This window comes from Melospiza melodia, chromosome 3 (genome assembly GCF_035770615.1).
Source record: "Melospiza melodia melodia isolate bMelMel2 chromosome 3, bMelMel2.pri, whole genome shotgun sequence".
NCBI classification, from domain to species: Eukaryota; Metazoa; Chordata; class Aves; order Passeriformes; family Passerellidae; genus Melospiza; species Melospiza melodia.
Window position 1 is genome coordinate 41,495,206 of NC_086196.1, and position 71,569 is coordinate 41,566,774.

The following is a 71,569-nucleotide window of genomic DNA, read 5'->3' on the forward strand; positions in this document are numbered from 1 at the left end:
CATCACAACAAAAAGGTTGATAAAGAATATACTTGATATCAAACAGAGCTTCCTGCTGTCTCTAGTTACCTGGGAGTTTGGAGCCTGCAGTTTGAATAATGTTTCCTCCATAATAGGGTTGACAGCAGAAGTGTGGAGAGACTGATGGGCCTTCATGCAGGCTCAGCTTTTGTAGTTCAGGCTCATTCTTTATTCTCAGAGTGGAGCAGATAATAAATGTGTAAATAAATAGTTACCAATCTTCTGGCACGGTAAAATAACTAGTTGCTTTCTTGTGCTGCAAAAGAATTCAATCATGCTGATAGTAAAACCACATCGCTCGCAATGTTTGGTGCACTTTGCAAATAGCTGGGGAAAGTCTCTTGCATCATTTGAGCTGGAGTGTGCGTAATGCTAAATGTGTCTGCCAATGGAACTGAAAGAAAACAGCTACCTCTGTAATGCAGGAGAGCTAAGGGCTTACAAAAAAATAAAAATTTGGGACTTTTTTCTCCCTTTTGTTTATAAAAACAAGTTCATGCTAAATTCTGACTCAGTCTAATGTTGTTGTCATTTTTTCTTGACTTAGTGTAAGCCCTGAGAAAATGATAACAGAGATTAATTTATATGAAACCGCATGGCCATAAGAATACATAGGAAAAAATACTGGGATTTCTATTTGTCTGCAACGACTGTTGAGCTCTTGGGCTGTTCAGCCCAGGTTCATGCAACTTGGATGGAATTTTGTCCCTTAGTTCCACAGAAAAGCAGAGTCACAGTGACATATTTTAAATGTTTCTAGCTGGGAATTTTTTTGTGGGTTTTAAAAAGATTTTTTAAGGCTTTTTACAACACTTAAACTGATTATTTTAATGGCAGATCTAAGCTAAAACAATGCAAAAATGCTTTGGATATGTGCAGGCAAATAAAGTTTTTCCACAATTATTTTCTGTTAAATGTGAGCAGAATGTGTACAGTTCATCATTTTTAAACTCCTTGCTACAGCCCAGCCCTATCTTTAAACAGGCTGCCATGCACTTCTCTGTGCATCGGGGCAGGTCAGGGCTGTACTGATGAAAAGATGCCATCAGTGAGGATATTACGATTTTCAGAGTGCAGTTAGATGAGATAAACTGGGTAGTTTTAAGGAGAGGCCTTAGAGATGAGAGTGAGTACACCCTGTGAAATTCTGCTAAATTAAAGCGTAATCTCTGGGGAAGACCTTTAGAGATGACTGGAAGTGCCATTATTCCCCTCAGCTTGGTGCTTCAAAGGCACTTTTTTTCTTCTTTTCCCTTCTGTGAGCAACTTGTTCTCAGGCAGCTTGAAATGAAAGCTGGCTGAATTTTTCCTTTTTCAAAGAGTAATTCAAATGAGGACTGATTCTTAGTCATAAAGTTACTGCACAAAAATTTTTTTTCCACTTTGTTTTTAATGGAAGAAAATGCAAACTTAAATAATGTCTGTAAGATTTTCCTTTTTTGGTCAACTTATTTGTTTTTTTATCTAGAGTAAAAATGTTTATCTGAAGCTGCTTTTTTGAAAAATTAGTCATTTACTGTTTTAGTTTTAGTTCTATAATGACAACAGAAGCCTAAAACACTGTAAATTTTGCCAGAAATGAGAAAAGGGGGAAAAAAACCACAAAGAAAAATAGCTGGCATATTCCTCTCAGCTCTGCTGAAAAATATCTATCTTAACTCATTTGTGAAACACAGCCAAAGATATTTTTGGTCAAAATTTGAACAAATTTTTTGAAAATGCTTCTTTGTGTTCAAAGGGCAGTAGCCTGTGCAGAGTAGCCTAAAAACCCAATGCAGAGCTGCTTACTCCAGTTTTAGGTGGCAGCTCGGCATTAGCAGCATCCTTGACATCAAATGGCTGAAGCACAAGCGCAAAGCTAAATAAAGCCTAAATGTAATGCTAAATAGCTGCATTGACACTTCATTAATTACTAAATTAATGCCTTTAGCAAATAGCCTGTCTGCACACTCAGGGTCTGTTTCCTTCACAGATCTCTCCAGGCAATATTAACAGCTAGAGGAGTAAATACAATTACAAAGGGTGCAGATTTGACTGCCCGTGGCAGTACTGATTGAGGTGATGAGGTAAAAACCTTTAAAGGTGTCGATGAGGGCAGCATTAAGCTCCCCTTCTGTGCGGTAGTGCTATAAGCTGTCATTACATCGGGCTTATGCAGGAGTGAAAAGCTTGTGTTTGAGGTGCTGTTTTATTTAAATACACGTCTCTCTGACACAGCAGCCACCAAATCCCTGGCTTCCAAAGTGGAGGCTGACATTAGGTCTTTGTCTCAGCAAGTGCATTCAAGTGCAGCAGCCACTGCGTGGGGAGCCCTGTGCCTGGACAGGAACAGCTGCAGCACAGGACTGCCATAGGATCACTTGTTTTTGCAAATGAGAATTTCACTGAGAGGTTCATAATGTCCATGCTAAAAAGAAAGTTTTAAAACAGAGATGTGAAAGTGGACCAAACAAATCTGTTTTACCCTGGTGAAGAAATTTTTGCATTCTTTGGAGCAGAGAAGAGGGAAGAACCTCCCAGGCTATCATAAAAAAAAGTATCTTGCAGATCCAAAGCTTTGAAACCTGGTAGGAGCTGGAGAGAGAAAATGGGATTTACTGGAATATCTGCTAATAAGCAAACAGTGCCATGATTATTATAAGAGAAGATCACAGCCTGTTTGCAGAGAGACTCCCTGTCTCAGATAATACATGACTACATACCCAGTCTGCTCCCTTTATCTTCAAACACTGTCCAAACCCAGAGCTGGGACACTTTGGTTGCAGCTTTAGAATTCTTCCCATCAGTTTACTACATGTTCACATCCACAGAGCCTGAGGGATGCAGCCAAATCCTGGACCATTTTAAGTCTGCGTCTCAGATCCAGGACTCCTCTCCATTGTCGTGGGAGGTCATTTTACCCACATCAAGATTCCTTCAAGCCAACTTTATTCCAGATTTCAGCTGGTTTTAAGAATAATTCTGTGTCCATAAAGAACAGAAGTTTCACCTCAAAAAGATCATCACTGTTATGGTCCCTCCAGCTTAGCAGCTGTGAACCCAAAAGGCATGCAGGCACAGCATCCCTACAGAAGAGAAGTGCCATTTTAGGCACTTGTTCCAATTTCCACTTAATATAGATGTGCTGGCACAATCTTGTGCTGACAGGTGAATACTGGTGGAAAAGCTTGCAATTAGAGCAGCAAAGTTCTGCTTCCCCTGGGAGGGCTGCAGGTGCCTCTGTGACTCCAGCAGAGATCTGGGTAGGATCCAGCAGACTTTTTTTTTGGTTGGATATCTAGCACAAAATCCAAGCACAAGCCACTCTCTTAGCATTTGCTTCTTTAATCTGCATAATGGGTCACTAAATCTTTGATTCCCAAGGAAACCAGACAATCCTTCATGGAGGTGACCATTTGGTTGGACAGACTCAGTTTGAGATCTAGTGATGAGATGTACTAGACTGGATTTTATTTTTTTTCTGGTCATCCCACGATTGTAACGAGGCAGCTTCCCCTTCAGCAGGCTGCTGCCAGGTTGCAGTCTGAAAACACCCCTGTGGAAAGGGGGAGCATTTTGGTGTCCAGCCTTGCTCACCTCTCACTGGCATCATACAAAGCCAGGGCACTGCTGGTCTCTCCTGGGGCTGTGGGTGTGCTCACACAGGGGCTATCCTGTTCTGGGAGGTGTGTGAGTGCATAGCAGTTCAGGTGCTGTCCCAGGAGCCAGGGTTTGGGTGTCTGGCTCCCGAGGGCAAGTAGCTCAGCCCAGCTGCGCTGCCAGGGCTTGGCTGCTGCCGGCAGGGCCGGGTGCAATGGGCACTTGCCACCATTCTGGGCTGCCAGCTGAATTCCGTGCCATGCTGTGGAGCCTGCCTGCCTGCCAGCTTGTCTCAAAGCAAGAGCAGTATAATTAAACACGAGATTTAGGGCCTTGCTGGACTGGGGCCTCAGTTATTACAAAGTCCCATATTTCTTGGTTATTGACAATGGCGGAAGGATATTTGTACCATCACTGATTATTCAGCAAGGAACAAATGCATTAAAGACACAACAAAGATAGCAAATGGTTTCTAAGCCTTTGCTAATACTTTATGTGGAAGTAACAGGATAAAAATTATTATTTAACAACCCTAACTCCATCACATATCCTAAAACATATGCTTTACACGTACTTTTTAACATATTATTGTCATGATCAGTGCAGCATGAATAGTCTGTAAAAATCATATTTTTAAAATTAGATGATACCATGATTGCTCCAGAGATGTGGAAGATGAGCTGCCTAATATAGCTTATGAAAGATATTTTTCTGCATACTGCTTTAGAGGAACTAAGCAGTTAAAACGTGAGCTGCTGTCTGCTGTTCCAAAAGTGCACAAAATCAGTTTATTGTCAACACATGTCAATATATTTACTTGCACTGAGGAAATGGCTTCTGTTGATTGTTTTCAACCAGGCTGATGCCTGTATGCCAGATTTGCAAATCACATGCCACTGCTACTCTATTTCTGGCAGAAGAAAGCGGAGCTGTAACTGCAGTACTGGAAAACGTCTGTCTTTCACAGCCACCTGACAGTATTTGCAGACAGGGATGTGAGACTGCAGCGTTGCTTCCAGGGATGCAATGAAGAAATTCAGGCTGGTCTTTCAGATGAATGAATCTTTCAGTTATAAATTGTTTGGGATGCTTTTATGTTTAGCTTTTATCAATAAGGAAACAAGCAGCAAGAAAGCATCAAACTCAGCAGGACTTCCAAGCTATTTACAAGTAGTAGCTGGTTTAAGGGAATTGCATGGTATTGCAAATGTAGGCACCTCACATGTGGAGTGGAGGAAAGCTGGCTGCAAGGGATGCCTGGAGGTCATGTTGTCCAGTCCCATGCTCAAAGCAGGACCATCACTGGCCCTGCATCAGGTCAGCCATGGCCATTGTGCCAGTCTTCGGGAGATTAAATGTAAGTCTACATACAGCTCATCCATTAGGTACACAGCCTGCCTGTGTCTTTATGGATGTTTCCATTTCCCTTACTTTCTTGCCACGAAATCCACCAGCCCGTGCTTTGCCCATTAGCAAATCCCAAAAGAATTAGCCTTCCAGGAAAACAAAATTTCTTACCTTAAGCTGGAACATCAATGGAAGCTCCAAGGGATTTTTCCCTACAGCCACCTGATTCAGATTTTCCCAGGAATGAAAAGGAAGAGTGTATTTCCTCCATTATCACTCCCATCTCAAACACTCTCTGACTTGTAATTACTTTATCTTAAGGAAGGGTCCAGGACAGCACAATTTAATTGCACACACATTCATGCAAATGACATATAAGAATCAGGAGCAAAGTGTGCAAAGCAGAGTCAAGCAAACACAAATTATTTTGTGAACATTATGTGAGACTCTCTACAAATACTTCACTTGTTTACATCTACAGCATTATACACCATGTTCAGAGACATTCAACTTTTTATTATCCCAAACAGATCCTACTATTTCAGATTTAATGGGACTTTTCACAGGGAGGATGGTCCATATTCAGGACTGGAGCTTGTTACTGCAACAGAGTCTGGAAAACAGCATGTGGAATCAGTCAGTACCAATGTCTAGAAGAAGAATAGGCTCAGCCTTGAATGTTCATGTTGGATATTGTCTGAAAAGTTGCCCGTCATGTTACTGCTTGGAGGCTCTGGCAGTCAGGGATGACACGCTCCGGCTTCCCTATTAGCCCCCCTGTGCCGCCGGGACAAAGGGAACGGCAGGCTCCCAGCCAAGCACATACATTTGCAAACTGCCGCCAGTCAGTTCCCAAGGCCAGGGGCTGGATGCCATTGACAAAGAGATGTGAACCACAGGCATAGCCTGCTCCGCTCTCCCTGCCGAGCGAGCGGCGCTTCTCATGGAGATCTATAGGGCCTGCTCTCTCCCCCTCAGTGCCCACAAAGGGCTGCCCAGGACCTGCTTCTGATTTTTTTAGGTTTTAAACCTGTCCCTTCCACCCAGCAGAGGAGCCACCAGAGCATCATACACTCCTTGCCAGGACTCCCTTCAGCCACAGATCAGTGTAGGTACATTTATCTGCCAATGCCCAGAGCACTGCATTCTTTAATCCACAGCGTGGGAGATCAGACCTTGATAGCCCACACTGGAATCTCAGTCTGATCTTGTGGGTAGATGGGAAGAGCAGCAGCACAGCAATGGAGGAGCTCAGGAAAAATCAAAAAGCCATGCAAAAGACAGACACCTGAGTAAAAGCCTGGCTCACTTTTTCTTGACTTGCATTTTGCTGATTTCCTTCAGCAAAAGCCTGTAGGGCTGAAGGGAAATGAAGGGGAAATCCTCTGTGAACTGCAGCATCCAGCTAGAGGTGCCCAGTGTCCAGGCCCACGCTCCTGTCATGCTGCTATCCCAAACTATCACAAAACCAAAGTGAGATTTTTTTTTTTTTTTTGCCAGTGTTACTAGCCATGAAACTGCCCTGAGCTGATCCAGACCAAATTTCAGCTCTCAATGAGCCAGCTGGGCCTCAGCATAGCCTGTGTGTTAAGGAAAGCCCTGCCTTTGTCAGGGTGAGGGCCAAGCCAGCCAATACCTCCTTCTCTGGAGAGAAGCTGATGGGTGTCCAGCACACAGCACCAGCCCTGTGAAAGGCAGCCATGATCCCACCATGCCTCCTGCTCCAATTGTCCAATACAAATCTGGAAAGTGACCTGAAAAAGGTTGCTGCTGGGACCCATGAGAGCAAGAGCCAGAGAAAAAAACACCACTCCAAGCAGCCTGTGTGATGACATTTGCAGTTCCTGCTCATCCATAGAGGGGACCAGGGCACAGGGAAGAGTGATGCCCTGCCTTTAGAGTGACCAAGTACAAAGAAAACCTTTTTTTCCAGCACCTTCCTGACAGCACATGCTTTCCCTGCCTTCTTCACCCTTTGTCCCCACCTCATTTTTTCCCATCTCTGTGCCTGGGCTCAACTTCTCTCTGCAGTGCTCCAGAGGCATGGTGAGGACACTCATTCTCAGCCAGTCCCTCATCAGCACTAACTAATGGCTTTTCAATAGCAATTGGGACACACATACTTGGTCTTCTCATGCAGGACACGCCACTGAAACAGAGGAGCTGTGACACTGGACCTAACACTGGCTGGATCCAGAAAGCATCTTATTTAGAGATTGAAAATACTAGCCCAGCTTGGAAATTGTGCTACTCATATCAGAATTTCATCCTTGCCCTGTGACCTCATCCTGACGGGGTTTTATATGTGGTTCTACAGATAGTTTTAGCCACACTCATCTGAAACCACATGAAAATCTTTCTTAGACCACAGCTTTTTCTGAGCCAAGAACTCTAGACTGTGGTTCTAGCTATGAATGCCTCCACTGCACTACAGCACTCTTGCCTTTCCCCACCTGGTTATGAAATGGTGGGCTGCAACATTCCTTCTTCCCTAATCACCAGTCAGGCCACTTCAGCCAAAGCAGCCCCATCTTGATGTACACAGATGACATTCAGTCCATTGCAGCAGCATTGGAATTATCTCTTCTTTTTTGCTGTTTTTTTGCTTCCTTCATGCAGAAACAGATGGTGACAATCAAAACCTTCATACCTCCCAAGCACAAAGACTGAGGACCGTGCTGGCTTGAGGACAGCATTACAAGTACAAGTTGTAGCAATGCTAGGAATTAAATCCCATAAGGGAAAAATCTGGCAGTTTACTTTTGTACATTTACCTAAGAGAATGTTTCTATGAAACGCACTGATTTTTTTTCCAGCAGAGTTTCATTCTTTCCACTATGCATCTAACTGAGAATGCTTTGAAAAGTGTACTTGGATGCCAGGAATGCACCGGGCTGAAGGATCACTGCATTGCTGTGACACCTGACAGATTTTGCAGAGCAGAGACACAGACCTCACATCATCACCACTCTCAGTTTACTCTCACATTCACATCTTTAGGCTGGGGTCATCTTTAGTAACAGAAATAGAGTAGATTTCCCCTCATTTGCAAACCCCATTCCCAAGCACTGAGTAGTCAGATTGTGGACACATAGCAAATGCTGACTTTGCCCTTCTCCTCCTTTTTCTCCCTAAGACTCTTCCTCTTCAGCAGCAATTTGAAGTCTTACTGCAGCCTTCTGGTTACAGTAAAAATCACAGGAATGAAAGCATTCTGGACATTTGTCTAGGTTTAACCCAGGTCTTCACAACCTTTTCTCCCTGTTTAAAGCTGAAACTTAAGGCGGTGATAAATACCATACTTTTCAGCCAGACCCACATCAAATGATAGAAAGAAGCAAAAATCTTCATTCCATCGTGCACTGCATTCAGAAAAATAAATACTAGGGGAGAAATCCCACAAGGCTGAATATGCACACACACATGCGAATGCAACAAATACGCAAACCCAGATTTTTATGGGCTGTGCTGTCAGCAGGGAGATTGTTTATAGTTGTCAGTAATTTATTGCTTTTAAATGCAATGTTGGAATGCAAATAACTTTCCCCATGCCCTTCTCTCAGTTATCTGCTCATGAATAGGGCTGAAAGGAACCCAAATCAGAGACACCACTAGGGAGGGTAAGGAGACAGGGATTGACTCAGCCTGCCCTCACTTTCTCCCAGCCCCTGGAGATGTCATCCCCTCACCATGGGATCTGCTCCCAGCTCAGTGTGAAGACTTGCTGCATAACTGTGTGGGTCATGATACTTAAAAACTCGTATCCCAGGCAATGAAATGGGAAGAGTGCTCAACCTACCCTGTAGCAAAAATATTTGAAATGGCATTAAGCAGAAAAAGCCCAAGCTTATGGAATTTTGATGGAAAGTAAAGGTTTTTCCTTTTCCTGCAGGATAATCATCCATCCTGGTGCTCCTCTCTTCTCTTTCTGCTACCTTTTCAGATCACTAGGATGGAGGAGGTATTGAAAAATGCCTTTCCATGCCTTTGGTGCCATTCAACATCAGAGCTGCCGACATCAATTCTATCACTGTTTAGTGGTGGCACTACAGTTTGTTATCACGATCAGAACTGTGCTTTCTCTTTATGCAGTTACAGACTGATTAAAAACCTTCCCAAGGGTGCTTTCCCAGGCAGATGCCTTTGCCCAGCCTGCCCAAAAGACCAGATTGAAACCAACTGCTTTGCCAGCAGGTGTCTGCCAGGTTTGAATGCAAGGACTTACAGGAAGATATATAAAATAAGGAGGTCAGTGAGTTACTGTAGTACTGCACTCATGTAGTACTGTAGTCATGCTCACAGTGCTAACAAAAAAAGTTGTCTGCAGAGCTTTTAATCTCCATTCTCTGGTGATTTCACTGTTGGGTTTTTTCCTCCTCCCTCCTCCCACAACATCAGACATTTCTATTAATTTATATCTATGACAAGTTAGAGTTTAGATTTCGTAAAACATTTTTGAGACTTACAGGTAAAAAGGCAGGAGCTAGCCCATCAGATACTTATGAATAAACATAGAACTAAAAAGATCTGCCTCATCTCTTAAACTGGTGAAAAGCACTGAAAGCAATGAAAGAGTTAATGGGATCAGGCAGATGTCAGACTGATCTCAAGCAAAAATAGCAATAGCTCATTAGCAAACATTTGAGTTGTCAGTTTCTTAGAGAAATAATGAAGAAGAACCCTGGACCACTAACTGTTCAAAAACAAAACCCCAGACCACAAAATAAACCAAAACAAATCATAATGAGTGTTTTTAAATGCCTAAAAAATGAACAAAATTTTGAGCTTAACTTAACACCTATGAAAAATCTGAAAGTTCTTTTGGTGGGCAGAGCTTTGGACCCAACTTTTCCACCTTCTCTGCACCACTTTGTGGATAAGAAAATCACGTCTTGTTTTGAAGCTGAGGCTTTTCCGTGCTCACATGGTGGCAGAGTGAGGGATGGGAAGGGAGGCAGTGACATCCCAGGGGCTGGGAAGGAGGGCTGTGGGACAAGGGAGTGGCAGCTGGCTGGGGAAGGCCAAGGGGAAAGGCTGCTGGAGACCAAAGAGGGACACAGATTTCATGGTCACCACGTCAGTTTGTGACTCTGTATGGCAGCCTGGTGTCTGCAATGCAGGTCAATATGCACATGGATAAGGTCGGAGCAACACTCTCATGCTAGAGCTAGCATGAGTGGGCCTTGGGCTGAGGAGTTTTGGTTTTGTCACATGGCAAAAGAAATGACACTATCAACCCCTTAATTATTTTTATGTAAAGATAACAAGTCCAGAGTTTTAAGCACTTTAAAACAACTTGAGCTACCACAAGTAAGCTATCTATATTGTTGCTTCAATTGCTTCAGATAGATGAGTAGAACATTCATTTTGCTGGTTTTGTTTAAGTGAAAATCGCTGCAGGAGTCATCTTTTCACGTAAGACTATCAAGATCATTATTATAATTTAAGAAAACCTGAAAAGCAAATAAAGAAGATGCTAACAACTCCAACATCCAGCAAGTTAGTTTTCATCAGGAAATTGTAAATACTTTCCTACCACTTAAAAATTTCAATTTGTCTGTTATAAGTAATTTTAAATTTTTTTTTTTTTCATTTTTCTTATTTTCCTTTTTTTTTTTTTTTCCACAAGGGCCTCCAATCTATGAGGAAACATTTTTTAAAGTTAAGAACTTGAAAGCTAAATATATGCCTTTTGGGAGAAAGTGCAGCATCAGGGAGATGGTGGGAAGTATGACTGTTTTCACCACTTGCAGGTTATGGTGGTGACTTAGTCCCTGGGATATCAGCCTCCAAGTCTTCACTTGGTAAGCTCAGTCCAGTCTTACTGAGTTGAGTGGGATTTTTGTCCCTGGGTCCATTTAATGTAAGATCATACCCTTAAATTGAACCCTTACCTTACAGTAGTCTTGGGAAGATGTAGCTGTCTTTTTGACAGACAACCTGCTTTCTGAAGGGCTTTTGGCATAGTGCAAAACCGGACTCTTGGTCCAAAGCAAGTGATATAACATTGATGTTGAAAGCCTAAGGCACAAGGGCACATTCTCTAGCAAAATGGGGGATGCCCTGCACCTCAGTGGGCTCAGGTGGCTTTCATTCCATCATCCTAAAGCCTGTTCTTTCTGAGCGGTTCAACACTGAGAAGCACCATGAGATTTCACATATAAATGAGTTTTATCCACAACATTTTACAAACTGGGTTTGAGGGCAGCCATGTGTTGTACCATGCCATATCTCCAGGAGCATCCCAGACCTGCCCTTTCCTAGGGATCCCTGAGCTGCATTTCAATCTCCTTCATTATCATATGACCACGAGAAGCTAAAAACAGGGTCCTCAACGTTTGGGGACACTTCCTAATTCTTAATTAACTAATCCTCCTGCTGCTTCCAGGAAGGATTCACCTGAGGTAGTTTTCCCCTTGCAGAGAGGAGGGAGCAGCCCATTACTACAGAGCAGCTCAGGGATCACCCCAGAGGTGCCCCAGGGCAGTGTCCTAGGCAGGAGTTGCATATTTAGCTTTAAAAGCTCCAGAAAGTTTCTGGTCCAGACTTAAGACTGCAAATGGAAATTGGTTTCCCTTTATAAAGATTATTAACATCTCAAATGTCCCCTAAAATCCTATGCATTTTGCAGGTCAAATTAATGTCAGCAGTTCAGAAAGTATCACAGAAGCATGAGTTAAACATATTTACCTGGAATTTGAAGCAATTTCTCTGCCCATTACTAAACTCCAGGCTGTGCACTGAAAAATCCTTCATGGCTCAATAGGTATCAGCAGCATACAGTAAAATGCACCTGCCCTCCCCCTTCACCTTCCATGTCAGAAAGAATATACTATTTAATTAAGTTAAAGGGAAGTTTTTATGTACTTAATGTACCCAACAATTCATTAAGTTGTGTTTTATTGAACACTGAGTACTTTCTATCTAGCAAATAAAAAATTAGTGCAACAATTACCTTGAAAAATGCTGTGGGTGCAGTTCATTTGTAAAATTTTAAGCTGTCACCACTTACTAAAAAGAGCCAAATGACAACGTTTATAGTATATACAATCCTACATTGCAGCTAATACAGTTTCTGAAACAGCACTTCTTAGAAAAGAGACTACACAATTATGGAAGTTTATTGAAGAGTTTATCTTCATTTTGAAAATGCTCACACTGAAAATACCTGCATTTGCTTGGACTTGTATTTCTTGGGAATATTTCAGATTTGTCAATTCCTCTGCTTCCAGACTCTTTATGGAAGTCTAAGTCACAGGTACTGTATAACCCCTACATATATGTAATATATAGAAAGAGGGTTTGCTGTAGAAATGGATTGCATGCAAACTGGAGCTGGATTGAGCATACAGAATGAAGATAAAGAAACCAAATTAAATATGTCATTTGCCACACTGGAAAATCTATAGTATGCATTTGTTCATTTTTAATTATACCAATAGTGGAAATTATGCCATTCAGCAGAGACAAATTAGGCTTCGGATGGAAAGCAAAATTCAGGTCAAGCACATAGTTGAAGGAAAAAAAATTATATAATTATATATTGCCATTTGCATCCTTAAGACTCAGATCTACTAGTTATATGGAAAACGAATTCAGATTCCTCCAGATACTGTGGAAGTCTCCATTTTGATGTCCTCCTGCACAACACTGCAGGCTGTTCTGTCCTTGGAACACTGCTGTTCTATTCTGTGGTAAGTAAGCAAATTTATAGAAGTATTCATGATGGAATCCTCTGGTTTCTTTGAGCATATTCTGCTGACAAGATCAATGTTATAACAATCATTTAAACTTTAGTCTTGAAAACAACTTCAAATAAATGAATTATTCCTAAACATTGTAATGTTCATCAAAATGAAGTAAATATATGTGAGGATATAATTATGTGATTATTATTGTTAAACAGCTTTTTGGTTTTTGGTGAGTGAAATGAATTTTTAACTATTATTATTTCATCACTCAGGCAGAAATAGAATATATTCTTTATTCAGAATAACAAGGGTTGATGTGTATTTTTTAAGTTAGATTCAAAATATGTCTTGTTTTTAATAGGCTAAAGGCAGTAGCTTCCTTCCTATTCAGCATTTTACACCACATTTACCCTTCTGAGGAATGCTGTTAAATACCAGTTGCCACAGCCTCTCTGGGACTGCCCAGAGAATTGCAGCCTGTGCCCACAGCCTGCTCAGCATCAGTTCAGTATTCTGGTAGATCCTTTGCTAAACTAACTCAATATGTATTTGTCTGGTGGCTTGGGATATTTTTCAGAAGATACCTTTGAAATTATGAGGCACGAGACAAAAACACACATAGCAACTATGGCAGCAGAGCTACTGTAAATGTCTCATTCGATACTTTGGCATGGTCTAAATATCTGGATTGCAAATGGTCATGTGGAGAAGGGACAGAGGATAGCAGAGTATTTCATGAAAAACATGACTATGCTGCTCCTGCCCAGGGAAAATCATCCCATCTCTGAAATACACCTAGATTTCTTTATAAAACTGAAATGGATTCCTGTCCGTTCAAGTAATTTTTAGTCACTGAAACAGTAATGTAATAATTTAATAGACTTTTAATACTGTTCCTTACAGCTATTATGCTTTCTTACCTCTCTGCCAACTAAACTATTGAAGATCATTTATTTTAATGTTCATTTGTTATATAGCATGTTTTCTTGTTAAAGGGAATGCTAAAAATGCAATGTATCAATTTAGAGTGTTGTGCAGTGTTTTAACCTTTTCCGCATTTGTGAGATTTACTGTATAACAGTAGCAGAAAAAATGAAGGAAGCTTTAAATTAAAATTCTTAGGTAAAATACACTGCTCACTGTGTACAGCTCACAATCCGAAGACAATGCTCTTCTCAGTAGTTGGGCTCTGTCAATCTCTGTCCATTTTTGCAATCCTCATTTGAGAAGAGAGCTGGGTTCTTCCCCAGTCACGTCTCCTTCTCTCCCAAAGCTTCCAGCTCCGCAGAAGCACGTGTCTGCAGAAACAGGATGGTATGATCAACCCCATCCCCTCCACGGGACTGTGCGCCTCATATGAGCACATTCCTCAGTGCACAAGCAGTAATGAAATAACTGCTTTTTCTAACAAATTAATGCTTTTCTTTCACACTTCTTTGCAAAGCATAAAGATATCGCTCAATCATGCAGGAAAAGGCACTCGGCCAGTATCTGCTTTCATAACCGTGAACTCAAGCACATCCCGTAAGGCTGTCTGTGTATGTGGCGGGGTGCGATGTTCGTGGGCAGCTCGGACCCGGGCGGTCAGCGCCGCTGCTCGGGGGGATGCAGGGATGGAGCCCGGCCGCTGTGTTACAGTGACTCCAAGCGGATTCGGGGAGATACTGCCGTGCCCGAGACAGGAAAGGATACGTGGGGCAGTTTGAGTCGAGCCAAACTTCACTTTGGTGCCTCCTTAAGCTCCTGCACGGCTTTATCCAGCACCGGCGTGTTTGGCCCCACTGATCTGAAGTTTATGTTTACGTGCAGGCCTGCCTCTGAGTCCTTACATTCAGGTTATATGTAGTCAGAGATACAGACACAAAGAGGTTCTGAACTCTAATTTTGTATACTCTTAAGCACATTTTTGTCTGTTGAGATTGTGCACCAGGACTGGCTGTGGGGGGTGGCAGGCGCAGGTATGCCCAGCTGTGGGCCGCCTGATACCCCCTAAATACTCCATGGCCTCTACAGCAACCCACTTGTCATGAATTTGCCCCTGTAACCTTCATTCATTACTTCTTGAAATTTTCTGAAAGGAATGGCCCACTCACCATCCTCTTAGATGCCAAGATGCTGTCCAGGCCATTTTTTCTTTCATATTTTTCACTCCAAGATCTTACAGGAATGATATCTTTATAGAAAATGCCCACATTTTAGAGCAGAAAGGAATACCTTTCACAGCCACCTCTGGAGGTAAACTCAGGCACTTTTCCATATAATTTATTAATAAGTCTGCTATGATAAACAAGCAGTGAGAAAACTACAGAACTTCACAAGATTCACTGTGCTTTAAAAGGCTTCTTTGGGCACTGCCAACCAAGTAGAGAGAATGAATTTTTGGAAGCATTCATTAGTGTCCAGGTAGCGTGCTGGGATTTGCGTGTCCTCCTAGCCCCAGGTGAAAGGTAATACTCACCTAGCAAGCACTGCCTCTGTCAACATTTGTAATTGAAGCTGCAGGTGTTTGTGCTAGGCAGCTGTCTGCTACCCTACCCCAATCCAGATCTGCAGACCAGAGTCTTCCAAGGGGAACATACATCTGGTAGCAGGACATCACAGCCAGCTGTGAGCTACCCCTGCCCAGCTGGGAAACCTCTGGAGGCAGAGGCAATATGCCCCTGGGGGTCCTTACCCATCCACCACTGCCATCAGGATGGCAGTGCTGGCCACCAAAAGTCTCTCTGAGGGGTGCTCAGGTCATGGATTACAAAAAACCACAAAAAAGTGGTGCATCTGTATTCTGTCTTTTACCCTTGTGTGAAATAGGTATGAATAATTTCAAAGGCCTGGAAAAATCTGATTTGGGAGAGCTTTAAGTGCCCTCTGCTCAGGTCTAAAATACACTCCATACAACTGCTCTGTCAGCTGCGCTATGCAGTCCAAGTTTCTTCAGGTTTTTCTTATAAACAAGTTTCATGAAGAATTTTAGGAACAGTCAATATCCACCTCCCGATCTTCAAAGGTAAGAGCAAGAGTGTGCCTCCAGTAAATTGCTGGCACCTAATGAAAAGGCTCAATCATTCCATGGAGCCCAGCTTGGCTCATTTAAAACAGAAAACAACTCACAGAGCTGCTACTGCTCCATAGTGAGCAGTCATTATTAAATGAATTCTCAGGGGCAAACTTGGTTGCGGTTGGTCAGTCATTTAAATATTCCTGTTCGGCTGCCTTCATGCTGTCCAGGACATGAAGCAAATGAAGCCTGGCTGTTACCCAGATGATCCACGATGTTGTGACCAGATGGAACTTCACTTACAACATGTGTAGGTGCCTGCTGGACAATAAACAGGCTTTCGCTGTCTTTTGCTCTGATGAACTCAAGGGGGTTACTGGCAGGTTGAAACAATCACAGCCCCCAAAAGATTTATTACTATTTTTCAAATTTATGCCAGATAAGCAGAACAGCAACAACAAAAACAAAAGGTTAAATGGATGTTTATTTTTTGTATTAGTGCTGATTTCTAGTTTTCCCACTTAACCTGGAATCAGCAAAAAAAACAAACTGGTGTATCTCTGCCCATATGTTTGTGTTTGGTTGGTTGTTGGTTTTTTTAGTCTTAAAAATATTGCAATAGCTGCAAACACAGTTTACAGATAAAGCAAAAAATGTTTATAGCCTCATTTCCATGAGGAGGAGTGCTTGTGTATGTGCACACAGGAGGGACAGTCCCCCCACCCCTGCCATGTGTACTTCTGCACAAGTGGTCATCCTCTCTTCCAAAAGCTTGCAAGTTAACTGGACAACTTTCATTAAATACCATGTGAATTCTTATAAATATAATGAAATTTAAAAAAAAACCAAAACAACCCAGAGATAGAAGGAAGAAAGAGATTCTAGCTTGCACTGGAAGGAAAGAAGCAATGCAAGCTCTCCCCTTGCTATGCAGCAGGAATTTGATAAAAGGGAGAGATGTGCACATACACACATATACACATTGGGACTCTTCCAGTTGCAGGAAAGACTTTATTAGACACCAGAGGAGATGCAGATCCATGGCTAAACAATGGCCCTATTGTGCTGTTCCTCAGACCATGGGCACATCAGAGAATCACAGCACCATTTATGTTGGAAAAGACCTCTAAGATTAAGTCTAACCTTTAACAGATCACCACCTTGTCAACCAGATCATGACATCCAGCAATTTCTTGAACATTGACTCTACCACTTTCCTGGGAAGTGTGTTCCAATGTTTAACAACCCTTTCCAGAGTTGTTCCATCACAAATTCTCCCTGATGTCTAACCTAAACCTCCTCTGGTGCAACTTGAGGCTGTGTTCTCTTGTCCTGTTGCTGGTTGCTTGGGAGAAGAGGTCAAACCCCACTTGGCTACAGCCTCCTTTGCAGGACTTGAAGATAATGATCAGGTCTCCCTCAGCCTCCTTTTCTCCAGGTTATACACCTCCAACTCCCTCAGGTGCTCCTCATATCACTTGTACTCCAGACCCTTCACCGGCTCTGGACTTGCTCCAGGACCTCAATGTCTTTTATGACAGTGAGGGGCACAAGAGTGGACACGGGATCCAAGGTGGGGCCTCACCAGTGGCCAGAACAGGGGGACAATCACTGCCCTGATCTTGGTGACCACAATATTCCTGCTACAAGCCAGGATGCCATTGGCCTTCTTGGCCACGTGGGCACACTCTGGCTCATGTTCAGACACTTTCAATCAGCATCCCCAGGTCCTTTTCTGCTGGGCAGCTGCTCTGCCCCCAGCCTGTAGCACTGCAAGGGTTTGTTGTGACCCAAGGGCAGGGCCTTGTTGAATCTCACATGGTTGGCTTTGGCCCATTGATCCAGCCTCTCCAGATCCCTCTGCAGAACCTTCCTGCCCTCCAGCAGATCAACACTCCTACAGAACTTAGTGTCATCTGTGAACTTACTGGGAGTACACTTGATCCCCTCACCCAGATCATCAACAAAGACATTAAAAACAGGACTGGGTGTAGAACAGAAGGACTGGGAAGAGATCAAAGCTTATGCATAAACACCAGTTGTTCTCTGCATCCTCAGGGGTTTTTTTTGTTGGTTAATGAAGTCTCTAGCTGTTCTCAGCCACAGAAGGGCCAGAACCAAACAGCTTTTAAATTTAATTCCCCCACTCATGACAAAGGATGCAAAAGCTACAATCCCAACACCCACACTTTAAATGAACTTTAAAGGTCAGTTGCTTTGTTGCCCCCCGCTCAGCTGTAACACCCAGTTCTAGAAGCTGAGCACTGATGGTACGAGCATCCCCAGTCTGCTCCTGGAAAAATTAGTCTTACTTAGCCAAAACCACTGTTGAAACTTGCACTAATATGTCCAGTTTTTAATGTAGAGAACACCCTTCAGATCTGTTCCAGCAGCTCAGCTGTGTGCGGAGCAATATTCAGATGAAAAGTTGTAATGAACAGCTGGCAATTTTTCCAAATGCTTCTGCTGGCTCTCAAACAATTATGTAACAATGTCTCTGCAAGAACAGAAATATCTGCTTCTTTCAAGAAAGAAGGTGTAAAACAGGCACAACAGTGCCTGTTCAATATAAATCATGTTATTATCCTGTAGGTCTTCACAAAGGATATGTTGATGTCTGGAAATGCCTCATTTGTACTGCAATGATTAAAAACAAATCACAGTTGCCAGAGCAGATGAACTTGGCAGTCTATGCCTTTTAGTGATGCCATTCTGATGCTAAATGTTTTGGGAACCTGTATCAATTTAATTTCCATATTTTCCTACTGTTGAATTTTATTCTGCTAATATTAACTCTGCTGTTCTTCCTCAAAAAAAAAAATTCTAAAGGCCTATCACATGTTTGTGAGGTTGAGAATTTTCAAAGGTGACTGGGGCATTTGTATTTTCATTTCCTTAAGCCAGAAGGAGAAGCTCAAGATGATGGGAAAAGTTTAAGCAATAGCTGTATCTAAAACACCAAGGCCTATACAGGCAGACTAAGTTTCTTGTTGCCATGGATAGCTGGCACCAGAATGGAAATCATGCCATAGAAAACAAGGTGTGCTGTTGTCAGGGGCTGTGCCAGGGTTTCCTAAGGAAGGCATCTGTGATGGATGCCTGATCAGTGAGAAGGGGGAAAAGATTTGTCTTTTATACTAGTAAATGCAAACACTTTTAATAAGAAATTAAGGCATAGAAACTAGTTTCTAAAACCAGATAAATCTTGACTTAGAAGTGTTTCCACATGGAATGTTTAATTCAGAAGGATAAACTACTTCAAACAAGTGGATATCCTGGAATAATGCTCATTTGAAATGCTCTTGCCACTTGGAAGTAGAGAAGATCTTCAAGACAGCATGATCAGCCTTGGAGAGAAAAGAAGACAGAGGTTAAATATACATGGGAAAGAGGTATGCAGAGATGAAATTACCTGTCTCGTGTGTGTGAGATGCTTCTCCCTCTCTGTTGGACAGAGCACTGCAGCACCAGACCCTAGAGTCCATTAGAGATGTGCAGGCAGGGCAGTGAGCAGTGAAACCCTTGTGCAAGGCTGTGGTGAGCACATTATACACAACCTGTTCCTGCCAAACCTGCTTTCTGAAGCCACTTCTGACCAGACTCCAGCGCCAGCTCATGTCTGCCTAATCCTGAGTGAGCAAAACCCCCTTTCAGTTCTGTGGGATAGAAGCCAGTGGTAAGGAAAGTGATGGAAGAGGTCAGTCAGGCTTTGAGAAGCTGAGGGCCAACACAAGATATAGAGATTTTAGTGATGTGTGGTTAAAGATATCTCCCCTGTTTCTGCAAAGCTAGCGTGAGGACTAGGTGTCCCAAGCTGCATTGCCACAGTCTTGCCAATGAGGCACAGCTCCCAGCAGAAAAAAGTACAAAAGCTATATTTACACTGCATGAAAGTAAGTTGCATTAGAGCAGTAACTGAAACCCTTTGGTACTGTATAAATACCATCATCAAGCATTTTGCCATCACCATAGCACCCCTCTTGTCTCAAGAGACAACTGCAATGGTTTTAAGAATTCAGAAAAATTGTCACAAGCACACACAAGACCCCAAGAACAAACAGGAAGATTTTCTCCAGCCCTTTATTTATATACAAGTCTAGGAGGACTCTTTGGCCTGGAATGTGGTCAGGGACAATTCCCTGTTTGCAAGGATTGAGAGGGGGAATCGTGTGCTGCTTTTGGTGTTGGATTATGCTAAAACCAGTCTGGGTCTCCGACCCCAAATCAACATACTGATAATGAGGCAACTGGAGACCTGCGACTGGAAGTCAATCACTTTATACTATGGAAGTCCAGTCTACTCGCATATGACTCAGTTCTAGTTCTAAATATTCCTCCTTGGAATGGGTGGGGATTCCTCCCTTGGGTGGGGGACATCCCCCAAGGAGACCCCTCAAGGCTGACTGAAAGAGATTAAGCCCTTGGTTGTTGGTATGGGTGAGTTACATCAGCCTCTCCACAAATATTGTTTCTTTTTGCTAGCTTTAATAGAACTGCTTTGATATAGTGCACTATCCTATCCACTATGAGTAACTTTAACTTTTACTAGCAAATAATTCTGACTAAGATCTTTTTGCCTAATCATTTATTATAAGAAATAATTCATTTTCATAGAAATATATCCGATTTGCCATCATTAAGACGGTGGCACAAAGCTGTACAAAGATCGCACCTCTCTAATTCCTTAAACCATTGACAAAGTCTAAGGCTAAGATTGGATGTAGCTGCACCTAGACTTTTCTCTGAGAAGGCATTTGGAAAGCAAAGGAATTTCTGCACCTCATGACTCAACCAGAGGGCTTCTCTAATAACTTTATCTGAGGACTACCAATCTCCCCACACCAGCAAGTGAAAATCAAACCAAACCAAACCAAAATAAAGAAGTTATGAGACATTATTGCAAATAAACATGTTTTTGTCAGAAAAATAACATGCTCTGTCATCAGTTCTCCTTCCTATAAGAAGCCTGGAAATCTCTAAGGGTTCTCGTGTTTTCTGCATGCCTTGTGGTATGTAATCTCAGTTTATTTAGGAACTGAGGCTCTCTTCTAATTTTTTTTACAGTTCTGCAGACAACACAGAAAAAGGATTTCAAAACTTCTTAAGGGAAGTGGTAGTTGAAATGTTCCTTATCATGTAACATTCTTGCACAACTCTTTACTAACCACAGATGGTAATTTTTGCAGATTCTCATGTACCTTGTATAATTGAATTGAAGAGACAATAAGGATCACCTAGTCCACCTTTGTACAGTGTGACCTCTTCTTAATTCCTGCATTACACTTCTTAGTTTCTGGACTAATCCTAGAACTTCTGTTAGGCTATGGCATATTTTCTATTAAGAAAGATCCTTGATCTTGATTTATTATTAAGTGCATAAGATCCTGTCTGTTTTCTGCATAATTTGTTCTGACAGGATGTTCTGTTAATAAATACATAAATACCTTTTATGAATTGCACCTGTTTACAACATTTTCCCTTGACTGAAGATCTATCTTCTATCAGAAAACTTTTCATGTCTAGGGAGACCACAATTTGCCCTCGGTCAGATAAACTGTACTAACCAACTTGTTTACTTTCTTTTCACAAGGAGCAATTTCCAGATCTCAAATTACTTTTTCCTGGATGCACTTAAATTTTTAAGCCATCCAGGCAGTATAAATAGTCACGACAGTGAAGCATGAAACTGCACAAAGGCCTCATGGTCCCTCCTCAGAACTCTGGGGCATGCAGTGCATTGCTAATATACCAAGGTTCAGATTGCAGCACAAGATGTGGTGAAATATCTCAGACGTGGTCGGCTGGCATGGGAAAAAAAAAAATCAAAAATGACAGAAGCACTTTTGGCTTCCACCCAGAAACCAAAAAAGTTAATCGAAAGCACAGGGACTGTTCTGCAGCCCAAAATTGCTGGCAAACTTCAGACTTAGCCCAACATCACTGACACCGACAATCCTGTGAAAAGCAGTACTTTCATATCATGGCTTAACAGCTGAGTAGAGTTTCATTGCATATCTTAACATTTATTAAATTTTGTTCAAAATGCATAGCATTAGGAGAAAAAGGATGAAAATTTTTTAAAAACTCATTTTTTTCCTTCATAGCATATTATTGCTATTTTGAGACTAATATGAAAATGAAGATTTTATCCTCAATCTGTAAAGTGAAAGTAAAGTTCATATTTACTTTATATTAACAAGATTCACAGTGTATGAAATGCTGTCTTGGATCTTCATTGTTTGTCTCGTATCTGCTATTATTTGGTGAACACACTGTTACTTCTTTTGAGTCTAACCTACAGAAACTTTCAGGGATTTTGGTTTCCTTTATAAGCAAAAAGTTAAGATTGGGCATCATTTCTTTTCCATCAGAACCTGAAAATGGTAAGAAGCAAACAACAAGAAGAAATGTGTTTTCTAATACAGTCAAGCTCCCTCTGAAGCACTGCTCTTCCTAAAATGTTCCTGTTCTTTGTTTAATTCCCTATTAATTATTTCCTCTGTACATAGCTTTGGGGAGTTTTCTACTTTTCCTTCCTGTTCTTCACACCCTTCTGAGTATTGTTTTCTGCCACATGTCCCTTACCACTGTGTTCACAAAGTACATCTGATTTGCACAGAGGCCTCTGTTGGAGCAGCAGCTCTGGCTGTTTCCACCCCAAAAGGTGTGTGTGCCCTTGGTGCACAACTGCAGTTGTGTCTGCCAGCTGCAGGGAAGCTTTGCAGCCTCAGCAATTCAAATCCCCTCTCCCTCAGTTCTGCCCATCTTCCCAGTGAAGTTCAGAGGCATGACATTCTGTATGGACCAAAGAAAGTGAAGGAAAAAGAGATAACCACAGATTGCAAGTAGCAAAGATATAACTATCATCGAGAAGCCAAAACTCTGAAGAGCATTCATGTACAAACACCCAGCCACACATAGCCTTCATTACACATTTTTGCTGAGCAAAACCTTTGCTGTTGCCCCAGGGGCTCCAATGAAGGCATCTATGCAGGATTCCAGAGGGTGGCACTCCCCACTGCCTATTCCCCAAGCTGGAGATGCACCTGGCCAGGGAGAGAGGAAGCCTGGCTGTGAAGGCCAGTGATCAGAGGCCTTCAGTAGAAGGGGAGTTCTGGACTATGGTCCTTACTGGTAGCAATATTACACTTTTTATGTACTTGTTAGCATACCAGGTGACAGTGTGGCAGCAACCCAGCTGGCCACCCCTTTTGGCCAGCAAGCATCAATGCTGTGCCTTTTGTCCTTGAAAATATCTGGAAACAGCATCTTCCCATGGACACTCTTCAAATTTTCTTGATGTTCACTCTTTCCTACACAATCCTGAGCCTGTGCATACATTGTCAGCCTCCTTCAACAGACCAAAATGCACCTGACCAAAGGTAGCTGCATGCCCACATACTTTCATTTCTTCCCCATCCAATCTCAATGTCTTTGTTTTTATCTGATATCTCAGGAAAGCAAAATTCTCTACAGATCAATCAGACTTCAATATATGCCTCTAATTTTTCTCTATCAGAATAATTTCTGGTTCCTATTAAAGTCTTATCCACAACTGAAGCATAGTAAGGATAGATAGAGGGATATCCCAGCTGAAGGAATTAGTAAGATACTTTCCTGCATTTAGATTCTCCTGCATCTCTCCAGCTAAGAGCTTGAAATTTTCTATTCATTTTCACTGATGTTTATTTGCACCATGAAGTCTAGTTGAGCTGAACAAACCTCACAGAGAAATCAAATTAATTCTACCTGTGCTAAAATTTTTTTTATTATGTAAGTGTTGGAAAATTGGCTCACCTTTGTTTTGTTTGGGTTGGAAGGGATCTGTAGGAATCTATAAAAATCAGAAAGTTTTAAGAAGGTAGTAAAAAACACAGGCTTCAGACAGCAGATTTGTGAATAGTGTTAAGGCAGCAGAAAAGTTTTCTAAGCTGTAGTGAAGACATCAGAAATAGAACAATAAGAGCTATGTAGATGAGCTTTCTAAGTTGCAACAAGTTTATTTAGTGTATATTTTAGAAAGTTAATTATGAATGGAGCTCTGTGCTTGGTCTTTTATAAACTAACCATTGTATGAGAAAATAAACTGCTATTGTTTTAACCACAGCTACATGTGCTTCATACAGTTAGACAAAACTACTATCAACATACTTTTGCCCTATGTGATTGGCTGAAACTTAAACTGAGACTGTCTTATAGAATGTTGTGACATTAAGTTTCCTTAGCATGCTGTGTAAGCCAGCGAGCTAATCACATCTTCTGTCTCCATTGTCATAACAATGTAATGAGACTGATGTTGAAATAAACTGCTCTCGACGCTGATTCCAGTTGTCCGTCCTGTTCGTGTCTGTATATAAGCTGCCAACAAACAGGATCTACTTCCAAGACCCTGGGTTTTGCAACAGCTGGGACTGTAGGCCAGGGGAGACCTGGACAAGGATAGCTATAGGAATGGGATAAGGTGTGCAAATCCCTGTGGAAACACAGGCAAACGGGTGCATGGAGGAACAAAGAGGGCAGTAAGCAGAAAAGGCTATGAAGAGTCCTGTTAAATGTAAACAGGTCCAATGAGTGTGTTTGTCTGTCTGAGCCCTGTGCATGAGCAGTCTGTCCCTCCCAGGGTGAGTGAGCTGAGTGAGGGGCTCTGCACCAGGGGCTGCAGCAGGGCCGTGGGTCACAGCCTGTGACAGCTGCTGGGGGCGAGTGTCTGTATCTTCCCCAAAGAGTCAGGGGAGGGTGTGTGTGTGCTTGCCAGCAAACTTCAAGCTGGACCAGCCAGTGAGTAAGGGGGCCTCAGGCTGGGGCATCACGCTGTCAGGGAGTCAGTGCTGCCATGCCTGAATGCCTTGTGAACAAGGGGTGGCTGTGGAATGAGATGTGAGCGCATGGGTGTTTGCAGTGAGCCTCCATCCGAACCAACCAGCAACTGGGACACCTGTGGGGGAGGCAAGGGGGGGTAGGTGACCATCAGAGGGGTCATGCTGGTGCCTAGGGGATCCCTGAATGCATGTGTGCTTATGCATTGGGGAGTGTGATGTGTATGCCTGCACCAGTGACTTTCTGCCTCTGCCAGTCCAAGCAGAGGGGACTCAACTGTCTCTGTTCCACATCAGCTGTTGAAGGCAGTACCTTACCTGGAGGAGGTGGCCACTCAACATCACTTGACACCTTGCTTCTGTTCTAGACAGCTGAAGGAATTAGTGATTTGTGCATCTGACTTGTGTTTTTTTCCATGCTCCTCTTACCTTTTTACTCTGCAGATGATTATAAGAGACAGTAGATTACTCCAATTAGGATCATCAGGCCAAGAATAATTGCTTTTCTACAACCTATTCTGTATGCTTGTGAACCTTCACGTGTGTCTGCAAAAGCATGCACCTGCATACTGAACATTTCTACTGGAACAAGAAGTTCAAAGGCGCATTTCTTATCAAAGACACCAGAAAAGTATTTTTTTTCCTGGTTGACTTCCACAAAAAAATGCCTTTGATGAGAACAAAGACCTGTGTATGATTTTCTGATGTGATTGTGGATAGTTTTTTCTTACTCATTCACTGTGTAGGTTCAAATTTGCCAAAATGTCAGTGTCCAGTTTTCCTTCGGGAAGAGGATGGTCAGGGAACCGAATTGTGAAACGGTCCATGTTTCTGAACACACTGCTGCGGTCAGCAGCTCTCCAACATGGTTCAAGGCTGTTGATCGATTTATAGAAAGCTTTTTCTCCCAAATAAAACACATTGGAATGCAAAAGTTGCAGTTTAACCTAACACACCCTTGTGGTATTATAGCTACAGTATGCACACACCCCTCTGTGGTGTCTGGTTCCTATTCTCTCTGCTGTAAAACTGATTATTAACTCTGTGACTGAACATCAATAGTTTAGAGAAAAATCAATAAAAAAACTGTACCTGTGTAGTCTGTACAAAACATACGTGCATGGCCCTGCCAGCTTTACACATTTTAGAGGAGAGATTTTATCTTTGCACATCATTTCAGAGATGCTCTTGTTGTTTCAAAATGGGTTCTTTCACCTGGTGTGCAAGAGGCTGATCCCCACACAGGCTGAGGTGTTTGATGTATTTACAGCTCTGCACAGAGAGCGGTGCTGGGTGGCAAATCCACAAAATCAGCACACTGACTTTCAAAAATTTTCACTATTTATTGCATTTTAGCAAACAAAGGCATTAATGTTCATTGGCTGCAAGTTACCTAGTTCTCTTATTAATTAATATTCTATCTTAATTGGTTGAATGATTTCTTTGCTTCTTATGCTAATTAGTGGGTATAGTCAGTCCTTCTCTTCTCTTGAGTTGGTGGGTTTCTTTGGTCAGCGGTTCATGAGTTGGTGGTCATGATCTCTCCCTGCCAGAACTGCTTTTTACCCAGCTGGAGAGGATTCAGCACAGTTGCCAAGTTGGCTCTGTTAGTTTATTCCTTGTTTTGTGAGATTGTAACGACCCACCCTTAGGAGTTCTGCCAAATGTCCCTGTGGCCTGTAAATCTGTATTCCTTGTGTCCAGTATCAGTTGTATATCCTTCTTCCCAAGCTTTGTTACTCTCTGCCGAGGACTGAGATCACTGAAGCATGTCAAGCCCTAAACTTTAATGAAACAATTCTACCAACAAGCAATTTATCTTTCAAAAACCTGGACACCACTCCATTTCCGGACACGTGCGTGATGTTTAACTCCTCTTTATATGGCTCTCCTCCCAATAACAGAAAACCACCACAAATTTTGTGCTGTGCTTCAGCAAAGCCAAAAACAACTGTAGAAAAGTTTAGGAAAGTCTTTTTCTCAGGAAAAATCAGAAAAACAAAATCACAAATACTACTAACTGCTTGGTTAGCTGCCTGTTTGTTGAGTAGCAATTATGTTTTACTTATGTTCTACAGTGCCCTGTGTAAGTTTGTTACAGATCAGTCTCAGGCACAATTCCACAATCCAAACCATTCTTGACAATTTTCCTTTTAACAAGTGACTTCTTATTTGATGTAATGAGACATGCCATCCCTTTATTGATCTTACTATGTCAGAATTGTGCCAGTCTGTGTGCAGCTCTGCAGGGCATTTTGTTTCAGTATGCTTACACATGTCCAGTAGCAATCAGAAAGATTTCTCATTAAATCAAGTACTCTTTTTTTTTTTTCTTTTACCAGGTTTTATTTCTCTTTTGGCATTATTTCAAAGTATAGTGAGAAGAACGTTTTTCTTTTATGGCGATGTAGTTTGCTTTTTGTCTACAACTTTAAAAATGAAAGGCTTGGAGGCTGTCAATAATACACTTTACAAGAAAAACAAGCTCTAAAATACAATACTCTTAGCAGCTAATATTTATACACATTCTTCAGTTCACTAGTAATCTACAGAGATTACCAGAACCCTTTTCTGGCAAAATAGTCTTTAATAACTATTCTTTAATAATTATTTATAATATAAACAAACTTTATTACACCTAACTAGATTTTTATTCCCATTAATTTTAGTCTGAAGCTGTTCCAAGGTTTAATCTCATGAAAATCAGAAACTTTCTTGTAATTTTTAGCCTTAATTCAGTCAGGAACATTCTGTATTTCATGATTATGTTTAAACTTTACTTTTTAGTTTAAAAACTATGAACATATTTGCAGAGAGGAGATGTTTCTGTTTTAGCTCTTTCTTTTACCAGACTAGACAAGATAAGCACTTTTAGCCTCTCCTCAGAATACCCATTTTCAACTGTTGATCAGAATAGCTCCTTTCAGTCCCTTTTCCTGACTGCAACATCCTTTTGGCACAGACATGGACAGTCCTGTGCACTGCTGCAGAAAATATCTACTTCCTCAAGTTGCTGTTTCCCTCTCTACCGGATTCAACACATTTATAATTTATTAGCCTGCTGCTAATAAATAAACAGTATCTGATAACATTTTTCATAGTCTATTAATTATCTCACAGTTCAACTGCAGCAAGTCTCCCAACACAATAAATCATTGGATAGAATAAAGACCAGGTGTCTGTTCTGGCTTCAGCTGAAGTGACAGTTTGCTGACCCACCACTAATTTATCAAATATCCTTTTGTTATTTTTAAACAACAGAAGCATAAGCCAAACAAATTATATCTAATAAATGGCCAAGGTAACAAAAAAAAAAAGGTTGATAAATTTGGAAAGGTAGGCGTCTTTGTAAGTCTCTGCCATCTGAGTTTTCTCCAAGACGATCTCTTATGTTCCTGGAAAAGCCCAACCATGCCCTGATTAGGAATAATGCCTTTCCCTGTGGGATCCTGAACTGATCCCTACTCCATCTCAACTTCACCCAAGGGTAACAGCTTAACGTTGTGCTCAAATGAGTAACTGAAGATCCTTATTTTCCTGTTCCTATTCAACTGCAGGACACCTATTGCAATGGTTGCCTAATTCTCTTTGGGTGCTTGTGGAAAAGAATGAAAGCTTGGCTGGTATCAGTACACACAATGGCACTTTAATATATTGCTTCATCTATTTGACTTCACCTCCTACCTCTGTGACTCATTCCAGTTACTGTTTATTTGGCCTCCTCCCTTTCCAGATCACAGAGCTTGCTTCAACAAACACCTATTCACATAACAAAACTTTCCATGAACAGCAGAATGAATGAAGCCTTGCTTTCCTAGGGATTGATGTTGCTGATTCCCAAGCTCCATGCTCACACTGTGTGCTCCACGATACCTTCACTATGCAAAACCAGCACTTTAAGTGGCCAGTGTGAGTCAGATACCTCCTGTTTGGCTCAGCACTCTACAGCCGTTGCACAGTTAGTCAGATATCAAGATCTTATGGTTGTTGCCAAGGAGAATGTATTGCATTCCTTTGTCTAACTGGAAAATCTTTTTAAAAATACTTTAAAATTAAAATAAAGGGAGCTCCAATGGAGCTCTCTGTTTCCTGGAACTGTGAATTTAGAAAGAATGGATAGCCAAGGAAAATAAAACTGGGCATGCATTTGAAATGACTGCTGAAGAGTTAGGGACAATGCTCCTGGAAGATCAAATGTGTATTTTTACTGTATTGTAAAAATACACATGTACACATGTACACAGTATTTTTACTGTAAGCATACATGAGAAGATTACTAAACTTCCCAACAGATTAATGGGATGATTAGAAGGGAAATGATCACAGATGAGCACTTTTAAATTTTATTTCTTTTGGGGCTGTGTATGTGTTTAATTGCTTTTACCTTTGGAGGGCGAGCACAGCTAGTGCTTTTAATTACTACGGGAAGTTCTCTGTGTCTGTGATTTCTCTTTATGATAGCATTTAAAGAAAATGCAGTGCTATGACTTTGATATTGAATAAAAGCAGCAGGCATTTCAGTCTAAGTGAGGCGAAAATCCTGTACCTACTTCTTCAAGGACGGCAAAACTTCATGGAGGGCTACTACTGCACGTGCAAGTGAAGGCACAGTAACCCTGTGACACAACTAAGGGATAGCTAAGAAAACAAATAAGCAAACAAACAAGCATGCAAAAAGGCTGTGAAAATCTGTCCCACGATGTGTGAACTTGTTTATCTTGTCAGGACCTTTACTGGCAGAGAGGCACATGACAAACACTTGGGCTGAGAGTGTGAAGAGCAAAGGAGGAAGTTACAAGATAGTTTACATATTAGCCAATTTTCTTTTTTCCCCAGTGTGTAACAGTTCAAGACGAGGATAAATTTGAGCAAGTTGGCAATGTTTTGGTGGTGATAGACTACATTGACTGCACAGTTAAGAACACCCACTGCCAGGAGCTGTGTACATGGTTCTGGGGGCACAGGCAGTGGGTACACCAGGAACAGCCCTCATAAATGGAATCATATTTACTTTCTCCATACACAGCTGGCTTAATTTTTACTCATTGATTTCCCTTTTCATGTTTTATCCAGTCTCTGAAGTATTTTCATACAACACCCACAACCTTATCAAGCTCTGTTTATGTGACAGCCGCCTTAGGTACACTGTCAGCCTTTGATACAAGTGTCAGAACACCTGAACTCTATCCAGGGCTGGTGATGCCTTGTTCTTACTTAGTTTTGTGTAAAATATAATTTCAATCACAAAATCATGTAGATTGGAAAAAACTGTTACCATCACCAAATCCAGCTGTTATTGAAACATTGCTAAGTCCATCACTAAACCCCGTCTCTAAATGTGACATATGCGCTTCTTTTATCCAGGGATAGTGACTCAACCACTTCCCTGGGAAGCCGTGTTCTAATGTTTGGCAACTGCAATGATGTAGAATTCTTTCCTAATATCTAATCCAAACTTCCTGTGCCACAATGTGAGGCCGTTTTCTTCTCATCCTGTCATTTTGTGCCAGAAAATACCATGCAAGCATGACCTAATTCAGGCAGTTGAAATCCATGTGCCAGTGAGTGCTCAGTACTTCAGTAAAGGCAGTTCAGTGCTTGCTGGTTGTAAAAAGCTTGCTGTTGCATTAAGCACAAAGGTCAGTCAATGAGAATTGTTTGCTACACAGTCAGTGTAGTTTCACAATCCATTTTCTTTAACCTTAGCACAGCTGGGAGGAGACGTGAGCTCTGTACCCCACACTGATCCTACACTCCACAGCACCACTTCATCATCTCTGGGAACACCTGATTTCTGAGGCTGTAACAGTGAGGCGCGTTCCTCAGCCTCCATTGCTAGCTTGTGACCTCCTCTCTCCTTGCTACTCATTCCCTCCCACAAAGCAAATTGTGCTGTCTTCTGAGTTTTTCCAGTGTGGATATTACATGGCAAGAAAATCAATTTCTCCACACCTTTCCCTAGGGAGTGAACTAATGCTTGGGACAGGAAATAAAGATGAGAGAGCAGCTGAACTGTTTCAAAGAGAGGTACAGGAAAGGGGAAGCATAATGACTCTGACAAGTAGCACTGTTTCCTTCTTAGTGTCTCCTTGAAAGCCTGAGAAAACGTGTGGATGCCAAGGATCCACCAAGGTGCCTCCATTTAAGGTCTGAAAAAAGCACAATTTGCAAAATCACTGACAAGAGCTTATATAGCTGCTACATCCTCATGACAGCTGCAGAGGCATGTAGCAAAGGAGGGTTCTTCTGTGTCCTCCTACTCATCTGGCCCAGGGTGGCCTTGACTTTGAAAGGTTAAGGCACACAATCACCTGGCATTGGGACACTGGATGGGATACACAGGAACACCAAGATGGCAAAAACTGCAGTCTCCATCTCACTCAGCAAACTTCAATTTTTTGCACATACATTTAGGTTATTTCCAAGAAAGAATAAAGCCTGCCAGTGTAAGTTAGGATTCCTCTACGTGTATGAGCTCAGTGTGCTTTTTCTGGAACACTGCAGAGTGAACACCTCGTGTTTTTTAAGAAACGGGGAGCGAGCACAAGTCGCAACATATCGAGCTGCACGGTGCTTTCCAGGCGGCTGGGGCTGGCAGGTATGGCCCAGCAGCAGCACTTTAAACAGAGCACTGACAAACCCAGCAAAGGCATATCGGAGCACAACACCTTCCTCACTGCCGGGCCCGGGGCCGCCGCAGCCGCCAACGCACGCTTCCGCGGCTCCCCCGGGTCGCCTCCTCCCCTTCCCCCGGCGCCCCCCGGGCGCTGCCCGGCTGTGACCTCCAGGCCGCCGCCCGCCCCCGCACTATCACTGCCGGGCATCCCGCCCCTTCCTGCCCGCGCAGGCGCCGCAGCGGAGCGGGGCGGGAGCAGGCGTGGGAGCGCCGCGGGGCTCTGTGTGCGGGGCGGCGGCCTCCGCTCGGTCCCCGCCGGGCGCCATGCGGGTGCCGCTGTCCCTCCTGGCTGTGGCGGCGCTGCTGGCGCCCCGCCGGAGCGCGGCTTCCCAAGGGGAGCAGCCGCCCGCAGGTAACGGGCGGGACGGGACGGGACGGGGGGATGGGGCGGCCCGGGCAGGCCGACCGGCTGATGGGCAGCACGTGTCACCTGCGGGGCGGCGGCACCGGCCCCGGCCGTGCCCCGGCACCCGCCGTGACCGAGTGCCGCCGGTGGAGCCGCGGGCCCCGCGGCGCTGCCCCGGCCGCTGCGGGCGCAGGGAGCCGTCGGGGCGGTGCGGGCGGGCGGGCGGCGGCGGGAGGAGGCCCCGCTGCCCGGGGCTGTGCCGTGCTCCCGCCGAGGGGCCCGGCCGAGCTCGGTGGGTGCCCGGCTCAGGCTGGCCCCGGAGGCCGTCCGGCGGCGCGCTGGCGACATCAGCCTTGTCTCGGCTGTTGGCGCATTTTGGCTCGCACAGCTGGAGCGGCGTGTGCGTCGGACCGGCCTGCTCCGCTGTACTTTATGGCTTCACGTGTACAAAAGAGTAGAGAAACTGGGAAATTCGGGTCGGAAATGGGGAGCACAGGGCTGGGGAGTGTAAAGAAGGTATCGGGGTCGCGGCCTGGGACACGCACATTTTGGCTAAGCACTCCTGGGGAGGGATGGCTTGCCAGAGGAGAGCAGCGTGCTCTCTGTTTGCCCGGCAAGTAAATTACGAAAAAAATAGGCTTACTAGTTTCATTTTAAACGGTAAAAGTTCATTAAAAACAGAGATTGCTGTAATAGTCAAAAGGGAACATGCATTTAGTTTTTATTGAGACTGCTGAAATCTGGCTGTGTGCACAGGCTCCTTGGATTCTGCAAATGGAGATTTCTTGGAGTTCAGATCCATGCCCAGGTGAAGTGACTGAACGTGGTTGCCCCTGAGCATGTGCCACACCATGTCTGATATGGACTGGTGGTGCTAAAAATAATAATCTGCCTTCATTATTGTCCCTTAATAGTTTGCATTTTGAATATCCAGTTCATTTGACTTGGTGTCTGATTATGACTGGTGAACTTTGCAGGTATACTATCATTTTCCCCCATTGGATCAGTAAGATAGCTCGTTATGTTAGATACTGTCTTGTTTGCTCTGACTTAGTCTCTTTTTAAGGGCATGCTTTAATTGCTAATAAAATATGCCACTTCTACATTGTATTAAGAATTTTTAGGGTAAAAAGCAGTAAATCACTTGTCGAACAAACCTGCAATAATCCAGCCTAGTCCAGCACAACAGTTATCTCTGTAAACACACAGAGTAGTGCTATGATGTAGCATGGTTTTATTAGTAATGACTAATAACTTTGTTATAATATTGATGCAAGCAGATGTGCTGAACTACAGGGGAAGAACTAAGGTGGAAAGGGAAGTCTGAACCATGTTTATGATGCTGTCACATATAGGATGGCAGAATGGGTCAGGTTGGAAGTGAGCACAGTGGGTCATGTGGTCCAGCCTTTTCCTGCTCCATTATGGTCATCCTAGGGCACATGGCATAGGATAGCATCCAGGATAGCATCTCCCTCTTGAGTATTTCCAGTGAGGGAGACTCCACAGCCTTTCTGAGCAATCTATTCCAATGCTTGGTCACTCACATAGTAAGGAAGTTCTTCTTCATATTCAGGTGGAGCTTTCTGTGCATTAGTTTCTGCCCGTTGCCTCTTGTTCTGTTGCTTGGCACCAGTGAGACAACACTCTCTCCTTTCACTCCTGCTTCAGATACTTGTGGATATTGATGAAGTCCCCTCTTGTTCATCTCTTAATGAAACAGGCCCAGCTCCCTCAGCCTTTCCTCATAATGGAGGTGCCCCAATTCCTTGATCAGTTTTGTAGCTCTCTGCTGGACCTGCTCCACGAGCTCCGCGTCTCTTGTACTGAGGAGCCCAGAATTTCCATGGCAACAGTTGTATGATTATTATTTCCCCTTAAATCTTACGGGGCTTTCAAAGTGCCAGTAGTGTAATACATATATTAAGGCTGAGTGTGTAATGAGGAAATGTTCAGTCATCTTCACCTTCCGTGGTAGGACACTGCTTTCCTCAGAAAAGGAACAAAGCCAGCTAACCCAGCAGCAGTTGGAACACCTGCATTTCCTGCAGCTGGGTGCCCAGTGTGCCTGCATTGATAGGCCTCTGACTCCACGCTGGAGCTGGGCACTTGTTGATGGGAACTCTCAGTCTGCATTTTAGTATCCTGGAAGACAAGGTCCGTGGTCAAGATGAAGAAGATGTAGAGGCTATGGCAGCAGTTCAAGTGCTTCCTGCACATTGTAAGCCACATTTCCAAGAATGTGTGTAGTTCATTCAGGCAGCTGACTTCCTGTTGTGTGTGATAATCATGGTGGCCTTGTTGTTTTTTATGATTCAGATTACTGACATTCATAGCAATTTACTGTCAAGCTGTAAACAAAAGCAAATTAGATGGTAGAAAGTGCTGTATTTAGATATTATCTATTATAACACTTTACAGCTATAGCAAAAGGGATAGACACTCATAAAATAGATAAAACAATATTTAGCTTGTATTATTACATCTGGTTTTTTAAGTGTCCATCTAGTGCAACTTGCTGTGGTTTTTCTCAAAATGATTATCTCAGTCTGCCTCTCCTCTTAGTACAGTTTACAACCTTGTGGAGATTTTTATCATAAACAATTATTTTAAAAACTCCATAGAACAGTGTCAAACCTCTGAGCCCTTAGAAAATAAAATTCTGTTGTAAATAGAAGCTGTCAAAATGCTCTGTCTACTATGTATAATGTTTATCCCCGATACTTAAGTTCATTCTAGTAAATATTTAAAAAATCATTAGCTTCAAATTTTACGCATCATGGTACTCATTTAATTTGTAAACAAATTCCTTTGTGGCTTTGAGGTCTTTTGAGAACTTCTGGTAGAACCTTCTGCATAAATTGTTTTACAAACATTAATTTAAGCTTGTTTTCAGTAAATTTTTTAAGGAAGTACCTTCCAGTGTCATTACAATGCATGTCCTGGGTTTCTTTTGGAGGAATAAAGGAAAGTTGGCCAAGGCAAGCACATGCAAGCATTTTCACATATACCTCGTGGCTGCTGCCTCTTAAAAGAAAGCCAGAGTCAGCTAGCAGGTACAAAATTTCTTCATTACCTTGCTCCTGGGTGCTTGCCAGTCTGCCAGGCTCCCAACCAAGCACAGCCAACAGGCAGGTTCCCTCCAGCAGTCTGACAGGAGCAGGACCTGTTCAGGGCCTGGCCTGGCAGAGGGCACAGAGAGGGGCCGTGCTAACCCAGGTGTGCTGCCTTGAAGGGGAGCGTGGCAGATGGCAGAGCCACTGCTCTGACAGACATTTCCCGTTCCTCCCCAAGTGCTTGGTGCTCCTGCAGCCTGTGGTGAGCACTGACCTCTTCCTGCTCAGTTTTGGTGCTGTACTGCTGGGCAGTGCTCCTAACTCTCCTCTAGCCCCCACATGGAGATGGCTGGACTCTGCTTTTAGTGCATGCCATTTTTTTTTATTTAGAACAGATTGAAGTGAGGATATAAATAATTAAGACCGTTTTGTCAAGGTTTAACCAAACCCTAGGTAGCTGCTTGTTGGCTCTATTACCAGCAGGACTGGGGAGAGAATCAGAAGGGTAAAAGCTGGAGAACTCATGGATTGATATAAAGACAGTTTAATAGGGAAAGCAAAAGCTGTGCACATAAGCAAAGCAAGGAATTCATCCACAGCTTCCCATAAGCAGGTGCTCAGCTGTCTCCAGGACAGCGGGGCCCCATCACGCGTAAGGGTTACTTGGGAAGACAAACACCATCTCTCCAAATGTCCCATGCTTCCTTTTTCTTCCCCCCACTTTATCTACTGGTGTGATAAAACAAAGAAAGCAGCAATACCCTGGCCTCTTGCCAGCCCCTGTGTATCACCATGGCTGTTACTGGAATGTTCCCAGACACACTACCGGGAGGTGATAAGTGTTGCTGCAAGCAGTGAGCAAGGAGCACTGGACTCGAATATACAGTCAGGAAAGGAATATGCAGTCGGGAAGGCGAGCCTTAGGGCAGCCCACAGGAGCTAAACAGCACTTAACAGTTGCAAATTCATTCAGTCTACTACATCCCAGTCAAGTCTGTTATCTCAAACCCTTTGAATCCCAAGTTGAGCACAAAAAAAAAAAAAAAAAAAGAAAAACAAGGAAATGCAGCTTTCAGAAACAGATGAAATTCTTTTTATGTATTATTTTCATCCTTAGCATTGACTTGCTGCCTTCTGAATCCATCTTTCAGAGTATTGGTTGCCTTTTTGCCACCTTTTTTTCTGTTTGTTTTTTTTTTAATAATGCATATGGCTGCAGAGTACTGCAGAAGCATTCAAAGGTAATGCAAGTGTATCTGATCTTTTTTCCATTTTCTTCATTTTCATGGGTGGCAAAAGCTATGGAGAGTGACTTTTTTGCATTTGTGAAAGTCATCAGAGCTCCTGCCCTTTCTGGCTGCAGTTTAAGTGGATATGTGAGCTCAGGTCCCCCTATGGGCCACTTACATAAGACTTGGATTCAGTGGTCCTTGTGGGTCCCTTCCAACTCAGAATGTTCTGTGAATCTGTGAGCTGACACTCCATTGTAGATAGAGTACAGGGCTGGCACTGGGAAGGCACGCTTCTCCCAGTCAGGGGCCCAGAAGGGACTGACTGGGTACTATTGCAGTTGTAGGTCTTTCAATGATGACTTAACCATGACTGTGGCAAAGTTCAAACTGTTGTCCTTCTTGGCCTGTTAAAGTGGCTTATAAGCCTATGATGTGTCACTTTGGGAATATAAAGTTTTTTTTATTTCCGTTAAAAACAAACAAAAGGAGCAAACTTTGAAAATACACTTTTACTTGTTATTTTTTCCACAGTTTGTCTTTTCAAGCTTTCAGTTTGTGCTTTCAGTCTGTATTTCAGTGCATAAATGATGTTTAAAAGTCACATATGACTTGAATGAACTATTATGGCTGTTAGGACTGCTGTTGTGTCACATAGCTGTACCATAAACTCTGTTGTGGTTTCATCAGGCCCTGTTTTGTTACGTGCATTATTGCACTTCAGCTGTGTAAGCAGTGGAGTGCGTTATTGCAGTGCTTGTGTAAGCATTATTGCACTGCTTGTGTAAGCAGTGGTGACAAATCCCTCTGTGTGTACAGTAATGCCAGAATGAGGGAAGGAATTTCAGTCTTGCACAAGATGCAAGCATCAGACTTTGAAGGCTGTCTCATTTTTACATCTTGGAAAGGTCCAGTTCGTTGAATTAAGTTTTGCTTTAGGCAGTGCATTGCTAGCTACTAGTCACCAGGGACCTCCCCAAGCCTTAGGCAGATCATGGAGGGGTCCTACTGTATAACATTTGCTACATCCTTCAGTGCTCTGGGATAAACCCCTTATATTAAGCAGTTTATTTTGTGTAATAGTGCACAAAAGTTAAAATTTTGTAAGGCTAGCTACACTGGCTTAAAAGTGCATATTTGAAGTAACGTTTATGTGCTTTCGCCTGTCTGTGTGCTTGACACCTCTTCTGTCAACTTGTCACCTTTTTTTTTCTTGTGGTTGTGAATTTGATGATTATGTTCCTCTTCTTCCAATAGCTGAAATACCACTCTTATTAAAACAAACCACAGTATTGCTTGCAGAATGACCTATATTAAATCAAACCTTTGTGGTTGTCAATAGCATATCTCAGCTTCTACGTATCGCTTTCAGTAATATGTTATATTTGTGGTCTTGTTCTCAGGATGTGAAAATTGTTTACTTTCCCTAAATATATATCACAGACTGAAGTTGTAGTACTTGCTTTGTGAACAAGAGCAGGTCTAATATGAGTTCCCTCAACATTTTGTAAAAGGCACATTGAGAATACGAGGGGTCCCAAACCAGACACTGAGAAGCTGAGTTGAAACAGTTAAATTCAGTTGGGTGACCTTAATTTCTCTTCTCTTCCTGAGTGTCATGTGGCAGCCTTCAACATTTACAGGATCCTGTAATATTCCTTCCCCTGCAGCTGCTCCCTTGATGGCCCTCTTGAGGTTGCTGCTTGAAACAGATACTTGCTGCATATGGGAAACTGTCAGTGTTGCTTTTTATTTTTGGATTGCTTTACTGCATTACCTCTGATGTTGTTTGCTAAGTACGCTTCAGATGCATTCCTTCAAATGGAGCTACTTTATAGCTTCAGTGGTCAAATTGCTTACAAATGTTTGTCGTTTATTTTGGGCATCACAGCTTACTGGAAAGACTGCTGGAGTGATAGAGCTATCACTGTTAGAAAGTCATAGGGAATCCAGGCTTACCCTAGGAGGCCTGTTGTATTTTGGCCTTGATACTCCAGCTCTGGTACCATCTCCCAGCCCATCCATTCTAATTCAATTTCTGAACAGCAAGAGAAATCTGCAGGAACTGGGCTAATCTCTAACTTGAGTAAAGTCTTAGAACCTGTCTTGCTGTTATATCTGTAAAAGACCAACACAGGGGTATAATCATCACTGCTTATGGACCTCATACAGGCTGTCTGAGGGACTTGCTTTCAGTGGGCATGTGTTATCTGATGTTGCAAGGAGGACAAAAGCTGTCTCTGCAGGAGAGGTGAGTAATAAATTAGCTTACAGGGCTTATAGGTGTTTTTACTGCTGACAGATGAGCTCGTTTGGGGGAATTATTTATGAGATTTATGTCTAGCATGTTGCTTTTTCCAAATAATTTAGAAGTACATTCTTGTGTTTGAAAGGTCTATCAAAGTGCAATTGTTCTCTTCATTCTAGTGCCTTCACCAACGGGGGTTGTAGTAACATCTGAAAATTTCAAAACCGTTTTGCATTGGCAGTACCCACCTATTTCTGAAACTCCTCATTTTATTGTGGAAATCAAGCCTTACAAGTAAGTTCTTACTATTTCATTATTTCCTATACCTGATATTCTCTAGAAGCACATAAAAGTAGTCAGTCCATGGTAAATTCTCTTGTTTTTATGTGGTAAAGTCATGTAGGGTGAAGGTTGCTCAAGTGTAAATTAAGGCAAAATTTGTCAAGTTATAGAATGGTTGAGGTTGGCAGGCATCTCTGGAGGTCATCTGGCCCAAAGCCCTTGCTTGAGCAGGTCATCCATGATTATGTCCAGTTGGCTTTTGAATATCCCTAGGGGAGGAGACTCCACAACCTCCCTGGGCAATTTGTGCCCTCACAGGTCCTGGCCACCCTCACAGTTTTTTGTTACAGGCAGTGTATTTTACAGAATTGTTGAAATTGTATTAATTATTACTTGATCTGTTTTACAGTTTAGGTGAATATAAGGAGGTCTCAACCTGTGTGAACACTTCAGCTCATTTTTGTGATGTCTCAGAGGAAATATGTGAACCTTATTCATCTCATTGGCTTAAAGTTACAGCTGTCATTGGGTCAGAACAGTCTGAATATGTTGAGACAAATGAGTTTATTTTGCAAAAGCATGGTAAGTTGTATCTAAACTAAACCTTGTAATTTTTTCCAAAAATTTAGAGAGTTAGTAATTATTTATTTTGCTCTGTTACTGCATTGCATTTGGGAATATCTTAAAGCCAGGAATTAGGGTGAAAGGAAGCATGATGATTGCTTAGTAGGAACTTCATGGTGCTTGCTAGCTCTTACTGAGTGTCTGAGTAGGTTTCAAAATGTCTAAAGGCAAGAAGATGATGCTGATGGTGCACTCTGAATCCTTCCCATGTTCCAGACACCATTTAGGGTAGGAAACTGTCACCAGACAACATGGATCTTTAGGCATCACTGAAGTAGCCATTTATTGCTTGACACTAGAATGCCATGTACTGATAGCTTCAGGTGTCTAGGAAATACTAAAAGCTGTAACTGGATAACTAAGTCTAGTTTGTCATGTAAATCCTTCAGGCTGCTTTGGAAAAAAATCAGACTTTAACATGAGTACTGTAAAAGTAAATTTTGTGTCTACAGTCCAATGTGGCAGGCCCTGGCATTGCATGTGCAGTGCAAAGGAAATGCAACAGAGTCAGAAAAGACCAAGAGACTTCTTACCATGCTTGTTCCCAACATACAGCTTCCAGGGAGAAGCTGGCCCGTGAAGTTCTATCTGACTTGGGCTATGCTTTAACTGGAGCTGGATTTCTGCATTGCTGGAGCTGAAGGAGTGGAGTCCCTCTTTGCTTTCTGCTATGATTCCACTTGCACTCGAGTCCTATTACTTGAAATAGTGTCTGGTTTCTATAGTTCGACAAAAGGACACAAGTCATGGTAGTAATGCTCAGTGTGACAGTTTCCAGAAAACTGGTAGCCATGTATGGAGAAAAGAGACAAAATCCTTTTCCCATTGAACAAGAAACTTGTGTTCAGTCAGACCATTAGACACAAAAAAATTCACATAAGCCATTGCCATGGGAAATCTAAAGTTTGGAAACTTTGGATGCTCATGGTGAGATTTGTTTAGCTTTTCATATAGCCTTTGTTTCAGTGCAGTATTGTTTTTAACTGAGGTGATTGATGGTGGGATCTAGTCAGCAGGATCTTGTGTTTGGTTCTCATTCATGTATATGTTTAATTGCTGTAAGTTTTTTCTGTTGTAAGCTGAATTTTTATGATCTTATGTGTGTTGGAAAGTGAAATTGCTTAACAGTGAAATTCATCATGCACAATCCGTTTCCATTTTAGAAGCTGATTAGTTTATGTATCCAAATGCCTCCATTACTTCTAAGCAACAGGGAGCTCTTACCATAGCTATGCAATATTCACAGCATGGAAATAAAGATGTAATTCTTTTCAAATCTCTGATGAATTTTGGAAAGCTAACAATAAATACTGTATTTTATGTTAAAAGTTTTGGCCTAATAGCAATGGTGCAATGTGTTGCAGGAAAAATAGGACCGCCAAAACTGAACATCTCAAGACATGGTGATGAAATCATGGTTGATATTCACCATCCTGTATTCCCTCTTTCTTGTATTGACATTTATTCGTCTCTTGGCTACTTGGTGACTGTTCGGAATAGTAAAAATGAGGTAGGTTCCAGAAATAACAGTTAAAATTCAAAACACTTGTTTACCTTAAATGCCTATACAAGGGATTTACACCTATGACACATGGAACTAATAGGTAGTTGAACACCTAAAATGCTGAGCCCATTACAGCGAGATATGTGAGCCAAAGGTCTGTATTTTAGTTGTCCAAATGAGTGCTTACTACAAAAATTAGATTATTGCATTAACTGTACACAAGATAGGTGTTACTGGATCACATGCTGCTGTGTCTGCATGCATGCAAATAGTAGTAACTTAACTTGTGTCCCTCTCATTTGTCTAAAGAGACATTTCATTTAAGAAAATTGCCTTTCCAGGTATTTATACCATTTTATTTAGCAATCATGGAGGGTGAAGGCGAGGAAAATTACAACAGGTGTGTTTACTTACAGTTAGCTTTTCATATGCATCCAGTGAAAGTTTTATGACTGTGAATCTCTACTATAAACAGCAGAAATTTTAGCTGGAAAATACTATGCTCTGATCAAATATAACATTTTAAGGTAGCCAGTACTGGTCACACAGCTTTTGCAAGGTATATGATTGATGTGGGAAACACATCTAATAGTGTTGTAACATTTTTGGAAGTAGTGGAAGGTGCTGTAACATTGTTCTAGTGAGTCAAATGATATAACATGTCTTCCATTCTTTTTTTCAGACTGAAGAGTTCGAAGACGACAACTGTACAATGCATAAATGTAGCCTCAAAATTCCAATCCTTCCTGAAAGTTCCACTTACTGTGTTTCAGCAAAAGCAAATTTTGATTTTCTGATATTTGGCACTCCATCAGAGGAAATTTGCACACCTGTTCCTCTCAGGCAGACACTGAGTAAGAGGATTCAAATGCTATATTAAGAACATACTGAATCTGAAGACAGATCTGATCTAGCAAGTATTTGATGCTTGAGGTGCCTTTGGGAGAATAGAAAAAATAGGGAAAGCCTAGTCAATCTTTTCCAAATGCACTTTGACAGTTCTGCCCTTTACAAATCATGTATTATTTTCAACTAACCCTGAATTGTTTGGGGGGTGTTTTTCCTGTGTTGATATTACAAAGCCTACTTCTATTGCACATGAACACTGGTATAATTAAAAATTCACAAATGGATCATTCACTGAGCTATATGGTTTTCATAGGCATTGTCTGTTCTAGCAGCTGGCTTTTTGCTCAGCCTCATCACTGAGGGTAATGCATATATACTTTTAACTGGAAGCAACTATAAACTTATGGTCATGAAATTAAGATATTACTGTCTTTTTCTCAATTAAAGAGAAAAAAAGGCAAATAGTGCCCCAAATTTTTATCTCTAAACATCTTACAAACATTTTGGTTGTACTTCATCACGGCCTGTAATTTCAGCAGAGAGATAAAATAGATAGAAGCAGTTTTATTGAACATACAGGAGCAGCTGGATGAGAGAGGGCATTAAGGAGAGTCAGGCTAGTGAAGTCCTACTGTAGTCATTAACAATTCTGTGTTTTGGAAGATAAATATTTTCCTTTTATTGTACATAAACACTGTGTAGTTATGTCAGTTAATATGCTGTCACATAGGAGGTGTACAAATCTCATTATCTCCATCCGTCATCTCTAAGGAACAAAAAATTAATTGCAAAATTCATTTATTTCTATAAAAATGTGATTATGTTTATGTAACCTGAAAAGCTTCTGTCATTCTAATTTTTATTTACTCCATGAAAGTCTTATGGATTAAGTTTTTCTGAGTGAAAAAAGATAGTAGATTTAAAAGTTCACACATAACAGCTAAGCATTCTGAGCTATTAAAATTTCTGAAATTATTCTAAATAATACAGCAGGGGCTTGTTTTTCCAAAATTCTTAGTAGATTTTGCTTTACCTTCTCAGGTACACATGATATCATCATTCTGTGTGTTGTTATTGGGATCTTGACGGTAATACCGACAGTGTATTGTGGCTGCAAGAAACTAAGGAAAAACAACATACAGCTGCCTAAGTCTTTGGTAAGTTCTGTAACTACTGTCCATTTATGCCAATCTCTTGGGTTTCTTTGATTGGGTTTTTTTTTGGCTTTTTTACCATGGTCTCATAGATATTTAGAATTTATGCCAGTCTAATATTCTGATAGCCTTTGCAACCAGATGCCTCTTAGTTTTTTAGGGCTAGACTTCAGTCTCTCTTTAACTGAAGTAGCAGTAGTTGGTCTAGTTTCAAAACTTGGTTCTTAAAAACTCCATGTGTGCATACCTAGGCAGGTTTGTGTTCACTCTAGTAGCAGAGACACAAAGCCACAGAATCACTGATTTGAGAAGATGCTTTTTGAGGTCATCTACCCAGAGCCTTTTGCTCAAGCGCAACAGCAAGTTAGCCATGAGCATATCCAGATGGCTTTTGAATACCTGCAAAGAAGGGGACTCCACAGCTCCTGTGGGAAATCTATTCCAATGTTAAACCACCCTCACAGTTTTTCTTACATTCAGAAAAAATTCTGTGTGCTTCCGTTTGTGCCCATTTCCCTTTGTCCTGTCGCAGGAGCTGTGAGATTCCTTCATTAAACGGTAGTATTGGCAATTCTGCTAATTGCTACAATATTCTTAGTAATGTGCAGAGTAAGGGGAGGGAGTAATAGCTCTGTAGGAAGAGGGAAGAAGGACATGGGGAAGTCTGTTCTCACGCTGAGCAGTCACAGGGAAGAGAAGTCAACAGCTGCTCTATTTAAAAACCTTCCTGTAGCCATCCTTAGGAAACAGAGTGGATGTTACTTAAAGAGCAGCAGCACTCCTTGGTTTCATGTCAGGCCAGAGTGGACTATCTAAGAACTACTGTTGTAATGTTCTCCTGGTGTCGTGTTAGTCACAAATGGACTACCACAGCTTCAAAGAGCTGCCACCTGAGGCAGTAGTAAACAGAAATCACAGTAAGTGTATCTTCTCAATGGATGGAGGAAGTCTCATTTATAGAGAGTAGACAATAATGTTCAATTCCATTGTCTGGTGTTCAGTTTCAAAACCCTTTAAAATGACCTCTCCATAGTGAATGCCCAAGATTCCTCTGGAATTTGTGTTCTTTGGAATAGAATATCAGGAGGCGAGATTGCTCTGACTAAGTGGAGATGCCAAGTCAGAGGTGGTTCCTTTGTAGTAAAGCGGTGATCTAGTCCACCAGCTTCTGCAGCACAAGATGATTCATCTTGTTCTGAAATTATATGCACTTCTGGTCAGACAAAATGCTTTCTAAAATTCCTGTTTGCACTGACTGTGATGAAGCCAGGGGACTAGTTTGGAGGTAGCCATTCACGCTGTAGGCTTTAAAAATTCAGAGAGAAACCTCTCTGACATCTCCAGCTAGGCCCCAATATCAAAGCAGACACTGGAGACTTTTTTTGTCATGTTCACACCAGGGTGTTCTTCTCTGAATATGTAACTTTGTGTCCTATGTACATGCAACAGTAATTTCTGTGAAGACCATTCAAGAGCAAAAGGTGGCTCATGCAGGATTACAGTGCTGTGATCAATGGATCCAGTGCTGTACTCAATGGATCCATACTTATTTTGGGTTTCCAGTAGCACTGTGATATCTGATTTAAAGGATTAGGAAGCATAATATCACAAATAGAATGTGTGCTCCTTAACACCTGTGAGCCTCCTGATGCATGGTCCAACTTCACACTTGAGCTCGCCTTGTAGAAACTTGTGTGTGCCCATATTCTCATTTTACTGGGCTAGATGTTACTTTGTGGTTCCTAGGTTCCAGTACCACAGTATGATTCATATGCTACATCATGTTGTATTGCTAAGGAGCTGAATAAAGCCTCTAGCTGTTTATAAATATTGTTAGCTAGGTGATCAGGCACTGACAGCTCCCCTGGGAAGTGGTCACTGCCCAAATCCTATTCAAGAAGCATTTGGCCCATGCTCTGAGATGTGTAGTTTAACTCTTAGGTTGCCCTGGCTGGAGTCAGGAAGTAGCCACCAATTCTTGTTTGTTCCTTCCAAAACAGGGTATTCTGTATTTCTGTCCATTTCCAATGAAGACTCTAGTGACAAATATAAGTTGTAGAGCTCATAGACGTAGTTCCAATATAGGTGATGTGAATACTGTGGGAATGTAAAATGAGCAATTAATAACAAGCATAATTATTTTACGGTTAATCATTTGAAGTAATGAGCAAACAATTAATATCAATGGTAAGTTTAATTATATGACATTATCTTTATAGACTTAATGGCACTTGGAGCCTGTCACTGACCTTTGAATATGTGCGAGGCATTTCTTTCTGTACAGGTTATCATCATTGTGCCATTTCTGAGCTTGTGTGAAAATAAAACATCTAGGGAGTTCTTCCATCTGTTAAAAGGCTGGGCAAGATTTCCTACCTTAGGACTGCTAATTTTCTGTGATCTCCTTCCTGGCACCTTTAAGTAGATGCTAAAACATCATTTGAGTGACTTCCAGCAATTTGGAGTTTTCCAACAGAAGGGAAAATGAAAAAGAGTAACCATCGAGCAGCTACCTTTGCGTGTCTTACATAGTCAAAGAATAGAAAAAAATTCCATTGCCAGTTAGAGCTCCAGAGCTTTTATACTGTATTTTCTATGCTGTTTGTGACTCCCAGGAATTGCTTATCAGTTGTGTCTTGGTCCCACTTCCACAGTGGAGCTGTCATTTGATACAGGCAATGAATGATTGTCTTCACCAGAAAACATGTTTGTTTAAATGCTTAAACATCATGATAAACAGTAGGATCATACCAGGGCTATGCATATGTGAAGTGGGACAGATTCCTTTACAAGACATCATGTTAGTCTTCTGCCTGGATCAAAGGAATCTGATCTTTCAGCAGTTCAGCTGTAGTTAAAACTCCCTTTTATTTATCTCATAAAAAGCTGTCTCTTTCCACCCATTGTCTTCAGTCATTGCAATTTGTCCTGTGGCTGTTCCTGTACTAGCTTTTTGTTCTAAGATTTATGATAAGGGCATACCTACTTTTAAAGGAACCTGACCATAATTTTCTGACATGCTGTGGGCATCTCTCTCTGCTTTAACTTCCCTGTCTTTTTTTTCAGTGTCTTTTGTATTTGAATGGTGGCAGATATTTTTGGGAGTAGAAAACATTTACTCTCAAGAGAAAAGTGAAAGTTGAGTCTTACTTAAGCCTGCTTTTCTGTTTTCTGCTGGTGGTTTTTCTGGTTCTGACAGGAATGACAAGGCTTTGCTCTTTGGTTATAAAACATATATTTTTGATGTGGAGAAACTAATTGTTCCTGTAAATATTGACTGACTCTTGCCACAAATAATTGTTATGTTAAAAGACAGAAGCTGCTTCATTGCTTTTGTGAAAACTTTTTTTCCCCTGTGAGCATCTATAGGGGGCAGTAACATAGTATTCTCTTTATAAAGTTGCATAGCATTCATGTTTTGTGGAACCATGCAAAGACCACAAAGATTTTTGCCATCATCCTAATAAGATTTGGAATGGAGTTCTCAAACTCTCCTTCATTAAATGTCCACCTGAAAATTACTTGGAACACATAGGTGGGCACATCATTAGAAAAGGAAGCTAAGAAAGATTAGTAATTACCTTCGCTGTTATGGATTCCTTGGGATGTGTTATTTATCTGTGTCCTTGAGCCTGCCTTTCAGCAGTGTGTCTCACTAGTCTGTTGAGACGGTGAAAGCCCTGAAAGCTCAGGTCCTGTTATTGGAGATGGGAAGTTATGTGAGTACCTGCACATGCCAGGAAATGCTGCTGATACCCATCACTGGCTGTCAGTTTGCTAGGTAATGTGAATAAAAGAAAAATATTAACTCACCTATAGTAAATAATTTTCTTCAAATAGCAACTGTATCATAATTACCCTTGTTGCATAAGATCTTTTGAGTGTTACTGTAATAAACATTCAGTTACTGTAATAAACTGATTCTTATCTTTGAATCTAGAAACAACTGCATGAGTTGCTAAATTGTCTTGTAGTTATGACTCAGTGGCTTTTAGAAAACCTTTGATACCAGGAAGCACATGGGACTTTTTTCTTCTGATCGCTTCCTTCTTTCATGAATGGGAATAGGAGTGTCTTTGCACTGTCTTGCCTTGGTCAGAAACTTGTCAAGAGAAAAATGGGTTTCCTTTTTGAGAAGTCTTGGATGTTCTTGTTCAGAGAATATGTGTTTTATGCCCAGTCTAAGTTTTGCCAGTGCTCACTGTGAAATGCTGGACCTGTGTGGAATGCACAATCCTTAACACATTTTAGGATTGTGATTTTTTTAGACCTGTGTGAAAATCCTAAAAGGACAGAAACAAGAACTCACTGGGTTTTGTTTTTAACTTCTGTTTAGCCTGCACTGGTATGGGGAGAGATGGAAAGCTGAAAATGCAGCTTTTGACTATGGTTTCTGTATTACTTTCTTGTAATTCACATTCCTCAAGTATTCCACCTTACACAAAGAATTACCTTCCCTTGTCACTTGCTGTGTGGTTTTTAGAGTCAGATGTTTGCTGACTCCCACCCCAAAAAACTATAGATGCTGATTCCTTCAAGATCAGTGTTGTATAGCATGAGTACCCAATATTCTGGGTATATACCCAATATACTTGTATAAAGAGATTCTCAAAAAGTGTATTAATCCTTTATGGTGTTCTTAACATTTTCAGTATCTACCCAATATTGATTGTAATCTGTTACTTGCAACTAACTTTTAAGTATCTGCTTCTTATGAATGAGTGGTTTCCATGAATTCTCATGGAAATTTACTCTGAATATTCTTTATGTAGTATTCTATTTCCATAACAGCAAATGAAGGTCCAGAGACACTGATGGTTGAGTGGCAGCTAGTTGTAGTGTATCAGGAGCCACCTGAATTTACTTTCCAGTGGCAACCCTTAATTCCCTGGGGGATTGCCTCACCTTAGTGATGTTCACACAGCTGTTTGTAAGGCTAACTTAGATGACCAGTAACTGCTCTTCAGGGAGTGTTTGCTTGACTTGTGGTGATGTTTGGCTGGTTGGTTTTCCTAAATTGTGATGCTTTTATTGATCCAGCCTTAGCCACAGAGTAACATCAACAGGTATCAGGGCTGCTGAGGGGTAAGGTAATCAGACTGAAGTGAGAGATGAAAGCAGTTTCTGTTGAAGTCAGCGTGCTCTGAAGGTAGGAATGTAAAGCTACAGTCTCACAACCTTTTAATCAGAGAAGATTCTTGAAAAGCAGAGTCAGATTGGATCATCTGGTTTTGATGGCCCTCTCAGTTCTTACACTTGTACAGACTGGGAGGTTCTTTGTGTCTGTTTGTAATTTTTCTTAATGTTATTTTACTTCGTCTTTCCTTCTCCTGTACACATCTCTTTCTTCCAAATTTGCCTCCATCGGAATTTTCAGGCAGATTATTTTTTACAAAGTATCTGAAAAAAACAATGATTGTGTATTTCATTTAGAAATTCATGGATCTGTAATACTTGATATTGTGTGATACACATACAGAGTGAATTACAAAATTTGTGAAAGGACACTATTAACTCTTTCTCCCTAAGTGTTCTGCGATCTTTAGGGAGCACCATCAAATAGCTAAAAATTTACCCTACTTTGTTTTTCATTTGTATGCACTCTTGAAAAGACATTAAAAAAAAGTCTAAAGAATCTAAGCAGCCTGAAGGCCTACTGTAATTGTTTAAAACAAGCTGGAGCCTGGCCATTGAAAGAATTCATACGATCAACTCGTGGAGAGATTTCAAAGTGAAACATGAAAGTTTGTTGCAGCATTGAGGGACTGCTTAGTGGCTCTGTGAAGTAAGCTGAGAGACTTCAGCATAGAAGCAGCTACTGGGTGTGTTGTTCACTTCCCTCCTGGTTGGGGCAGGTGCCAGAAATCATCACAGGCACTGAGTTGCACTCATTAGCTATAGAGTATGAAAGGTTTCCCCAGCTGAAGAGTATTACATTGTGGTATTGTTTTGCTGCTTTCCTCTATGTTGGAAACTTCACAAGGTAGTGGGTGACATGAAATGGATTTGATCCTTGCAAATATGCTTGCCCAAAGTAAGCATTTTTGAGATCTTACATACAAGTGTTACTGGAACAGTTGAACTCATGGACATAGGCCAGTGACTGTGCCAGATTTTAATTTTGCAGTTTTGTTTTAGAATTGGTAATAGTGATGTTAAATTTGTTATTCTCAACTTACATTTTTTTCCAACTTTCAAACTCATAGTTGTTTGGTTTTTTTTTTTTCCCCATTTAGGTCAGTGTGATGAGAAACCTGAACACGGGTGCCCTGATGGGACCAAGATCAGAGGGGAAGTATATGTCTGTGATATCAGCCCACTCGGAGTTGCCAGTGAATGGTGAAGTAACCTTGCTGGTGATAGAGCCAAAAGAACCAACTGTTAGTCCTGTCAGTTCCTGTGATGGAGAATCTTCTGTCCCTTCCCCAGAGGCACCAGCCAAAGCAGAAGAGGTGCCTGTGCAGGAAAGCACAGAGGAGGTGTCTTGTGATGCTGATGAACAGAATTGCGAAGGAAAAGAGAGTTACTTCATTTCTAACAGTAGCCAAATGGATATTTGCAGTAAGTCTTCAGGGTCAGAGATTGCTACCACAGAAACACAGCAAACGGTGGTTCCAAGCAGCTGCTTCAAGTTTTCCGGCTATGACAAGCCTCATGTTCCATTGGATATGCTGATGATAGATGTTGGTGAAGAGCAGCCTGTGAATGCTTACAGGCCAACTGAGTAGCCAGGATGAAGTGCTGAAGTGCTTAACCACAACTCAGAAAGAACAGCATTACTAAAGCTTGTGGAAAGTCTGGGTTAAATTGTGAGCATCTACAAGTTGTACTTGTTCTGATCAGTGCACAATTGAAAATAGTACCTGAAAATGGCATAAGAATTGTGGGGAAATTTCATAATAACCACTTTTTAAAATGCTTTTATATATCATATAACTCATTATTTCTTATTTGGAATAGGGCTGTGTTTTTTAACAATACTCTATAGAAAACATACCATCAACTATAAAACAGCAGCTCTACTATTATTCACTTCTGCTTCAAATCTTGTTCAAAATTAGTTCAATGAACATAATGCTTAAGAAATATTTCACTTGATTATGATAGACGTGCAAAAAATATTTGAGAGTTTTTACTATTACTGGAGGTATCCTCTTGCTTATCTTCTTCTTTTGAAGAGTATTTTTATATTAAGTGCTCTTATTTCTTTTAAATAAGATTATGCCTATAAGCTCTTCCTGTGTATCTTAAGAATTTGATTCCATGTCAAAGAAGTAAGAAGTAATGGCCATAAACTAAGAACACAGGAAGTTCACCTCAACATGAGGCAGAACTTCTTTGCATTGAGGGTGGGTGCCAAAGCACTGGAAGGGGCTGCCCAGGGAGATCATGGAGTCTCCCTTTCTGAGGACATTCAACACCCACCTGAACTCATTCCTGTGTCAGCTGCTCTAGGTGACCCTGCCTTGCCAGGAGGGTGGACTGCATGATTTCCGGAGGTTCCTTCCAACTCTAACAATTCTGTGAATTTGTAGTCTTTGCTGTTGACTTCAGTACAGCAGCACCCATTTGGATCTAGTGGTGTGAATAACCATGTCACATTCTGGCAGAATGTATTAGCAAGCTGACTGATCATCACTGAGAAAAAAGGTCTAATGAGTGGTTGCACAAATTCTTTAGAAAATGTCCTCAAAATTCAAAAGCCTGATTTCTTCTGGGACACTTCCATCCTAATTTTTAGAACAATATGTTCTCTAAATAGAAATGAATAGAACTTCTTCCAAGCATGTTTTCTAGCAGGATGAAAATCACTGCCATTTCCCCTGTTTCAATAACATAACTCAGGAACTACGTAAAATCACCCTCTAAAAATATGTCTCAATACGACAGAAAAATAGTGTGAATTATTTGTACTTCATAAGTTTTATTTTCATCTGACAGCCTGAATTTTGTTTCATAGAGTTGTAGTTTTGAAAACTGAGGAATAAGAATTTTATATATTTTTTTCATATTGAAATCCATGCAATCCATTTATTTCCCTTTAATCAAGATTCAATAGGTATTTTCTATTTGTAGGAAATATTTATAGCAATTTTTAATGAAGTTTAGTTCAGGAAAAAAGAACACTTCATGGGTGCAAGTTGGTCCATTTACACAAAATTGTGGGTTTGTTTTAAAAGACATTTCTATAAGATGATCAGAGTTGTTAGCCTGTTACAGCAGGATAAATTTAACAATTTTAAAGGGAAACCAGTGTCACAGTACTTCTGTCCTTACGTTTCTCAGTGACATGAGTATTCTTAAGGTGAAGTTAGTTTATACAGCTGTTTCAGGAGTGCCTCTGTTCTTGTCTATATCAGATATTGACCACAATGGTACAAAAGATTTCAAGACAATAGCTATTTTTCCCATCACTACTCACAGGAAGGATAACAGATGGGTTACCAGGGTTTTGATAATTTTAGGAAAAGCCAAATCAAGCAGGTGAATTTTGTAATTATGATGTAATGGAAAGCCCAGTTAGTAATTGTTAGCTGGCTGTGATTTGTTCCTGCATTATATTCAAACATAATGAGACCCTTTAGTAACTTTCTCAGTGTCATGTTCTGGGTTGTGTTCCTAGAAGGCAGTGCTTAGTGACTTACTGCTCAGATGCACTAGTGTGTACCCCCATGGCAGAGGTACAGAAAATAACACTTTTGGTGTTATGAGAAGGCTTTTTGAAAATCAGCATTAATTGCACTTGAAACTTCAGTTAAACTGACTTTCCAGGTAGTGATGCTGTTCATCACTGAAGCTCCTAGCAGGCTGTCTACAAAGTAGATGAGCAGCTGTGTCTTGTGCAGAGATGGGAGTTGATGTGATTTCTTTCTGAGTTTGGAGGTTTATTGATGAATATGAATTGCAGTAAATACCTCAGGAATTTATAAATGTCAGAGAAGTGCTTAAGTTAAACTTGGCTCTGAAGGCATAAAGAGAACATTAGAAACTGTAAAGTTAGTCTTGTTTTTGGGAACAAGTTTCTGACCAGACAGTTTGCCGAGTATTTTCTTTGCAACTGCTCAGAGTATTTAACCTTGCACTTGGTAGCTTGTTTTCCTTCTGTCAGTTTTGTCAAAAAAAAAGAGGTCAGGAATTAGCTCTGACAGTTGTTGGATTTGATGTATCTGCCACAAAACCAAGATTCTGTCAGAAGCATGTTATTTTTTTTTAAACTATGTTTACATTCTTAGCAGTTCCTCAGGAAAGCCTGTTGCTGTTAGAACTAAGACTTAGCATCTTAGTTTTGTGTGAGCTAAGTGTTTCATTGTTCTGGAAGATTTTCCTTTGCTGACACAATGGAAGAGGAATGCAGATAGACACATCTTAAAACCAAGTCACTATCTCAGGTTCTTGTCTCTTGCCCCTGCAATGCAACTACATTGTACATTCTTCTGAATCTTTCAAATCACATGGAGTCATGTGTGAGTAAAAGGACCCAGCCAGGAGCTAGGCTATCATTAAGAACATCAATGTTATGATCAATAAGAAATGACTCAAAAATATACCATAACATAGGGGAAAAAATTGTCATGGCAGATAGTCACATGTATTGGAAAGGTGGTGATATTTTAGAAGCTGAGAATCAATAACAGCAGTGTGAGTGCTTTGTACTATATCACATATGTATACAACAGACCTGCTCTTGAAATAAAACAAGGTTAAATGTACTTTTAAATCAAAATTTCTGAGCTGTAAATATAGAAGCCACTGAACTAGCACCATCTGTGCAATCTGTCTTCTGTGTGCTTCATACTTACCTAGTGGCACAGGGATAGTTTAGATGTTTAAATTGCCCAGGCCAGCTTAGAGCTTTTCTGATTGTGAAATAAAGAAGTTTAAGGGTGCACAAAGCACAGGATTCTTTTACTTGCTTTGACTAGCTGAAAATGTGAGGCCACAGTGAGACAAGATGTGTTTCTGGGTCAGTAAGCTCTGTTACCACCAGTCCTGTTTTTAGCAGTTGCCAGTAGTGGTATTGAAAGCCTAAGAGTAGGGCAAGTCATGGTGCTAATCTGGATACAATCCAGCAGCTTGGAATGTGAGGATTTCTTGGGAATGGAAATGCCTTTTCAGCTACAGCTGGTTAGCTTTGCTTTTGCAAGTTCTGTAATGCCAAATATTGCCATGTCATTTGTAACCTGTCAGGTAGTATTTATCTATACATTTTCACCTAATTGAGTTAGCTTAATTGATTAATAATCTTGTGATTAAGTAGTTTGCTTGAGCTTCTGAATATTCATACATTGCACCTTGATCCAGAATATGAAAGTGCCTAACATTTATACATTGAAAATAATTTAATATTCATGCCTTTTATAGGGCTATCAGCTATCCAATGTGACACACTTAGAAGGTTTTGCTACTTCAAACTTTTTCAGCTGATTTTTACTCTTGTCCTGGCTCCTTAGCACTCTTCCCTTTCTCTCACTTCAAGGTGATTTGGGTGATGAGGTAAGACTCCCCTGTGAAAGACAACTTTGGCCTCATACCTGCCAACATGTTTAAGAACTTCTTTAGTTCTTGTTCTTGAGTGGACATTGTAATTTTTATTACTAGATGTGCAGTTAACAATGAGGTATTATGGCAGTACTGTGCACTGGCACAGAAACATCAAATCTGCTTTTGTGTGGTTTTCTACATAAGTCAATAATTAGTTTAAAAAAACATTGTCAAATATACTGACATCTGTGCAAACAAGACAGTTGCCTGGAACAGATGCACATACTTTTATTTATTTTTTTTTATCCTTCATAGAAGGTTGCAAAAAAAGAAACTTGTATGAGAAAACCTGTTTTTCTCAGGTTATTAAGAATAGCCAGTTGCTCTGAAGTGGTTCCATGTAAGCAGTTGAGTAAGTAAGAGATGTTGTACTTGGCTCACATTAATAGTTTCGGCACATATTAAAAACATACAACCAAAATGACAAACCAAATACAAAGCACCTTTTATCTTAGGAAAAGGTGACCTGTGTAGATTCCTTTAGTGTGTTTTTTTATAGTTCAGTCCCTTAACTATGAAGTTCTTGTTTATTAATACTCTTTCTAGATTCTCTAAATGGATGCCATCATTGGGCTGAAATCTGTAATGAAAGTCCTGTAAATAGTGTACAGTTGAACCATTTTTATATGTAAATAAAAAAATCTAAGAAGAAAAATGTGTGTCCTTGCCTCTTTATGACTGTTAGCTTTTGTTCTGAAGCCTAAATGTGCTTTTGAAGCTCTCTCAGTTCGTGTTACTTACATGGTGTATGCTTGAGCTTTATTGAGAACCAAAATACTGTTTGGGGGAGATGTGTGTGGCCCATCTGTGTGTGTGGATGCATGCAGCAGTTCCTGGATCCTACTGACCATCATCATCCTCAGCATTGAAGTTTCTCTTTTGCCCTTTGATGCTGTTGATGCAGCCTGCAGTAACTTAAGTCCAGCCCTGCTGGGGCTGTTTCCTTCTGTTCTATTTAAAAATTATGGAAAAGGATTAAATGGTCAAACCATTTGAATGGATTAATTGCTACAGAGAGGAAAGCTGATCTTCCTTGGAACTTACTGCTGTTCATTAGAAGTTTAAAGATCACAGAAGTCTTATTTGTGTGATGTTTTAATTTCTGCTGTCTAGCCACAGCTTGAAGGAGGAAAAGCATTACAAGCAGAGCAAACAATGAGCAGGCAAACCAAGAGGTTCTGCCTGCCAGCTTGCTATGTTGTCACATCCTTGCAATGTTCACAGTACAGCAGTAAGAGTATTGACTCTGATACAGCTTTTTTTTCTATGCCAACATCACTTGAAAAACAAACTCAGACTCAACATCCCTTCAAAAATGCCTTTTCAAAAAAGAGTGAATACAATCCTTTCAGACTGAAAATACAGAGCTAAAAGAACAAAAATAAATACACTTTGTTTTCTTTCTGGACACAACTGTGTTGTGTTATGTTTTGTGGCACATCTAAGTTTATAGCAGCTCAGTTAATAGCAGGAAGGGTGGAGGGCATGTGCAGTTCCATTCCAGAAGACAGGAACTGTATGTACTGTTGTGTGCTTTCTGCTACCAGGTTTGGGAGAGTTGAGGCCTCTGCTAACCTCCTCCTGCAAATGTGATCAAGTGTGAGATAAATTATAGCAAGGAAGGAAGGGTTGCAAAAGCTTGTCTGAATGGCTAGAGGGCAGTGGTAGCAAGGAGGTAGAGAGCATCTATGCCATGTGGCTTCATCTCAAGTATCAGTCTGGCCTTGTATCAGCTTTTAATACAGTACTAATTCATACTCACCCCCCAAATCTGACTAGAAATTGGAATAAACTACTGTGAATTTGGATGGCAAATTACAAAGAATTAATTTTTCAATTGCTTCAGGGTGTGCAGCAAAACTACCAAACAGAGAGATACACCAAACTTCATTTAAGACGAATATGGAACAAAGCCTTTTTGTCTTCAAGAATCACAGAGTGATCTTACTGGTTAAACAGTCATGTTGCAGTAGACTCGAAAGTAACACCTCTGAGAAGTGTGAAAACCAGTTAGGTGTGAAGGGTCCTGTCCTGAAAAGCTCAGAACACTGATTCCTGAATGCTTAGGGACTATCCACACAAGATCTGCAACACCATTTATTCAGGAAAACAAAAAAGGCTTGTAAAACAGTGTACATACAAATACAGTAGGTATTTGGAGACCGTGGTGGTGAAGATCATTGTAAGAATGGACTTCTTGGTCTAGAGTTTGCATTTCTTGGATGATGGAGAATGATACTGAGAATTCAAAAAACAATCTCAGAACTAAGCCACAGGCTAGAAAGTGTGATGCTTGCAAATTTCTCCTTGCAGAAGAGATGAGTAAAAGATTCTCTTTTTTCTTCCTTGTATTTTTTTTTCCATTGGCCAGGGAAACCCCTGGAACTTGCATCTTTCCAGGTTTTATTGTCCAAAGTAGTTACCAGAAGCGTTTGCTCCTTCTGCAGCCCAATTTTTGATGACGAATATGAGGGCAGACATCCCAGTTCTGCATGTCTTTTCCCAAGTGCAGGCCTGCCAACCCCTTGCCCTTCTTGTGCCATGTGCTGAGTCAGCCCAGTGTGGTCTGGACTTGGTGATTAGATGCAGAGGCTTCAAACCACTCCCTGCCAAAAAAAAAAAAAAAAAAATCAGTGTGTGGGTCATATTCTACCAATATAGTAGTTGCCTCTGGTGGCAGTGTGTCAGAGAGCGTTGGCACTACCAGAACTGAGCCTTTCTTTACTTTAGTAGGTGGACCAAGAAAGCATGAGCAATGCTTGTGCTGTAGCTCTCCAGTTTTATCTGTGGGTTCTGTTGGCTGAGTGAGCACTTGGCACCTTTACTGTGCTATGAAGATTACCTAAGAAAAACCAAAAAATTCTGGAATATTAATTTCACATGTCTCCAAGTTGGTAGATTTTGTCTGCAGATGATTTGGTGAGGGATCCACCACCTAAAATGTGTGTCTTAATGGGCTTAAACAAGCTACAGCACTCCTTAGTGGTGGAAAAGATATAATTCTATGGCTTTTCAAGTGAGAAAACCAGACAATTTTAAGGGAACTTGTCATTTAAATGAAAGACTTGGAGCTATCTTGGGGTCTGTATTAATTTCAGTTCCTAATGAATGTTAGTGTTGGTTACTAACTTCCCGGTCAGTTCAGTGTGTTGCCCATGGTTAAATAAATACTGCATGTGCAAATGATGACTCACTACTTTTGAGCCTTCAGAAGATCTTCATCTTTATTATGGTCAAAAGTCTCCCTATGTAGATGCAGCTACAGCACTGCAATTTTTAACTGCAATCTTTAAAATGTTGGCCCAAGCTGTTTAACAGTGAGGATGAGGTTTGTGTGCAGGAAGCGGGGAAGGCACACACTGTGCAGTGAAAGTCTGCGTTGCTTCCTCAGAAACTTCTCTGTAAGAACTCGTGTGATGCAATGTCTCTTCCCTACAGAGCAGGGAAGAAAGATCCAAAAAGTCCCTCCTGCCTGCCTGTGGGGGTTTTCTTTGCTTTCATTTTTATTTTTGTATGCAGTGTAGTGATTCACTTTCCAATCCCCACTGAGCTGGCAAAGGGCTGTCCTGTTGCATGTGACATACCAGAAGAAGCTGAGGGAGCTGGATCCCTTCAGCCAGGAGGGGTGGCACTCGGGAGAAATCTCATTGCCAACTACAGCAAACTGTAGCATCTGCAGAAATGGCAGACTTTTATCTGAAGTAAAAGCACAGTAAAAGCACAAAAAGCATCTGTCATAAATTGCAGCAGAGGAATCCCACTAGGATTTTCAGGAGGGAAATTCATGTTAAAGGTGGCTAACTGTGGGATAAAATTGTCACTATCCCTGTGCTGAGGCTGGACAAGATGACCTCCAGAGTCCCCTCCCAAGACAGGTTTTCCTCTGAGTCCACACTGGCTCTTTAGAAAAGACTGAAAACTGTGGCTCCAATTGCAAATAGTCTTTAGAGTAACATGAACCACTCACATTTTTTTTATTTTTGTGTGAAATGCCACACATGAGAGAGAATTGCCTTGCCTCTGGCAGTTACTAGAAGTATTCCCTGCATGCTTTGGGTATGCTTTCTTCATCCTCCCACATCCTCAGGCATGTAAGCAAAACCCACCCTGACATCCACTGCAAATGTCAGACTCACATCTGCAAACCCAAAGGTTGTGCTGCAGTAGCATTTTCAGGGTTGCATGTCCCCCTCTTATGTATGGGAAACAACTCTTTCAAGGGCACAAGAATAAAAAAGAGTAACAAGGAGGTGGTCCTTTCAAATGAAATGAGTCAAGCAGCTTTCAGCAAAAATACTTGACTTTTACCTCTGTGTAGCAATAATGTATCCTCAAAAGAAAGCAAGCTGTTTACACAGCATTCAGATAGGTTTCTATTCCAGCAATGGAAAAAAATCTCATACCCATGGTTTTTTTATGTTGGGTCACAAAAATATCAGTTCTGCTGTTTCACAATGGTTTGGATCAGAAACATGCTGTAGTGTAAGCTAGGATGAGCTAGTAGCATAACTACTTCTGTGGATTCTCCTGGGCTAAGTAATACGCTTCAACTTTCCATTTCTTCATAAAGCACTGTTCAGCGTAGCTTTAATATTGTTTATAGCAGTTCTCATTTTTAAACAGCATTGCAGCCTGCATCATCCTGTGCTCCTTGATAGTGTACATTTTGAAATGTGCTATATACACTGCGAATACACTGTATATACACTATATAGGTATTCTGTGAGACTCCAGACATACGCGTACATGTCTGCACACGTGTGTGCGTGCAGCTGCTCCTTGTGGCTGTGCTGATTTGTACCCCACAAAGCCCTGAAGCAGTGGGACCGAGGCCGATGAGTAGCACAGGTGCCAATAGGCGGCTGTTGCCACAGCGGCTGCTCCAATGACAGCAGAAAGTGTGTGAGGAGTCAGCGATATGCGCAGAGCACAGCCCAGCTGCAGATAAAGCGCTATCGCGGTGCCGTGCGCAGGAAACGCTGGGTGTTTTCCAGCACCCATGTGACAGGCATTTCTCTCACCACAGCACACAGCAGCCCTTTCCGAGCAAAACCCGCTGGTGCTGGCAGGCTGGCACTCAGCTCTGCTTTCCTAGGAGGAACCACCATCAAAAGGAACTTTGACAAAGGTCCACACTTCAGCTCCTGGCAATGGGCTGCTTCTCGGGATATGGGAAGGTGTGTACAATTCGAGTAAATAAATACATGACCTGTGACTAAACGCTGATGACTTTTCAGTCTAGTGATTGGTTTGTAAAAGTTCCCTATTCCCGTACTTGAGCTCATATAACATGATGAAATACTAATTGAATTTGGCGTGGGGAACTATTTAAAGTAAACAAACTATTAATTTTCAAAAAAATCTGCAGCTGGAGATAGAATTTCTGACTCCTGCCTGCAATTTGGTGGGGTTTTTCTTCTTCATTATTTCTCAGTTCTTTAATTCCCTAAATTGGTTTGACTATTTCATTATTCAAAGCTACACAGTTAGCATTCTACTATATATGGGGCAGGTTTGGTGCTAGTATAATGAGATATAGGTGATCAGCTGCACTGAGACCCTGTGCCCATCTATCTGACCAAAATCAGCTTCTTGACTAGATGTTGCTCAGTTTGTTCAATATAACTGGTGGCCTTCAAATAAGTTCATTTGAACCAGAACTTGCACTTTTTTTGACCTGACAAGTCTTCTGTTTCCACGTTTCCCCAAAGTAAAGATGATTTCATGACAATTATTTGTTAGTAGACAGGTAGTCTTCACATCCATTACTCCTTTTGTGAAAGCTATTACACAGGGCTGCGCTAAGTCTTACAAAATTAGCATTTTTCTCCTCCTGCTTATCATCATGAGTTTGCAGAAAGAGAAAGCATCCTGACTTGTGCTTAGTTGCACTAGTGCATGAGCAGTGAAGTACCAGTGGGTGTCAGCATCGGGGAGCTTTCGGGGAGGGAAGAGAGAGGGGCAAGCCTAGGCAGCAGCACGGCGTTCCCCACCAGCAACAGAATTGTCTGAGCTTTCCACACATCCCAGGAGCACAAAACTCCTCTCCCACCTGGCAGACTGCATTAAAGCATTTGCAAGAACAAAGTGAGATTTTTTTCAACGGAGAGCCCCAGCATCCCCAGCCCTGGGGTCAAGCTTGTAGGGTCGGACACATTGGGCAGGCAGGATGCAGAGGATAACACCGACAAATGCCAATATTTGTGCAGGCAGTGTGTGTGCAGCACACCTGCACCAGTTGGGGCATACGATTCCCAGCAGTCTGAAAGTCCAACCCAGAGTGGCACTTTGCCCTGTGGGCTGGGCTTATCTTCCTAATTCCAGGCTGGAGGCTGTCAGTCCTGCAATTTCCCCAGCATCCCAGCATCTCCCCGGCAGCCAGCATGGGATGAACATGCTGTTCAACAGCCAGAAGTGATTTCACAGCCCCTCATTCCTCCAGTGACAGCCCCCTAGATGATGTCCTGCCACCAGCACACCTGCAAACTCCAGCTCTTCCTTTTGGTCCAGAGGCAGTCCATCAAACCCAAAGCGCATCCCATGGGTAGGTCTTTTATATCTTCAGAGCAAAATTTCTTGTGTTCTTCAGCTCTGAGCAACCAGTGAGCTGAAAGTAAATAAATAAATATAAATAAATAAATAAAATATTAAAAATCTTAGCATGGCAAGAAAGAAAACATCTGTGATAAATTTATGGGGTAAAGCAATTTTGGCAGACATCATCTGGGAATTAGTGTGTTAAAAAAAGGACCTTTTTCATAATGGCTTGGTTCATAATTAGTTCCAAACTCTGCATGACCACAGCTGCCAAGAAAGAACAATTGCTCATGTTTAATTTAGAGCTACTCATATGTTTTGCAGTTAAATTAAACCAAAGCCAAACCGGGGAATTTGGAAACCACTGAAAATAAGGGGAACTCTGGAGTGCTTAACAATTACTTCCTCATAGGACATGCCCAAGAGGAAGAGAGGTGCTTTTCAGTCATGGAGCTGCTCTCCTAAGCATGAGGAGGATCATCATGCTTTCCTTCCTCTGCTTACTGATGCACCTGCTTCAGGATGAGACAACTTGTAAGTAAGGGCTTTTTGCTATTTTCCTATGTGGGAAGGGAAGGGGGAGTGGAAGGACAGGGCTTGTTATTGAATTTTTTGGATGAGTCAAGAAATCTCTGTATCTTTTGGTGGGTTTCAAAAGCTAGTCACTTTCAAATTAGTTTGTTATTTTATCATTCCAGGTTCTGAAATGCAGATAAAATGAACGTGTTAGCCATTAGATTTTTTCATGGCTGTATTACCAGTTCTAGTTCAGCCAGTACAAGTCTTATCTGATTCTGTGCTCTGCCAGGTTAAAAGCTGCTGTCATCTGGGTTGCAAAACCCACAAAAATATTAGGGTTTGAATGATTCAGAGAGGTTGTTAACTGAACCTGTTATAAGTAATATAGCAGCTTGAAAATAGATATCTTGAAAACTGTCAGACAGCTTTTCCAGTGCTACAGACAAGAAAAGAAGTGAATTTCAGGAGGTTGTTTATTAGGCAGGAGCTGGTAAACACGACTGTGGTAACAGTTAAAAGAGCTATAATCTCTTCAGGTTAAAGCTGAGCTGTGGAGTAAAGCAGGAAAGAGCACTTGACTTTTAAGTATTGATGGGGATGCTCACTGCAGACTCTGTGAAGAGATCTGAAGGGTTTGTTTCCTGGGATGATCATCGGGCATCTTTCACAGCAGCAAACTCACTAAGGAAAAATATACCAATAAACCAACATAAAAGGAAAAAAGAAAACCAAAATAACAATGAATGAACAAACAAACCCAAAACAAACAGCAAAAACTCCCGCCTCAAACACTCAAACCACATAAAAGTATTCCTTTCATAGTTCTAAATGTGTTTATTTTGCAACTGCTCGACTTTGTGACTTGGAAAGTTTAGAATGTGAGATCCAGGAGATTTAATTTCCCTGTGGTCTGCTAGTCATGAAGCAACATGGTCTGTAGCAATACCCTCTGATTCCAGCATGGAGGAGCGTGTCTGTGACAAACCCCTTATGTTATCATTCCTTCTTATCTGCAGCGCTTTTAGTTTTGGGAAACCAAGACCTGCAAGATTCGATTAAGCCACAGAAGGTAGAGTTCCATTCGTTAAATTTCAACACCACTTTGCATTGGCAGCCTGGGTGGGCCAGAGAGGCCAGAGATGCGCTCTACTTTGTGCAGTACAAAGTGTAAGTACCAGCGCCTCCCACTGGGCTGGGGCTCAGCCCTGCTGGGCATAAAATGATTTCTCAGGTGGCAGGAGGTTCTCATTCCTGGGCAGCAGCCATGTCCTGCTTGGCTGCCAGCTCTCAGTTGTTTCTGCACTTACCAATCCCATAAGGAGCAGTCAAGCAGCACAAGGCAGGCAAGGAGTAAGCACCATGCTCTGCACCCTCATTGCACCAAGGATTTGAAGGAAAATGTAGTTTGCAGGGGACGTCTGAAAGCCACTGGGTCCAGCCACCTGCCTCAAGCAGGTCTGGGTATGTCAAGTTATTCTATAATAGAACATTAAATGCATCTCAGTGGCCTATCTTGCCCACAGCACTCTCTCAGGGTGCCTTGCTTGGAAAGATTGAGGCAACATTAGGGGCTGGTCTCCAGGGTCTTCTCCCATCCTTGGCACACTGGTGAGTGCCTGAAATGATTATTGCCCTTGAGGAACAGTTTAGTGAAAGCCAGCATTCTGCCCATCAGTGAGCACACTGGCTGAGCCACAGCTTGCCCACCTCTCCCATGGGGCAGCTAAGAGACAGCTTCTGACAGGGCTGGTGACCCTGTCTCTGCTTTAGATTTCTTTCAGAAAAGACATAAACCTGTAGCTCCCAAGCACCCATGAAATCAACCTGCCCTGTTATCAAACTGAAGGCAGTTAATTTCCATGGCAGGATCCTTGTCAGTGCCACAAGAGTAAAACAGATGGCTGAGAATCTGCATGGACACAGGCAGTGATCCCTAAAGTTTACATCCTTCCTCCTCTTTCTCCACAGGTATGGGCAGAGCACGTGGCAAAACAAAGACGAGTGCTGGGGGATTTCAAGCCATGTCTGTGACCTAACGCATGAGACCTCTGACATCCAGGAGCCTTACTACAGCAGAGTGAGGGCAGCCCTGGCTGGTGTCTACTCCAGCTGGAGCCTCAGCTGCAGATTCACTCCTTGGAGAGAAAGTAAGTGCAAACACTTTCCTGGAAGGAGTTTGGTCTTCCATGGCATGAAACACATCATTTCTGCTCACAACTTGCAAACATGAGTTATCCTTTTCTAGCCACAAAGCTGTGTGTAAAGAAGTGAGTAATAGCTCTCAGGTGACCTGTTGTGCCAGAGTAGTTCTCCACACACTTGAAAGCCAAGCGATTATGGCTAAACAGCCATTTACCAGTAATTAGAAGATCAAAAAATCCCTTTAATTCGAGCTCTTCCTCTGGGCATGGAAGTACACAAATAATTTTCAGGCATTTTTGGAGCTGCTGGAAAGACAGGACTCAAGACAATAAAAAAGAAAGCATTTTTTCCTTGTGGGGAGAAGAGAGAATAGAGCTGTGTGGTGTGTGGCCACTATTCTTGTCACATTTATGTGTTATCCCGACTGCAGGAAAGGACACAGAAAGGACATGTGCAAAGCTTTTGGTTAGCACTGTCATTATAGTGCCACAGTATGTTAGAAATGGAGGACTGCCCACAATGAACAATAGCAGTCTATCTACCAGCAAGTTCACCATGAATTAACCTGTTTTCCCTCACTGGCCAATGCCAAATCAAATTGCCAGTGTGGGTCACTCCACAGCCCTGAAGTGCAAATTACCTTGAGCCTCCTGCACAGATGAAACCACAAGCTTTGACATAAAGTGCCTTGTAGCAAAACCAGAATATCTTGCCCTGTGCCACCTCCTCCTCCTCTTGGAGGGATTTGTGTGGCAGCTGCTGCCCCGTGTCCCCAAACTTCTGGTGCTGCACACACATGTATGCAGGCATAGGCTTCAAGCCTTAGCTGTGTTTAACCAAGCTGATTCCAAAATATTTGAAAGTGATGACATAAACTGCATCCTTGGCACAGCTGAAATGGTTTAAATGGATGTTTTGTGCAGAAAGCACAAAGACAAATACGAGGGAAAAAGAAAATCAGGGCAATTTTGGAATTTTTCTTGACCAGTCAGCACATAGCAACATCGGCTCTAAGGAATTTCAAAAAGCTTAGCTCAAAGATAGATTTACAAACACAGGAAATGTCACCTCCAAAATAACAATAACCAAACCAATAAACACCAAGAAGCAAGAATTTACAAAGTGTCACTTGAGGAGTAAGTACAACATAATATACTGTTGGTACCATGAGCGTTGAAAGGATTCAAATTGCATTCTTGGAAATATTATTCATAACCTATAATTGTGTTTATAGCTTTGGTTTTTTTTCCATAGCTATGATAGGACCTCCAATGGTCACTGTGGTTCATAGCAACAAATCCATAACAGTAAAGCTCCAGGCTCCGCGTTCTCCTTATAGAAGGAAGAGAGGCAGCAAAATACCAATGACAAACTATTATGATCTGCTGTATCAAGTCTTCATAATTAACAACTTGCTAGATGAGGTAAGAGTATATTCAGATATGAACCCTTTACCATTGAATAGCCAGAAAAGTGTGGGCACACCCTATTTGTTTTGCTGTTGAAAGAGTCTTCTGGGATTGTGAGAGCAGCAATGACTGTGGAAGTGTTTGAAAACCAAGTAGGCTTATCTTTCAGGAATTGAATTTGATTGAATTGATTTGTAATTCCTCCCTGTATTATTTTCCATCAACTTAATACTTCATAATCCATTACCTAGTTTAAAAAATTGGTACTGGAGAGGAATCTGGGAGGGGAGGGGGAAGGGAATTTTCTTTTAAAAGCATAAATAAGTTATTAATGCTGTTGAATTTGTGTAAGTTCATGTGCTGTTCTGCATCCTCTGTTCTCATTGAACTTTACTCTCAGACACACTTGCTAGGGAAACGTGCTTGACTGGCTCTTCTTTCTCCACTCTGTATGAAGCAACACAGGGTCCTGGTGTATGAAGGGAAAGACAAGGTAATTAAAATAGAAGATTTGAGGCCTGGAGTCAGCTACTGCATCGTGGCTAAAATGTACATGCCAATGCTGGACCACAGCAGCGCCTACAGCAGCAGGCAATGTACCGTGCTGCAGTGACAGGGCTGCACCTCTGAGACAGGTAAGTCACTGTCTGAAACTGGAGATGACTCTGGCAGTCAAGATCTTTCTCCTCACCAAAGACAGATACTCTCCAAAAGTAGAGAAAAAGTGTGGCATAGAAACTGCCATCCCACATGACAATATTACCTGGAATACTTACATAATCTCAGATGCACACCAGGTAAGAATGATAAGGCCAAGATGATTATAGGAATGGGATAGATAATTATTTGCATGCTGGCACTGGCCTCAGAAATATCTGCTTCTTCCCTTTCTTTAAGCAGCTGTACATAGTATAGTTAAATAGTTATACGTAGCATGGCTTTCATAAATGCATTTCTGTCAAGTAATAATTAACTAGAAAAATGAGTGACCTCCAACTTTATTAACATGCAATTCTCCTGCAAGCTCTGCCAGCCTTTACTGCCCAGGAATTGATCTGATGGAATAACTAAAATGAGCCTGTCCCCTTTTCATGGACACTCTTCAGTGTAGTGTTTTTAAAAAGAAATCAGTTATCAAATGTCATGAGTACCCATGGGCCAAAATGCAAGAATTATCTCCACTAGCTGATATGAAAAATCTGGTTTTTTTACTTACATCAATCACTAGGCTATTGTCACATGTCATATCCCTAGCCAAAAGATTTGCTATCAATCCTGCCTTGCAGGTATAAAGGCACAGAGAGTACAAAGGCCTAACCCAAACTTGACTTCATTGGAATTGGCCTTACCAAGCTCAGATTTGGGGTAACAGAGGAAAACTGGATAAGTGTCAGTTTTAACTTGGGCTTCTGTTCTCAGTTCTGTACCCTAAAACCATAGAAGTTCTCCTTTCTTCTGCATAATATGATGCATATCATTGGTGTCTCTCGAGTTTTGGTCAGTGGGTTTAGGCTAAGGAGGGAGTCACTTCCTAGGGGACTTTCCTGCATTTTTTCCTTGCCTGCCCTGTACTGTAAAGAGCTGGTTAGAGCTGGACTTCCAAACAACTTGCAGAGGGACAGGACAGATGCAGGTGAAGGGCATGTGTTGAATGTCAGTTCAGTTTAATACCACCAAGCTTAAATGCACATGCCGGCAGCAATTCTCTTTCTCTTCCCCATTACAGGGATAATGGCAGAAGATGCCTTCCATCACAGGTCCAGCTGTAAATCAACATCTGCTGTCTATGTCTGGAATACATACTTGGATACTTTTTAAACTAACCTTTGCTGCATTAAATTATTTGATTATTTGATCACAATCCTTTTATGCTACATGAAGGAGTCTTTGTATGTCCCATATTACAATTCATGATGGTATATATTTGCATTTTCCAAGGTAACAGACTTGCAATATAAAAATGAAACCATTAAAAAAGTCTTTGTGGAAATATCCTTAAGATTGCTTCTAAGGGTTTTGTATTTTACATCTTGAAATTAAAATACTATCTATAAAATAGAAGTTTCAGATCTTTTATGTTTTCTGCATGATCACAACTGAAAATTAAAAAGGCGTCCTTCCTTTAAAATAAGAACTGTACAATGCAGGAGTAATTCCATGCTCAGGGTGTCTTTGTAGGACCCTCAACACAATATTTCTGACAGTGAAACCAGTATGTGATTAGTCAGGGATTAACATGAACTAAAACAGGAAAGATCCTCTCTTCCATTCAGTGAAAGGCAGTTAAAGGAAAGAGACCCTCAGCAAGTTTGAAACAGAACTGTGGGGAGTGGCTGATAAACCAGAAGGCTGTGCTGTTATTCAGTGGGACCTTGATAGGCTGGAAAATTGGGTGGAGAGAAACTGAATGAAGTTCGGCAAGGCCAAGTGTAGGGCCCTGCAGATGGGGAGGAATAACCCCAAGTGCCAGCACAGGCTGGGGACTGACCTCCTGGAGAGCAGCTTGGCAGAGAAGCACCTGGGAGTGTTGGTGCATGCCCATGAGCTGGCACTGCCCTTGTGGATCCCGGCAGGGCCAGTGGATCCCAGGGTGCATTGGGAATAGTGTAGCCAGCAGGTCAAGGGAGAAGGTCCTGACCTAGGGAGGGCACATCTGGAGTGCTGTGTCCACTTCTGGGCTCCTCAGTAGCAGAAAGATAAGATGTGACTGGAGAGGGCCCAGTGGGGAACCACAAAGCTGATGGGGGCTCTGGAGCATCTCTTTTGTAAGAAGTATCTTTGGGGGTTGAGTCTGATAGTTTAGAGGAGAGAAGACAGAAGGGATCTCATTAATGCATGTAAATATCTCAAAGGTGGGTGCCCAGAGGATGGTGCCAGACTGTTGTCAGTGGTGCCCAGTGACAGGGCATAGGCTAAAACACAAGAACTTTCACCTCAGCAGGAGGGCAAGCTTCCTTACACTGAGGGTGGCAGAGCACTGGAACAGGCTGCCCAAGGAGGTCATGGAGTTTTCCTCTCTGGAGACATTCTAACCCACTTGGACACATTCCTGTGCCCCCTCTAGGTAGCCCTGCCTGGAGAGGGGGGATGGACTTCATGATTTCCAGAGGTCCCCTTCAGACCTAATTCTGTATTCCGTGACCTCTATTTAAGCCATTTCACAATAAATGGTGACTGAATGCTGACCATTACCTGGGTTTTCTGATGATTTTAGCCCTTAATCATACAAGGGAAAAAATTGCTTGGGCAAGGTCTGGGTAGCGACTCACTAAGCCATGCCAGGAGGGAGAGGTGAAATAGCTTTTGCAGATCTGCAAGGTCTGTAAGTAATGAGAATCTTGGTACTTAACTATGTTCTGTAATTGAAGACTAAATTAGAGGAGGTGAGAGTGGCACAGACACAAAAGGGCAAAGAAAGCCATGGGAAAAATGGAGGTCCCAGCTACATTATTATTATCCACTTTTCCCTTAATTCAAGTACACAAAGGTGGATCAATTCAGTTTAAGTAACAGACATTGAGTTCTCTGAAGCCAAATTCAAAGCATTTTTCATGGTCTGTCACTAGCACCTCCCCTGGCGGCATCAGAGCTGAGAGCTGCCTCAGGATGATGGCAGTAGGCATTTGGGAAGAGGGCTGTGTTTAAGGAAGTTAATGCTGGTCACTCTTGCCTTTAACAGAATGAAAGAGCTTGTTACATAATAAATACTTCCACACCTGATTATAATACATGATATCTTTGAACAACTAGGTTTGCAGACATCCAGCCGTATCCCCGCATCTAGTCCATAAAACCACAGGTTTCTTTGACCACATTTCCCTTTTTGCTCCTCTCTCAGTTCTTCCAGTTGCTTTGCCCACTCATATCCCACAGTTTCTTTACTTAGCTAAGACATTTTTGAGAATCAAGCCTTTAAATCTCTGTGCAACACCTGGTGCCAAGACAAGTATGAGATCCTGGTGCCTTGCACTGCCCAGAAAATCTGTCCAAGCAAACAATTAAGAAATAGTGTATCTGGTATTTCAGCTGTGGGTTATCACAGCCTGAAAACAGTATCTGTAGTAATTGAAGTTCTTTCTGAAATTCATTTACTTCCTTAGGGCAGGCAGCTCATGTCGCCATCATTAAACAAAGATAAAGCTTTATCAGAGAACAGATTCTGGCAATTCCAGATACTGTACCTATGTCAGATGCAGAGGATAAAGCTTTTATAGAGAAGTTGTTTGTTTTATAGAGAACGTTATAAAAACAAAGAGAGAGAGAGAGAGAGAGAGAAAAGAAGAGGCAGAGCCATAGGTGTACCTGAAGAATTCAGACCTAGCTAGAAATAGAGCAGCTGCCATGTTAAGGGTCTGTGAAGACATTTGAAACCTGAAATTTTCTCAAATTGATAAAATTATGAAAAATGTGAAGCATGAATGCTGGGAAAAGCAATAAAAGATCTGAAGAAGTCTTGCACACAGTTGTGTGCTAAGTTGTGGGCTAACCAGATTTCACTTCCTCAGCAACAACAGAGGTTACAGAAAGCAGTGCAAGAGTTGCAGGAACCCACTTCCATTCTGACAGTACCATGATTTATTACTGCCAACCCCATGATGTTCTGCAAAGACATATTTTCCCTTTCCATTTGAAATGCAAATTTTCTTTCAGTGCTGCTCTGATATGTAATTTTACTGGAGAAGGGTTTGATAGAATGACTGGTGCTGTATTTTTTTCTCCCCTAAGGCTGAGTGATCTGCACTCACAGCTTCTAGATGGACTTGGTAATCCTGTAACTTCAAAAACCAATTTATTGTGCCTTAGACTGCATGCTCCACTGCTGTTTACAACTCCACAAGGGTGGAATGGAGAAAGAGTTCTCTTAACTGTAACTGGGACTTCCCTGCTGACAGGTCAGTTTGGGAACACCTGGAAGAATGAGTTCTAGCCCTCCTTTCTCTTTCTCCTCCTGGCACAAGCAAACCATCTGCTGTGGGTCCATGCCTCTGGAACTGCCCAGGCTGGCACACAGCAGCACAGGGGGCTGTGCATGTGCACACCATTCAGTTCAGGATGCTTTCACAATGTTGGTTTGGCTCCTCCTTGCAAAAAGTTTTCAAGACCCAGCTGAGAACACTTGTCTCTTCTTTTTTTAGTCACTTGCACAATAGGTATTTTCTAACCAAGTGCCAAGTGCCAACTTCTGTTTCAGGAAAGAGAGAAATGCTGACTTCTAGGGCCATGGCACTGGGAGGGAAAGATCAAGCAGTAACAAAAGCAGGACTTGAGACCAATTCTGTGAACTCTCACCGGCCACATTGCTGAGGGATGTCTGCAGTGATGACCACAGCCTGTCACAGGCCTCATCTGAAGGTCCTCCAATGAGAAATAGATATTATTCTTTTAGAGTTTGCAGTTGAGGATTTTGTTGTGAAGTGGAACCCATCCCACAAGGGCCTACCCTTCTGTCTTTCATGACTTTGTTTGAACATATCTGATTTGCCAGAGAGAATAAGAGCTGATCTCCTGCTATAAATGGATTTAACTTCCCATTCCACTGGCACTCAGAAGAGCAATATTCAGCCACCAGAAATTCAAGAACAGGCCTCCAGAAAAGCTGACAGAGCAACAGCAATGAACCAGATGCTCTAGCCTTATAAATTAGGAGAAGATTATGCACAGCCAGCTGTACCATATAAATGGCCAGTTTTATAGGGTGCCATGGCCCTTGGTGTTTATCATATGGTGCAGCATCTGGCCAGTCCCATTCACACCTCCCATGTATCTGCTTTAATCAGATGTGGACCTGGGGCTTACACACTTGATCTCAGCTGAGAACAACTTTGTGGCCCAGGGTGGGGCTCTGTTGTGAAATGACATTTGGCTTTTGCCACAGATCTGTTAGACATTAGGAACTATTCCAGACTGCAGGGAATTAATCACAAATAGGTGGGGATTTCTCTGTTCTCTGGATTCCAATGTTTGCTACAAGGATACTCATCTGTAAAACCTGTCTGTAAAAATAATAAAAAAAAAAAGAAATCTCAAACTCCTGAAAAGTAGTTTGTGACAAAGGACACAGGACACAAAACAAGGGTACTTTCTGGAGAGAAGGGAAGGGAAACAAATGACACTGATGTTCACGATCAGGAAAGTTACAGTCTCCTTTGCAACTTGTTTTCAGAATCTTTTGTAAAAGGTTTCCAAAGGAAAAAAAACCCTTTTAAATGTAATTCCCCAAATTATGAAGTCACTGGTTGTTTTATTGTGTTATGTGTTTATTCCACTGAAAACCCATTTAAAGGAGTCATTGCTACCAGAATTTTGGCTTAGGAGGTGGAAAAATAGGAAGCTTGAGCCCTGATGCTTACAAGGAAAGAAATATCTGGAAAAGTTCCATGATCTGAGGTAAATACTGAAGACAGTTTTAAATTTTTAAACAGTTTGCTCTTTTCGAAGGCATCAGGGCCCTGATCCTTAATAATGAAAAAATGCAGCCCAGAAGTATAACACTGAGGACCAGACTCTTCAGAAATGTCCTTACTTTTAAACACAGGAACAGGATGACAATAAAGAGCCATTGTGCTAATTGTTATATCTACAAAAGAGCACCAGGAAAATTGTTGTTGATTTAATTTATTTATTTCAGGCAATGTCTTTCTAATACTTTTTTTTACTTTTTTGGGTGTAGGAAATCACAAATCATACCATTTTCCAAGAAAGATCTTGTTTTTCATTTTTTACAACAGGGGAGTATTTTTAACATTGCTTGTTAGGTGACACTGGGTTTGTTGAATAGCTGACAAGAACATGATTTTTACAGGGCTAAGGTCTTATTTCTAGGCTAACTTCTCAATATAAATTCCTATATTTGGAAGAATAAAGCTCCTAAAAGATATCAGCAAAAAGAAAAACAATAGCATTGTCTGTGTTAAATCAAACCTAAACACTTCCAGAGGGTCTCTGAAATCATGTCCTGGGTGGAATGAGACTCAGAGACACAAACCTGGAGAAGAAACTGCTGGAAAAGACAGAAAAGGAAAGAAGACAAAGTGCACCTAGGCAGGGGCTGGGAAGCAGCATTAGAGCAGAAATGCGTATTTCAACAAGCATATAAAATAGGAGCAAAGTAATTTGATGAATTACACAGACATTAAGCAGTTTCTGCCTTTGAAAAGGAGATCTTTTATGGAGCACTTCTATGGAGCAAAACTCTTTCATGTGTGTTCATAGTCAAGGAGAAGATATACCTGTAAGGACACAACATAGATGTGTTCTGATCAGAGAGACCACTTCAGCTGTTTCAGCAGCAACCTTGGAGGGAGAAAAGCCACTAGAGAGATTTCTAAAGCCAGAGAGACGAATTCCTGTGTGGTTGGCAGATACAGTGAGGGATCTGCATGAGATCCCCATGTCCTGGGGGTGGGGGGCAGCTGAAGTCACGCACACAACATCTGTGCCTGGGTGACTGAAGCTCTACTCCAGTCACTGAAATACTGCTGTAATGTACTAATGGGATATTTACCAGGTATAAGCTGGACCCTGAAGCCACGTGTATTTGATTTGTAGGGTTACATTAAGAAATCTGAGGAGAAAACCTGGTTATGGGGATGAAATACAGATGAGATGATGCTGATATGTACACTGGAGTTGCAGGGTACCTTGGGCACAGTAGCCTTTCTAGTGCCAAGGACCTTCTCTTTGCCTTTAAATAATTACATTTATATTTGAATGATCACTTTTAAATTTGAACTGGAATATCTTGTGGAAAATGGACTAAGATGAGTGAAACTCTGGAAAATGAACACGAGGAGACTCCAGAAACTGACTGAGTTCCCAGTTTGGTACTTCTTTTTATTACATTCATTCTGAATACTTTCTTGAAGCTCAATGAAATATTTCTTCATTCATGAAAATTTATGCCTAAAGTGCAGAAACTTACTAAATAAGTAGTAAAATCCTCTCAGCTGCACAAGATGTATCACTGTACCATCCCTGAGCACACAAGGACATTATTTCTTGCC

The 71,569-nt window shown here is 41.6% G+C and overlaps 2 protein-coding genes across 4 annotated transcripts; both read left to right on the forward strand.

Annotated features, from left to right (window-relative positions):
- Positions 1–31,371: 31,371 nt before the first annotated feature.
- Positions 31,372–53,234, forward strand: IFNGR1 (interferon gamma receptor 1). 2 transcript variants are annotated; one of them, XM_063151466.1, is made up of 7 exons: positions 31,372–31,477; positions 38,184–38,298; positions 38,696–38,868; positions 40,275–40,420; positions 41,097–41,268; positions 42,305–42,420; positions 48,654–53,234. In XM_063151466.1, exons 1-7 carry the CDS (start codon positions 31,390–31,392, stop codon positions 49,143–49,145), a joined length of 1,302 nt encoding a protein of 433 aa, XP_063007536.1. In that variant the 5' UTR covers positions 31,372–31,389; the 3' UTR covers positions 49,146–53,234. The 2 variants fall into 2 exon arrangements, with proteins under 2 accessions (XP_063007536.1, XP_063007537.1); XM_063151467.1 differs by lacking the exon at positions 31,372–31,477 and adding an exon at positions 34,446–34,527.
- Positions 53,235–57,963: 4,729 nt separating this feature from the next.
- Positions 57,964–65,522, forward strand: IL22RA2 (interleukin 22 receptor subunit alpha 2). Of its 2 annotated transcripts, none has more exons than XM_063153460.1 (8): positions 57,964–58,136; positions 59,284–59,503; positions 59,909–60,030; positions 61,032–61,182; positions 61,984–62,162; positions 63,412–63,581; positions 64,024–64,201; positions 65,293–65,522. In XM_063153460.1, the coding sequence occupies exons 3-7, from the start codon at positions 59,964–59,966 to the stop codon at positions 64,177–64,179; spliced, it is 723 nt and encodes a 240-aa protein (XP_063009530.1). In that variant the 5' UTR covers positions 57,964–58,136; positions 59,284–59,503; positions 59,909–59,963; the 3' UTR covers positions 64,180–64,201; positions 65,293–65,522. The 2 variants fall into 2 exon arrangements, with proteins under 2 accessions (XP_063009530.1, XP_063009529.1); XM_063153459.1 differs by having other exon boundaries at positions 59,402–59,503.
- The last annotated feature ends 6,047 nt before the right edge of the window (positions 65,523–71,569 follow it).

Bases quoted from the DNA above. Each gene is read 5' to 3' on its own strand.
- IFNGR1 (XM_063151466.1), top strand. From the start codon at position 31,390: ATGCGGGTGCCGCTGTCCCTCCTGGCTGTGGCGGCGCTGCTGGCGCCC. The intron at 38,869-40,274 runs GTAAGTTGTATC...AATGTGTTGCAG, and splicing joins GTTTATTTTGCAAAAGCATG to GAAAAATAGGACCGCCAAAA. The intron at 42,421-48,653 runs GTAAGTTCTGTA...TTCCCCATTTAG, and splicing joins TACAGCTGCCTAAGTCTTTG to GTCAGTGTGATGAGAAACCT.
- IL22RA2 (XM_063153459.1), top strand. The intron at 60,031-61,031 runs GTAAGTAAGGGC...TCTTATCTGCAG, and splicing joins GCTTCAGGATGAGACAACTT to CGCTTTTAGTTTTGGGAAAC. The intron at 61,183-61,983 runs GTAAGTACCAGC...CTTTCTCCACAG, and splicing joins TACTTTGTGCAGTACAAAGT to GTATGGGCAGAGCACGTGGC.